A 72089-nucleotide genomic window follows, 5' to 3' on the forward strand; every position below is an offset into this window, starting at 1 on the left:
CTCAGAGCCTCCCTCCCTGGAGCCTCCTTGCTTCCTGCTGCCTGCGGACGGCCAGGGATAGTCTGAACAGTCTCCCGTGCTCCCTTCCCACCACGGCTCTGGGCTCAGGGTGCGAGTTCTGCTACATTTGATAAGCCAGGTCTTTTTGAGCTTCCTGGTCACCAGCACTGCATGACCAGATACCCACAGGCATCAACTCAGCAGACATGTCATGGCTGATCACGTGCCAGAGACACCTGGACGAAAAGACACAAGCCCGTGCCCTTGAGCAACGCACAGAAGGGGGCACCAACCCAACAGATCCTTACAAACCGCTGTATGAAGTTGTATGTATTCATTTGCCATCCATCCACCCAATCATCCACCCATGCATCCATTTACTCACCCTATCACCCACCTATCCATCCACCCACCCATTCATTCATCCATTCAATCATCCATCCATCCACTCACCCATCTACCTATCTACCTACCCATCCATCTATCCACCTATCCATCCATCCACCCACCCAGCCATCTATCTATTCATCCATCCACCCAGCCATCCAACAGTATTTATTGAGAAATGTATTAGTTCCCCTAACTGGGTGACTTAAAACGACAGATGCATTTTATCACAGTTCTGGAAGCCAGAAGTCCAAAGTCAAGGTGCTGGCAGGGTCACATCCTCTCGGAAGGCTCTAGGAGAGGATCCTTCTTTGCCTCTTAGCTTCCGGTAGCCGCTAGCGATCTTCAGTGTTACTTGAATAGTGGCAGCATCTCTCCATATCTATGCCTCCATACTCACCCTGCTTCCTCCCTGTCTGTGACCAAATGCTCCTTTCCTTCTAAGGACACAAGTCATGTTTGGATTTAGGGTCCACCCTCCTCCATTTTGACCTCACCTTCTTCACTTATTACATCTGCAACCACCCTATTTCCAAATGGGGTCCACTTCTGAGGCTCTGGGAGGGACATGCATTTGGGGCAACACGATTCAACCCAGTACCAGAAGGTTCTAGGAGCAACCACTGTTCACGTCCCTAATTTCATGGAGTTTGCATTTCTGGCAGGGAAATACATGTAAAGATAAATAAACAAAAGCATCTAATAGAATATGTCCGGTTGAGATGAGTGCTCTAAGGAGAAATCAGCAGGGGAGGGCCTCCAGCGTGATGGAGTTGCCACGGTCTCCAGGGAGGCCTCTTGGAGGAGGCGACAACTGCACGCGGGAGACTGCTCCACGCGGAGGGAGAACCTGCGCAAACAGCCTGAATCAGAGCCCTGCCCGGATTCCTCAGGGACCAGCAAGGGGGCCGAGAGACGGGCACGGAGGGGGCTGGAGGACGATAAGCGGGCAGCACGCGGGCCCCGCCAAGGCCCGGAGCACATGCACCTTCCTGGCCGTGCCAGGGACTGGGAATTTCAGCGTGGGTTTCAGAGACCTTTATCTCCATGATCTTATTTCATTTTCACAATGATCCTGCAAGCGTGGGTATGATGATCCAGTCCAGAAATGCAGGCATCGTATCACTGCATTGGAAGTGAGCTTCCATCCATCACTCGGACGGGGCAGAGCCCTGGCCACGAGTGCTGCCCCTGCGACTTCTGGCCCTCTCTCTGCTGCCAGCACACGGGGGCGCTGCCCTTCCCCATCTACTTGAAGTTAGGCACATGACCTGCTTCCACCAAAAGAACAAGAGAGAAGTGACGCACACCAATCCCAGGTGACAGCTTTCAGAGTCAGTGTGGGGACTTCCCTGGTGGCGCCGTGGTTAAGAATCCGCCTGCCAATGAAGGGGACACAGGTTCGAGCCCTGGTCCGGGAAGATCCCACATGCCGCGGAGCCACTAAGCCTGTGTGCCACAACTACTGAGCCTGCGCTCTAGAGCCCGCGAACCACAACTACTGAGCCTGCGTGCCACAACTACTGAGCCCTAGAGCCCATGCTCTGCAACAAAGAGAAGCCACCACAATGAGAAGCCTGTGTAACGCAGTGAAGAGTAGCCCCCGCTAGCCACAACTAGAGAAAGCCCACGCGCAGCAACAAAGACACAACGCAGCCAAAAATAAATAAATTTTTTAAAAAAAAGAGCCAGTGTGTGCTTTGCCATGGTGTCTGTTCCATCAGCTGTGTCCAGGGACACAGAGACAGCAGAGCTGAGGGGTAGAGGGCCCCGCATCCCAGGATGGATGTGGGCCCAGCCAGGAACCACTCTGATCTTGGACTTGCTTATTAGTACAGGATGGATGCAGGCATAGCCATCATCCTGTTCTGATGGAGAGAGAAAAACACTACTAGTCACCTGCCCGTGATCCCTTTTTCTCTCCTCCTCCCAAGACGAATGCCTGGACCACTCAGAACACGAGGGATGTTCCATCTCCTCACACCTGGGAGTGGCCCCGTGGTGCAGTTCTGGAAGAAAAGAATCCGTCGCACTGTGGGAAACTTTCAGGAAGGAGCTTTAAAAGACACGTCCCATCCTGTCAGCCCAGGAAGCACCCAGGATGCTGGAGGGAGAGAGCTGTTCACAAGGATGCTGAGGAAGGAGGCAAAGGACCCTGAGTCGTGATGACCTCTGGGACAACACCTGCGGCCCTGGCACCAGGAAGTCCTGCCTCTGACCATCAGTGCAGGACTATGGCACTCACGCCGGAGCCAGACCATCTCTTCCAAATCCTGCCTCCACCACCTACCAGCTCTATGAACTTGGCCCCCAAACTTACCCTCCGTAACTGTATCTGAAAAAAAAAAATGGAGTAGTAGCAATAATAATAGCAATACATACTCATAAGCTGTTGCAAGAATTAAATTAGGTGACATATGCAGAGCACTTAAGACAGTACTCCGCATGGAGTAATTGCCATGTGAATGTTAGCTGCTATGATTCTTATTGTTACGTGAGACAAACTTAATTTCCTATTTTGTCAAGCCACCATAAAGCAGATTTTCTGTTAAGCACAGCTGAAACTATTCTTACCTGAAATATCAGTGTTTGTATGGAGAGATGTCAACTAGTTGACAGAGGTTTGCATTTTTAAAATTTAGTTCTTGGGCTTCCCTGGTGGCGCAGTGGTTGAGAATCCGCCTGCCAATGCAGGAGACACGGGTTCGTGCCCTGGTCCGGGAAGATCCCACATGCCGCGGAGCAACTAAGCCCGTGAGCCATGGCCGCTAGGCCTGCGTGTCCGGAGCCTGTGCTCCGCAACGGGAGAGGCCACAACAGTGAGAGGCCCGCATACCTCAAAAAAAAAAAAAAAAAAAAAAAAAAATTAGTTCTAATGCAGCGCTTCCTCTCTATCTCTGTTTCCACCTCCAGAGACTGGGAATAAAATACACAATTAGTTCCATGGGCTTTCACCGGACTGCGACAACTTCCACAATATAAAATGCTTGGCCTCGGCTGGGGTTGCAGAATCAGCTGATTTTCTCTGGGTGCCTGGTCTCCTCCTCCACACATTCAGTTTGGGTCGCGGGGTTGGGGGGGTGGTTCCCGTCTCGTCTCCTGAGCCTCCTGCTTCCCCCAGAGCAGCAGTGGCCAGGATAAAGGAGACAACAGCCACGTGTGTGCTTCCTATCTCTGCTCTTGAATGGCAGCGTGACCTCCAGTCCAAGAAGGGGGTTGAGTTACATCCCCTAAAAAAGCTGTGTTGAAGTCCTCACTCCCCAGGACCTGTGAAGGAGACCTTATTTGGAAATAGGGTATTTGCAGATGTAATCAAGTTAAGATGCGGTCTTCCTGAATTAGCACGGGCCCCAAGTGCTACGTCTGGTGTTTTTATGGGGAGAGGGAAATGTGGAGACACACAGAAGGAAGGCAGTGTGAAGACAGAGGCAGAGATTGGAGCGATGCAGCTACAAGCCAAGGAACGTTAAGGACCGAGGTAGCCACCAGAAGCTATAGGAGCGAGGCAAGAGCTTCCAGCAGGAAGTCATCTCACTGACACTTTGATTTTGGATTTCTGGCCTCCAGACCTGCCAGAGAATAAATTTCTGTTGTTTAGAGCCATCCAGTTTCATGGTACTTTTTTACTGCAGCCCCAGGAAACCAGTGTTGGCCCCAGTATTGGCCTCTGTGAAGTAGCAGTACTACCACTGCTCAGCATCGTTCTAGAGATCGCCTCAAGCACCACCCCCTGGGGACAGCATCCTGTGTTCATCCAGCAGAGTTTTCATAGCCCAGGTCCCGCTTCAGCATCACCTGGAGTCTTGTTAGAAATGTTCCACCTGGACCCACTGAACCAGAATCACAGAGACAAGATCCCCATGGAGTTCCTCTGTGCACTAAAGTATGAGAAGCCCTACTCTAGAAAGAAGAGCCAGAGGGAGGACTCCGCTGCTGTCCCTTGATGAAGGAGGTACAAACGAGGGTGGCGGGAGTGAGTGAAAAGGGAGTGAAGCAAGGCAAGATGCCCAGGAAAGGGTGACATGATGCAGAAACACACCAGGTGTCTGGGCAGGAGCCACACCTTCAAGTGGCTCCTCAAAGTCTACCCGGTGACGGGGGTGGGAGAAGATTAGGAGCAGTTACTCAGTGTGTGCAGGTTTCCTTTTAGGCTGATGAAGATAGTGGTGGTCATACAACGTTGTGGGTGTATGGAAAGCTGTTGAATTGCTCACTTAAAATTTTTCTCATTATATAAACGTCTCCTTAACTTAAAAATTTCCCCATCATCAGGACTCTCCCCGAATCCTAAAAATTGTGGCATGGAGCTTCGGTACCACCAGGGAGCTATCAAAACACCTGCATCCCACAAACCAGGGCGTGGAGTCTGGGTATCACCAGGGATAGAGAAGGGAGGTGATGCAGGGAGTCTGAAAAGGCACATGATAAAGCCTCCTGTTGGATGATTGCTTTTCCACCATTCTTCTCTCCAAACATTGCACCAGCTTTGTAGTGGGTCTGGCCAGGCTCCAGTACCCAGGATCATTCACATCAGCCCAGATCAAAAGCAAACCACCCTGAGAAAGGACGATGGGAGAAAAGAATGGTCTAGGCAATTAAGAGAAATGTACAAAGGTATTACTCACTGTTCATATGCAGGTAACCTTTGTGTTATAGGATTGCAGCTCAGGGTTTAGCCACACCATCCGAAACCAAAGGGAAGGAAGAGGAACCTGCAGGAGTATCGGCGTGGAAGTAGAGGCAGGATTCTTATGGATGAGAAGAGATTTGGTGTGATAAACCAGGGGAAGAACATGGACTTCAGAGTCAGAAGCCCTTGGTTCGAGTCTTATCTGCCACTTCCTGCATAGGTAACCTTGGGCAGGTCACTTAGCTGTTCTGAGTTTCAATTTTCTCATCTGTAAAATGGAAGTGGAATCCACTCAAACAAGGCTGTTGGAGGGGATGATAGAGGATGCAACTTCCAACCCAGCCTCCAAAAATTCCTATAAAGCTTTAAGGAAAATGAGTAGCTCACAGTAAAAAATTACAAAACACTAGTATAAAAGCCAGCAGAAATAACAAACAGTGGAATTAAACCTGGAAGGATTTCAAAACCGAAATGATCAAACATAAGAAATAATAGAAACATGTTTCATATGTTTAAAGAAATAAAAGAGAAGCTTGAAAAGTAATTGAGGGGGGAACCTATAAATAATGAACAAGGAGATTTGAAAAAAATCGATATAAAATTTATAGAAAAAAATATAATTAATAAAATTTAAAACTCTTTAGACGTCGAGTAGTTATATTAGTTTCAGAAAAAGGAGACTTTGGAGCAAAGAAAATATTGGGGATAAAAAGAGACACTACATAATGATTAAAAGGATCAACTCACCACTGATATAACAACAATCCTTAATGTGTATGCACCTAATAGCAGAGTTTCAGAACACATGAAGCAAAAACTTATGGAAGTGAAAAAGAGAAATAGATAAATCTACAGTTAGAGTTGGAGACTTCAACACTCCTCTCTCAATAATAGAACTAATAGAAAATCAGCAAGGATGGAAAAGAACTGAAATATACCACTACAATCTAAATCTAATAGACATTTAAAACATTCTGCCCAACAGAGTAGAAAACACATTGTGTTCAAGGTCACATTCACCAAGACAGACCATGTCCTGGATAATAAAACAAATCCTAACAAACTTAAAAGAATTTAAATCATACAAAGTTTTTCCTATAATGCAATTAAACTGAAAAGTAATAACAGAGAGATAAGAGAAAAACATCCAAGCATTTGGAAATTAAACAACATACTTTGAAATAATTAATGAATCAAAGAGGAAGTCTCAAGGAAAACTAAAATGATATTTTGAACTGAACAAAAAATAAAAACGACATATCAAAATTTGTGAGATGTACCTACAGCAATGCTTAGAAGGAAATTTATAGTATTAAATGTTTATATAAGAAAAGCCTCAAATCAATCATCTAAGCTTTTTTTCCAAGAAACTAGAAAAAGAAGAGCAAAATAAACCCAAAAGAAGCAGAAGGCAGGGCATAAAAAAGATAAGGACAGAAAAACAAAAGAGAAAAAGCAATAAACCCAAAAGTTGGGTCTTTAAAAAGATCAATAAAATTGATGATGCTTTAGCAAGACTAACAAAGAAAAAAGAAGAATTCCTAGACATTGAAAATCTAACAAAGGAATACTATGAACAACCTATGTACAATACTCCACATCTTAGATGAAATAAATTCCTTGAAAGATGCAAATGACCAAAATTTATCCAAGATGAAACAGATAACTTGACTAGTCTTATAACTATTAAATACATTTAATTCATAGTTTAATTTTTTTTCCCAAAATAAATCCCCGGACCCAGATGGCTTCACTGGTTAATTCTACCAAACTTCTAAAGAAGAAATAACACCAATTACACACAATATGTCCCAAAAAATAAAACAGGAGAGAATACATCTCAACACATTTTATAGGGTTAGCATTGCCCCAATACCAAAACTAAACAAAGACCACACAAAAAAGGAAAACTAAAGACCAATACCTTACATAAACATAAACGCAAAAGGGCTCAACAAAATATTAGCAAATAAAGTTCAGGAATATATAAAAAGAATAATACACCACCACCCAGTGTTTTATTTATCCTGGGAATTTATCCTGGGAATGCAAGGTCGGTTCAATACTCAAAAATCAATCAATGGAATCCACTATATCAACATTCTAAAAGCAAAAACTACGGGCTTCCCTGGTGGCGCAGTGGTTGAGAATCCGCCTGCCAATGCAGGGGACACGGGTTCGTGCCCCGGTCCAGGAAGATCCCACATGCCGCGGAGTGGCTGGGCCTGTGAGCCATGGCCGCTGAGCCTGCGTGTCCGGAGCCTGTGCTCTGCAACGGGAGAGGCCACAACAGTGAGAGGCCTGCGTACCACAAAAAAAAAAAAAAAAAAAAAAAAAAAAAGCAAAAACTACATGATCAATTCAAGTGATACAGAAAAAGCATTTGACAAATTCAACACCCGTTCATGATAAAGTTCTCAGCTAACTACACAGAGAAAGGAACTTCCTTAATCTGATGAAGGGTATCTACAAAAATTTTACAACTAGCATCATATTTTATAGTGAACAACTTTCCTCCAAAGATTGTGAACAAGGCAAGGACATCCACTGTCACCACCTCCATTCAACATCATAGTATAAATCTTAGCCAGTACAATAGGCAAGAAAAAGAAATAAGAGGCATACAGATTGGAAAGAAAGAAATAAAACTTCCCCTATTCTCAGACAACATGACTATCTACAGAGAAAATCCAAATAAATCTACAACAACAACAAAAACAAACAAACATCCCCAAAACTCCTAGAACTATTAACTGGGTTTAGCAAGGTCTTAAGGTACAAGGTGACTCCACAGAAATCAATCATATTTCTATATATTAGCAATGCACAACTGTAAACTAAAAATTTTTTAATGATATGGTTTACAATAACTCCTAAAAAAGTTAAATACTTAGGTATAACTCTAACAAAAATGTACTGTATCTATATGCTGAAAACTGTGAAATGGGGATGAAAGGAATGAAAAACAAATCTAGATAAATAGAGAGAAATGACATGTTAATGAATTGGAACTCAACATAGTAAAGATGTCAATTCTCCCAAACTGATCTATAGATTTAATGCAATTCCAAACAAAATCCTAGCATGATTTTTGTAGATATAGACAAATTGGTTCTAATATTTATAATGAAAGGCAACAGAACTAAAAAAGCAAAAAATAACTTTGAAAAAAAAAAGAATAAAGTTGGACAAATTGTACTACCCAATTTTACAATTACTACAAAACTATAATAATCAAGACAATATGATATTGGCTAAGGATTGGTGACACAGATCAAGGAAACAGAATAGAAATTCCAGAAGTACACACACATCAATTATGACCAAGTGATTTTTTAACTGAGGCGCAAAAACATCCAGTGGAGAAAGGCTAGTCTTTTCAACAAGTGGTGCTGGAACATCCATGTGCAAAAAAATAAACTTCAAACAAAAGTTCATACTTTATACAAAAATTAACTCAATGTGGATTGTAGACCTAAACATAATACATAAAACATTGACACTTTCATTAAAAAATATATGCGAACCTCTTTGTGACTTGGAGTTAGACAGAGTTCTTAGACATGACACCGAAAGCATAATCATTAAATTAAAAAATGAGAAATTGGACTTCAGTAAAAGTAAAAACATTTGCTCTGAGAATGACACTCTTAAAAAAATAAAATGACAAACTACAGACTGAGAAAAAATATTTACAAATCATATATCCAACAAAGGACTTGTATCCAGAATATATAAAGAACTTTCAAAACTCAATAGTAAGAAAGCAAACAGCTAAATTAAAATATGTGCCAAAGACCTGAAAGGTCTTCACTTCACCAAAGAAGGTATACAGATAGGAAGTAAGCTCATAAAAGTTATTCAACATCATTCACCAGTCAGGAAATTCAAACTAAAACCATGGTGATGAATACTGTGGTTTCTCTTCAGATCATATAAGTCTTTCACCTTTTAAAACTGCAGTAAGATACCACTATGCACCTATCAGAACGAAAAAAATTTTAAAATACTTACAATGCACATGTTGTCAGTGGGAATGCAAAATGATACGGATTTTGGCCGTTTCTTTAAAAGTCAACATACACTTACCATATGACCCAGAAATCCCATTCTTGGATATTTACTCTAGAGAACAGAAAACTTACGTGCACACAAAACTTACATGCAAATGCTTATGGCAGCTCTTCTCATAACTGTCCAAACTGGAAACAACAAAAATGTCCGTCAATAGGTGAATGGATGGACAAGCTCTGGACATCCAGACAATGGATACTGGCCAAAAATAAAAGGGAAGAACTTGCAATAATTTCAATGATTCTCAAAGATATTGTGGTGAGTTAAAGAAGCTAGTCTAAAAAGGTTACTTGCTATATGGCTTCATTGATAGGACATTCTATAAATGACAAAATTAAAGTGATGGAAAACACATCAGAGGTAGGTACAGAGCATGAGTATAAAGGAACAGCAGGAGGGAGTTTGGGGGGTAATGGGACTGTTCTGAATCTTGACTGTGGTGGTGGTTACATGAATCTACACATGTGTTAAAATTCATAGAACTAGAAATCCTCTTCTATAAAAGTAAATTTTACTGTATGATAATTTTTAAAATAGTAGAAATGGATGGATGTATTAAACAGCTTATTAGACATAGCTGAAGAAAAACTTAATGAAGAAATTCTCCAGATTGCAGCCCAGAGAAAGGAAATATAAATATGAAAGAAATATAATATGAAATAAATGAATAATAAATGAAAAAATAAATGAATAAATAAATGAAAGAAATATGAAAGAAATATAAATATGAAAGGCACAGAAGAGTGAGAATGTCTAACATCCAGCTTAACTGAGGATCAAGGAAGATAATAGAAGAAACGGAGAAGATAAAATATCCAAAGAGATAATGGATTTTTAAAAACACAACAAGAATGATAAATAAACTCACAACTGACACATCATAGTAAAATGTCAGCAGAGCAAATTTTAAAAGCATCCAAAGAAAAAGATCATATACAAGAGACCAGTAATTTTATTAACTGCTGTCTTCTTGGTGACAAAAATGAAAGCCAGAAGTGAGTGGAATAATGTAGTAAATTGCATAATCCCTAAAAAGGTCAACTTCTGAATCCCCAGGACCTATGAACATGCGGCCTTTCATGGTAAAAGGAACTCTTTGAATATGATCAAGTTAAAGATCTTGAGATGGGGATATTATCCATCTCAGTGGGTCCAATGTATTCAAAAGATTTGAGGGAGGCAGAGGGGATATGACTACAGGATAGAAGAAGGCAGAGATTGGAGTGATTGTGGCCACAAGTCAGTGAATACCAGCAGCCCCTAGAAGCTGGAAGAGTCAGGGATTCTCTCCTAGAGCCTCCAGAAGGGACACATCCCTGCCAACACCCTGATTTTAGCCCATGAGCCTGATTTCAGACATCTGACCTCTAGAACTATGAGAAAATAAATGTGTGCTGTTTTAAACCACTAAGATAATTTGTTACAACAGCAGTGAGAAACGAATACAAATATCTTCACTGTATTAAGACAATACAACTGTCAAACCTAGAACTTTATACCTGGAAAAACTATCTTTCAAGGACATAAACCAAGTAAAGACATTTTCAGATAATCAAAATTTGAGAGAGTTTAAAATCGACATTCCCTTAACCGAAGGAAATTCTACAGGATGAACCTCAAACAGAAGAAAAATTATTCTAGAAGTAAGATTTGGGATATAATATGAAATAATAAATATGTTGGTAAATTTAATCAAATGTTGACTACATGAAACAAAACAAACAACATCTAAATTTGGGAGGGGGGACAGAATAAAACTAAAAAACGGCATGTTAAAGAGATATGGGAACATATGTATATGTATAACTGATTCACTTTGTTGTAAAGGAAAAACTAACACACTATTGTAAAACAGTTATACAGTTATACTCAAATAAAGATGTTTAAAAAAAAATAAAACCGCATGTTAATAGCACATGGACTGGAAGGTGTGATTAAAATGAAAGTGAGTTGCGATCCATGCATTATTTGGGAGGAAGATAAAGATACTAATTATACTGTTTAATAGAGATCCTCCCAAATGTAAGGACACGGAAAGAATGAAAATCAAAGAATGGAAAAACATATACCAGGCTATACATACCCCCAAAAAGATGATGTAGCAATATTAATATCAAACATAATAGACTTTAAAGCAAAAAGCATCACAGAGATAACAAGGACCAGTATATAAGCGGGTGGGGGGGGGTGTCATACGGTTTAATTCACAATACAAAACAGGATTTTAAGAAGAAATCGATAAATCTACCAAAAAGTGAGAGATTTTAATATCTGTCTTTCAGTACTTGTAAATCAAGAAGACAAAAATCAGTTGAATATAGAAATATTGAAGAGTAGATTTTAAAATGTATCTAATGGATATTTATAAACTGTTATACTTGACAACAGAAAAATATACATGCTTTGTAAATACACATGGGACATTTACAAAAATTAATTATGCACTAGACCATAATGCTAGCCTCACCCAGTTTGGGGCCTACAGACTACATTCTCTGATCTCAATGCACTTAACTTAGAAATCAGTAGCAAAAAGACAACCAGAAAAGAACCCATGTGTTTGCAAATGAGAAAACATGCATCTAAAGGACACACAAGTCAAGGGAAAAAACCATAGTGGAATTTTTTAAATACCTAGAAATTGGTGACTTTAAAAAAATTTTTATTTATTGTTTTGGCTGTGTTGGGTCTTCATTGTTGCACACGGGCTTTTCTCTAGTTGCAGAGAGTGGTGGGCTACTCTTTGTTGAGGTGTGCAGCCTTCTCACTGCAGTGGCTTCTCTTCGTGTGGAGCATGGGCTCTAGGCATTCAGGCTTCAGTAGTTGTGGCACATGGGCTCAATAGTTGTGCCTCGCAGGCTCTAGAGCGCAGGCTCAGTAGCTGTGGTGCACGGGCTTAGTTGCTCCATGGCAGGTGGGATCTTCCTGGACCAGGGCTCGAACCTGTGTCCCCTGCATCGGCAGGCAGATTCTTAAGCACTGTACAACCAGGGAAGTTCCAATTAGTGATCATTTTTTTAAAAAAAGATTCCATATCACAAATTATCAGATACAGCATGACTGAACGTTTGTGTCTCTCTCAAATGTATATGTTGAAGCCCTAACCCCCAGTGTGATTAGAGATGGGCCTTTGGGAGGTAATTAGGTTTTTAGATGAGACAATGAGAGTGGAGCCCTATGATGGGATTTGCACCCCTATAAGAAGAAGAATAGGGCTTCCCTGGTGGTGCAGTGGTTAAGAATCTGCCTGCCAATGCAGGGGACAAGGGTTCGTGCCCGGATCTGGGAAGATCCCACATGCCATAGAGTGGCTAGGTCTGTGAGCCACAACTACTGAGCCTGTGCGTCTGGGGCCTGTGCTCTGCAACAGGAGAGGCCACGACAGTGAGAGGCCCGCGCACCGCGATGAAGAGTGGCCCCTGCCTGCTACAACTGGAGAAAGCCCTTGCACAGAAACGAAGACCCAACACAGTCAAAAATAAATATAAAATAAATAAATAAATTTTTTTTAAAAAAGATTTCCAAAATACCCTTTAAAAAAAAAAGAAGAAGAAGAGGAAGAGACCAGAGCTCTTTCTCTCTCCACCATATGAGGACACAACAGAAAGCAGCCATCTGCAAACCAGGAAGAAATCCTTCACTAGGATCCAAATTTGCTGGCCTCCAGAACTGTGATAAATAAATTTATGTTATTTAAGCCACTCATCTGTGGCTTTTTGTTATACAAGTTAACTAAGACACAGTAATGCAACACTTAAAAGGAAATTTAGAGTCCTAAACATTTAGTAATAAGTCACATTTAAGTTAGGTTTATCTCAGAGATACAAGATTGGTTTAGAAAATCTATTAATGTAATTTGCCACAATAACAGATAAAAGGAGAAAAACAAAATGAGGGTCTTAATAAATGCCAAAAATAAGCAGTCAATAATATTCAATATTCAATCATGGATTAAAAAAACTTAGTGAAACAGGAATAGCAGAGAACTTCTTTAATATGATAAAGAGCATCTATCAAAAACACCTACAAAAATCATCATACTTAATGGAGCAATGCTGAAAGAATTCCTTTTAAGATCAAGTATCATACACTTCTATGTAACATCAAACTCACGGTCCTAACCTATGCAACAAGACATGAAAAAGAAATATAAAAGAAGAAAGGTAGAAAGAAAACTGTTATTAGTTGTGGATGAAAATATTGTCTCAAAACCCAAAAAAGACGTGTGGAAATTATTAATAAGAGAGTTAAGTAAGGTATGTGGACACAAAACCAATACACAAAACTCAACTACATTTCTAATAAAGCTGCAACAATTTGTTATAAAACACAAATTTTACAGGTGCCGTTTATAATAGCAACGAAAACAAACAGAAATATATACATATGCTTAAATAACCTACGAGTAAATACAACAAAAATGTGTCTTTATGCAGCATGCTTGGGATAAAAGACTCAATATCATAAAGGTGTTTGTTCTCCCCCAAATTGTCTATAGATTCAGTGCAGTTCCAGTACAGAAAAAAATGACAGTTTAACTTTTCTTTAACGTATTTCAGTGAAATTTGGTCAATTTCACCATAAAGGGATTATTATACACTTGCCTTGGGACCTTGAACAAGGCCTGAGTTGCCTCACCTGAAAAACAAAAGGATGGGCACCAGTGATCCGTAAGTCCCTTCTTGCACTGAAATCCCAGTATCTCTGAGGCTCTCAGGAGGCGGGCAGGTAAGGTACATCTGACATTTCTCCATTGTTCCATCTCTGTACTGCCCACCTAAGGAAAACGAAACGATAAACCAGGGTGAGAATGGGTCTAAGACTCCTCCCTGAAACCTTGATTTCTAACAGGAGGAAAATATAAAGCAAATCATGACATCTCCAGAACATTATATAATCATTGTAAATGGCTTTTAAAAGATTACATAAACATGGAAAATATTCATAACATGTTAAGTGGGAAAAAATTGCACGTGTACTATAATTGCAATTCTCAATGCAAAGACAAGATTCAGGATGCAAGGTTGCCCAGACTGTAAGTTTCACCAGAAGACATGGTTTGGTCAGCCTACATTTTATTTATTTATTTATTTATTTATTTATTTTTTTATTTTATTTTTTTTTTGCGGTACACGGGCCTCACTGTTGTGGCCTCTCCCGTTGCGGAGCACAGGCTCCGGACGCGCAGGCTCAGTGGCCATGGCTCACGGGCCCAGCCGCTCCGCGGCACATGGGATCTTCCTGGACCGGGGGCACGAACCCGTGTCCCCTGCATCGGCAGGCGGACTCTCAACCACTGCACCACCAGGGAAGCCCCTACATTTTATTTTTAATTCTAACTGTTGGGTGACATTTAAAAGTCCAGAGATTTCACATAAATGTCCAGATTTGTAGTTTCTCTTACAAATGTAAAGACCAGCCAACACTGGCCCAAATCCCCACGTGGCAAACAGAGACAGGTCCTGCGCTGGGGTTGCCCTTCAGAAGCTGCCTCATACTGTCTTGTTCGGGTCAAGACCCTGCCTGCCCTGCTTTTCTCGTTCCAAATGAGTAAATGATGCCGGGACTCTGATGCTGTCTCCGTGTTTTGTTCATGGTATTCCCTCTGCCCCAGATGCTTTTCCATCTTTCTCGCCTGGCAAGCTCTCAACCGTTCTTCGAGACTGAGCACAGTGTGTCTCTTCCAGGACATCTTGAACCTCCAACTGGACCAACTCCTGCACAACCCGGTCCCTGAGGGAGCCCACCAAGATCTGTTCATCTGTGTGTCCCCTCCCTGGGCCAAGCCATCATCCCAGAATAGGGAAGGGCATTTTATTCCTGCTGGAAGCCCCAGCCTGTGCAGCTGAGCTGGAGCACACAGCTGGAAGGGAAAGAACAGGAGCTAAGAAGTGAAAACGAAATTGTGTCAGGTGGATGATGGTATCAGAGAGCTTGTGCTTTCTTCTTAAGAACCTCCTTTTAATCTCGGTCTAACATCTCCAGATGAAAATGCAGGGGACAGCATCTGAGCCCATCCTGCTCTCTGTCCTGCTTGGGCAGGGCCTCCAGGTGTGGCCACACTCTCCCCACAGCTGGAGCCGGTCAAGAGCACCGCAGCAGCCATTTGCCTTTTCGGAACTGTGGAGCAGACCGTCCATGTGATTGAAGAATGTCATAAAGGCAAGTGACCAGCAAGAACACCAGTAAACACTCCTGTTTCCTCTCCTAAATCCTCTGGCAGGAAGTCCTTATCTGCTTTCTGGCGTGAAGCCTGGGAGTGCAGGGTGTTTTCAGGCCTAGGATTCTGGGGACCTGGGCGCCTCTCAGCAAAATGTGTGTCTGAGAGCCCAAGGGTGCTCGCCTTACCGCCCAGCTCCCGGGAGTGTCACCAGACCCTGGTCTGTCAGCTACGGGGCCGCTTCTCCAGCCCGCAGGCCTCGGAGCTCTTCCTTCTCTCCCAGACATGTCCCTTCCTCCCTCACCTTTTCTCCTTATTGTCTGTTTCTCCCCAGAAGGTAAGAGCCCAGGGCCGGGACTGAGTGTGTCTTGTCTAGAGCTGTGTCCCCAGCCTCCATGGCCACAAATGTTTGTTGAATGACTGGCTGAACGCATGGGGACCTAGAATGCTGGGAGAGAGTAAGGCTGGTGTTCTGATGGAAGGTTCTAGACCAAAGCTGGGGTCCTGACCCTAGGAAGCCCCAAAGTCAGCCCCTCACGTTCCAAGCTGGGGCAACTCAGAGATCAGTCAAGGCCAGGCCCCCGAAGCTAACTGGAAAAGGTTGTCAGGGCCCAGCCACGGGGGACCTTATCTCAGATCCTGACCTTGGGCTAGTCCTATGGATCTGGGAGGATGGGGCCAGCTCCAGCCCCAGGTAGCCCCACCCCCAGACAGCTCCACCCCTGCAAAATCCAGCTTCAGACCTTTCATGCCCAAGGTGCGTCCAAACCTCAGCAGAAACTTGTCCAGGTAGGTTTCCAGGCCCCACCCCTCAAAGGCCGGCCCCACCCTTCCAAGGCCCGCCCCACCCACCACCAAGCCCCTCCTCCAGACTCTGGACCCTCCACAGCAGAGCCTCCAGGACTCAGGCTGTGCTTCGGGTGGGCAAGGCCCCCATGAACCTGAAGATGACAGTCCAGGGTCCTCCTTAGTCCTGCCGGGTTGGCTGGGGTCCCACCGCACACGTGCTCTATGGCGCCTTCAAGCCCCCAGGTTCTGTCGTGGAGGAGACAGGCGCAGAGTTGGGGTGACTGGGTCGCAGTGGATGACAAGTTTAGCGCTGTGGGGCCCGACACAGACCAGAGCTTGACTGTCCACCTGGAGTGAGGGTGGCGTGCTTTGCCCACAGAGCAGCCAGACAGCTGCCACAGCAGATGTTGCCACCATCACGTGTGCTCTTTTCTGTCCCTTTCAACAGTAGGGAGCGAGATCGGTGGGTCGTCGCCCAGTACTAGGCAAGGAGCAAGGAGGTCAAGGGCCGGCGCCTAGAACCCGGTCCCCTGACTCCCGGCCCAGTGCTTTCCCCAGCACCCCGTGACCTCCATGCTCTCCTGCCCTCTCTGAAGGAGCCAGAGGGGTGAGACAGCCCCCTCCTCCTGTCCAGGACCAGGCCCAAATTGTCCCCTGTGTCCCTCCCCTGGCCCTGATTCCTCCGCCCACCCCCCCAGTGCCCCCAGCTGTCTGCAGCCTGCTCCACATGGGAGAGAGGTTTGTGTGGCTTCCTACTTACTGCGACTGCTGCCTGACCACGGACACCCCTAACACCATAAGGACGAGCACACTGGACTTTCAGGGTGACCCTGACTGCATCGGGAGGCTTGATAACAGGGGTGACTCCAGAGGAAACCCCGGCATACCTGTTGCATGGGGGTGGCCTCAGGACTGCAGCTGCCAGGCAGCACCCAACGTCTGGTTACCCAGCCCACAGGGTGAGTGAGAAAGGCTCCGAGAAAGCAGCTCCTCTCTGCTCCATAAGGAGGCAAAGGGGACATGGTCCAGTTCCTCCATGTCAGTGTCACTCTGCTTCCTTCTGATGCCGGGAAGCCCATGCCACTTGCCCGCAAGTTTCTGTCTCAGGAGCAGCGTCTCATAGCTGGGCCTCAGAGCTACGGGGTCAAGGGTGAAGGCTGGACCCCAGCAGTGGCATCAGTGTGGCATTTCTCACCTGAGCACAGATGGTGCCACTGAGCTGGAGTGGAAGCTTGTGAGGGTGCACCCATGCCCACATTGTATCTACTGGTGCCCCAGCACCCAGCCCATCCCACACCCTGCCTTGGACACAGCAGGTCCTCAATAAATAAGCAACCAGGAACCTTGGAGCACACACCCATGAAGATGAGAGCACCTGGCCATAGCAGTGTGGATGGCCGAGTGCAAGCCCACCCCAGTCCCAGAAGAGCAGTCCCAAAGCATGGGTCAGGAATGCACCCCAAAGAGAGACCTCGCCCACTAAGCATTCTAGGAGCCCACACCATGCTGGGAAACCCTTGGGCATTGCCAAAGCTGCTCCTTGGGCAAATCTCTCCATATTGGCCTCCACCACGTTCTTCCCCACAGTTGATGTGAAGCACCAAACTTCATTTTATGGGAGAGAGTTCTTGTCACAGCCAGAACGATGGATTCTTTAAACAGTTCACCATTTTAAGGTAGACAATTCAATGGCTTTTAGGATATTCGACAGAGCTGTGCATCTATCATCACAGTGAATTTTAGAACAGGTTCATTATCCCCCTCCTCATAGCATCACTTCTCAATCCCCCCTCCCCCAAAACTCCTCCTGGCAACCAGTGAACTACTTTCTGTCTCTATGGATTTACCAATTCTGGACTTCTCATAGAAATGAAATCATACCATATGTGGTCCTTTTTGTCTGAGTTCTTTCACTTGGCAGAAGGTTTTCAAGGATCATCCACATTGTAGCGAGTGTCAGGGCTTCGTTCCTTTTGTGGTTGAATAATATTCCCTCGAATGGATACAGCACAATTTGTTCATCATTCATCCCTCAGTGGACACCGGGACTGCTTTCACTTTTTGACTATTGTGACTTATGCTGCTAAGGACATTTATATACAGGCTTTTGTGAGGACATATGTTTTCCTTTCTCTTGGGTCTGTATCCAGGAGTATAATAGCTGGCTCATATGGTAACTCTTATGGTTAACTCTTTGAGGAGCTGCCAGACTGTTTTCCGCAGTGGCTGCACCACTGCACATTCCTACCAGCAGCGTATGAGGGTTCCTGTTTCTCCACGTCCTCATCCTCGCCAACACTTGTTACTATCTGTCTTTAAGATTCTAGCCGTCTTGATGGGGGTGATCTCTTGCATTTGCTTCACATTTTCCTGACGGCTATTAAGATCAGAGAATTTTTTATTGCAGTATAGTTGCTTCACAGTATTATATGTTACAGGTGTACAGAATAGTGATGCACAATTTTTAAAGCTTATACTCCACTTATAGTTCTTATAAAATATTGGCTGTATTCCCTGTGTTGTACAATATATCCTTTAGGTTATTTTATACCTAATAACTTGTACCTCCTAATCCCCTACTCATTTTTTGTCCCTCCCCCTTCCCTCTCCCCACTGTCAACTACTAGTTTCTTCTCTATTTCTGTGAGTCTGTTTCCTTTTTGTTATATTCGCTAGTTTGTTGTAATTTTTAGATTCCATATATAAGTGATGTCATCCAGGATTTGTCTTTCTCTGTCTGACTTATCTTACTTAGCACATTGCCCTCCAAGTCCATCCATGTTGCTGCAAACGGCAAAATTTCATTCTTTTTACGGCTGAGTAATATTCCATTGTATATGTAGACACCACATCTTCTTCGTCCATCCATCCGTTGATAGACACTGAGGTTGCTTCCATGTCTTGACTGCTGTAAATAATGCTGCTATGAACACTGGGGTGCATGTATCTTTACAAATTAGTGCCTTTGTTTTTCTGGATATATACCCAAGTGTGGCACTGCTGGGTCATACGGTAGTTCTATTTTTAGCCTTTTGAGAAACCTCCATGCTGTTTTCCACGCTTGCTGTACCAATTTGCATTCCCACCAATGGTATATGAGGGTTCCCTCTTCTCCACATCCTCACCAACATTTCTTTGTGAAATGTTGGTATCATCTTTTTGATGACAGCCATTCGGACAGGTGTGAGAGTGTGGTTTTGATTCACATTTCCCTGATGATTAGAGATGTCGAACATCTTTCCACATGCCTGTTGGCCATCTGCATTTCCTCTTTGGAAAAATGTCTCTTCAGTTCTTCTGCCCATTTTTCAATCAGGTTGTTTGGTATTTTTCTTTTTTTTTTTTTTTTTTTTTTGATGTTGAAGTCTATGAGCTGTTTATATATGTTGGATATTAATCCCTTATCGGAGACCCTAGAATCTTAAAGCAGCATGCAGGGCCCGTTCCTGGCCCTCTCTGTGTCTGAGTGCGCAGATTATGGGTCTGAGAGCTTTTGCTGAGGCTGAGATGCCCACGTTGTTAAGGAATCTGATATCCCTTTGCTCTGACAAAGTCGCAAGAGCACCATGTGGGGCCCGGCTGCCCTCACTCGGGGCACTCAAGACCTTGAGAGGAGAATTTCACCTGTGCAGCCTCCTTCCCCCCTCATCCTCCAGCTAGAGGCCTCAGGAGGCAGAGGTGTACGCGGGTTTCCTTCGTTTGCCAGGCTCGGATGCAGCAGCACAATGGACAAACAGCCAGCTCAGCCAGCTCTAGGAAGAGACAGCCCCAAGTTGACCAAATGGCCATTTGTTGTCTAAATTCTGCACTCACCCATGGGTGCTCCGAAAGCTGGTCTCCATGACCGTCCATAGGCCCAGGAAGTCTTCCCCTCCCTCTGGTCTGCAGGCTCCCAGGGCTGTCCCACATTTGCTCGAGGAAGAAAATGAATGATTTTCCCATTGTCTGTTAAGGAATTTTCCTGAAAACTCAGTGGAGGGCTTAGTTATGCACTTTAATCTCAGCTTCCAGCTGGCATCACCAGCCACCCTGCCCATCGGCAACGGGGCCTCCGGGATTCCATGAATCCCCCCAGAACATTTGGGCGGGCGTGACTCACAAACGCCTCTTTCCTTGAAATATTTATGCTCGTTCTGATTCTGTTATTAAAATAGGTACAATGAGAGGCTTGGTATCTATTTTATTTTAATCAGTTGTTTGAAGTGCTGTAAGTGGGATGTTTTCAACGATGAATTACTCTTTACAGAGATGATGTAAATTTAATTATTCTGGCCATCCAACTCAAAATGCGATTTGAACCTTTGTTTGGGGTTTTTTTTTCCAAATAAGTTTAGCCGTATTCTACTCTCTTGTTTTATTTTAAGAACAGCAATACTTATCACGACAGTTTCCATCTTATAGCAAATAAAACTGCTCCAGGAGCGTGCCGACATAGGGCCCCGGCATGTAAACAACGACCCTTCGAAAACATGCATGCATTCAGTTGACCTGATCCGTAAGGAATCAGAATTGGGTGAAGCTCTGTGCCAAGTCTGGCAGAAACACAGCAAGCAAGAAACACGCGTGTCTTGACTGTAAGTGCCAGGACCTGATTCTGGGACTTCAGGATGGCCGAATGGTCCTTGTCCTCAAGAAATAAATGATCTAATAAGGAAGACTGCTAAGAAAAGAAATAACAGCCTTTGCTGTGAGAGCTGCTGTTGCCACTTGCCCATGTGCCCAGTGTAGCAGTGATGTTAACTGGGGGGGGCACGGGGCAGGCGAGGGGAGGGGAGGTCAGAATGAGACAGGCTGAGACCTGGGACCCTTTGCTGCAGTGCTTACATCTGGACAAACGTCTCCTTGAGCAACAAAATACAAAGAAACTATAAGGGACTAAAAATAACCTCATGCTGTGCAGTTGGGGTGAATTATGGACAAAAAGATACAAAAAGACCAAAAACCCAACTGCCGCTTCTAAAGAGCCGGGAGCAAAAGCAGGGCACTGCGCATGCCCGCTGCACACGGCACCACCAAAGGGGTTGGCAGACTGCCTCCGGCCTGACCCCTGGACCCACCCCACACTCACCCCGTATAAGGAACCAGCTTGCCCCCTACTCCAGCAAGTGGGCCAGCAAGGGAACCTGTTCTCGCTCCCCGCTGCAGCCGCAGGAGCCCCAGTAATGCCTTGCCTGAATTTCCTGTCCGGCCTCTGATCAATTTCTATTGACTGGGGAAGGCCAAGAACCCTGGTCAGTATCAAGGAGAGGCTCTTCCAAGAAGGGGTACCTCCAACTGTCTGTATCCCCGCTGGAGAGGATATTCTGGCAGGCTAAGGTGTCCTGGTTTGCTTTGTTGTTTTTGCCACTGCATTCCCAGAGAATTAAACAGTGCCAGGTGTCTTTTTGATAATACACAGGTGAATGAATGAATGAGAGTTTACCACCAAAGGACAAGGAAGGAGGAGGAGGCGGACCCACCCAACAGAGGGAGCCAAAAGGGCTGAGACAAAGACCAGGCAGAGGATGGGATGGAGAGGGGCCAGGTCACAGGTTGAGGGGGCCTCAGAAGGGTCTGGTGGGGAGGGCTCTGTGCTCAGAGCTGGGGTACCAGGCTGAGGACCCTCATCCTCCCCCATGAAACCAGCTGTTTCCAAGCCCGTGTTTAGCTTTGGAACAGTCTTCAGTAAAATCTTCCACAGAGCTACGAGCAACAAGAGAAAAAAAACAGATAAACTGGACTGTTGTTGTTTTTTTTCTGCCTGTGCCAAGTGGCTGGTGGGATCTTAGTTCCCCAACCAGGGACTGAACCCACGCCCTCAGCAGTGACAGTGGTGCAGACGGCCAGGCAATTCCCAATGCGAAAATTTTTGCTTCAAGAAACTGAAAAGACAACCCACGGAGGAGAAAATATTTGCAAATCATTTTTCTGATAAGGGACTCATCTGGAATATACAAAGAATTCAGAGGGCGTAGTCAAAATGGTGTACTAGGAGGATGCAGAATTCGTGTCTCCGCACAACTAGGGCACCTACCAGGCACCGGTGGTGGGCCACGGACACCTAAGGGGGCGGGAGGAACCCTCAGCAACCGGGTAGGACGTGGGGCGTGGGGGAAGTAAGTGGGGAGGAGAAGTGGAGGACTGGCTTCCCTGAGGGGCGGCTGGGGGAGAGGAAGGGATCCCACGCCCGAAGGGGGAAATTGGGGGACCACTGGGAGGACTGAGGATCAAAAGGGAGGACAGAGGATCAAAAGGGAGTGTGGCCAGATTTCCCCTGCCCACTTGGGCCCCCAGGAACTTGCTGAGATCCGGGGCCTGATCCTGTGCCCACCGAGCCCCCCTCTAGCCACGTGGGTCCTGAGGGAGTGGGAGGGAGGGAAGGGGAACAAAAGTAAAGGCCGGACCTCCGGGACCGGCACCCCTGAGGGCTGGCTGGGGGAGGGGAGGAGTTCCTACACCCAGCGGACCCCACCCACGGTTAGGGATCCAGCGGTGATGGGGCAAACCCTGGGGGAGACAGTGGGGGAGGGGCGTGGAGGAACGGAAGGGAAGGCCGCCAGCGCTTTCCCTGCCCACTTAGGCACCGGGAAGCCTGTTGGGGTCCCAGGCCTAATCCTCTGCCCTCGGAGCCTACCTCCTGCCATGCAGAGCCCAAGCCCTGCCCCTACCCCCCCACCCTGGGCCCCACCTCTACACTCGGAGACCCCCTCTGAGACCCCCTCCAAGACACTGGGCCTAAACCCCACCCACACACCCTCACTCAGGGCCTTACCTCCAAACTCCGGAACCCCACACTCCAGAGACCCTCCTTTCGAGGTGCTGCCTCTTCCCTTCTGTGCAGGTCCTAAGCAGAGGCTCCGCCCCACGCTTCAACGTCGCCCTGCCTAGGCCCCGCCCCATGCTCAAACGTCACCCCCCCCCACCCGCCTTGGTCCCACCCCACCCTAAACCCTGCCCCTGCCTAAGTTCCACCCGTTGCCTAAACTCCGCCCCCATAGCCAAGGCTGTTTTTTTTTTCCTCTTTTAGATTGGGGTTCTCTTTTACCTTGTTGATTCATTGTTGTTGATTATTTTATACTTTTATTTTTCCTAATAAATCTTTTATTTTTCTAATTTTACTTTATTCTTTTTTTTTTTTTTTTTTTTTTTTTTTTTTTTGCGGTATGCGGGCCTCTCACTGTTGTAGCCTCTCCCGTTGCGGAGCACAGGCTCCGGACGCACAGGCTCAGCGGCCATGGCTCACGGGCTTAGTTGCTCCGCGGCATGTGGGATCTTCCCGGACCAGGGCACGAACCCGTGTCTCCTGCATCGGCAGGCGGATTCTCAACCACTGCGCCACCAGGGAAGCCCACTTTATTCTTTATACTTCGTTATTGTTCTCTCCTTTTGGCTTGTTCCCCCCCCCCCTTTTTTTCTGTTGTGGTTTTATTTTACCTTGTTGCAGTTGTTTCAATTATAGTTTTATTTTTCCTAATATATTTTTATCTTTCTATTTTTATTTTGTTTTTATTCTTTGATATTGTACTGCTCCTTTTCTTCTTTCTTTCTTCTTCTTCTTTTTTTTTTTTTTACCATGCCACAAAGCTTGCGGGATCTTGGTTCCCAGGCCAGAGGTTGGGCCTGAGTTCCTGTGGTGGGAGCTCTGAGTCCAAACCACTGCACTAACAGAGAATCTTAGACCCCAGAGAATATTAATCGGAATGAGGCCTCCTGGCATTCCTCATCTCAGCACCAAGACCTGGCTCTATCCAACTGCCTGCAAACTCCAGTGCTGGATGTCTCAGGCCAAACAACCAGTAAGACAGGAATACAGCACCACCCATCAAAAAAAAAGAAAAAAGAAACGACAAAAAAATGTTACAGATGAAGGAGCAAGGTAAAAACCTACAAGACTAAATAAACGAAGATGAAGTAGGCAACCTACCTGAAAAAGAATTCAGAGTAATGATAGTAAAGATGATCCAAAATCTCAGAAACAGAATGGAGAAAATACAAGAAACGTTTAACAAGGATCTAGAAGAACAAAAGAACAAACAGTGATGAACAACACAATTACTGAAATTAAAAATACTCTAGAAGGAATCGATAACAGAATAACTGAGGCATAAGAACGGATAAGTGAGCTGGAAGATAAAATAGTGGAAATAACTGCCAGGGAGCAGAATAAAGAAAAAAGAATGAAAAGAATTGAGGACAGCCTCAGAGACCTCTGCGAAAACATTAAATGCACCAACATTCGAATTATAGGGGTCCCAGAAGAAGAAGAGACAAAGAAAGGATCTGAGAAAATATTTGAAGAAATTATAGTCGAAAACTTCCCTAACATGGGAAAGGAAATAGTCAATCAAGTCCAGGAAGCACAGAGAGTACCATATAGGATAAACCCAAAGAGAAACACGCCAAGACATATATTAATCAAACTATCAGAAATTAGGTACAGGGGCTTTCCTGGTGGCGTGGTGGTTAAGAATCCACCTGCCAATGCAGGAGACACAGGTTCAAGCCCTGGTCTGGGAAAATCCCACATGCTGTGGAGCAAGTAAGCCCATGCACCACAACTACTGAGCCTGCACTCTAGAGCCCGTGAGCCACAACTACTAAGCCTGTGTGCCACAACTACTGAAGCCTGCGTGCCTAGAGCCCATGCTCCCAACAAGAGAAGCCACCACAATGAGAAGGCTGTGCACTGCAATGAAGAGTAGCCCCCGCTTGCCGCAACTAGAAAAAGCCTGCACACAGCAACAAAGACCCAATGCAGCCAAAACTAAAAAATAAATAAAATAAAATAAATTTAATTTAAAAATTAAATACAAAGAAAAAGTATTAAAAGCAGCAAGGGAAAAACAACAAATAACATATAAGGGAATCCCCATAAGGTTAACAGCTGATTTTTCAACAGAAACTCTGCAAGCCAGAAGGGAGTGGCAGGACATATTTAAAGTGATGAAAGGGAAAAACCTACAACCAAGATTACTCTACCCAACAAGGATCACCTTCAGATTTGATGGAGAAATTAAAACCTTTACAGATAAGCAAAAGTTAAGAGAATTCAGCACCACCAAACCAGCTTTACAACAAATGCTAAAGGAACTTCTCTAGGCAGGAAACACAAGAGAAGGAAAAAACCTACAAAAATACCCGCAAACAATTAATAAAATGGTAATAGGAACACACATATTGATAATTACCTTAAATGTAAATGGATTAAATGCTCCAACCAAAAGACATAGACTGGGTGAATGGATACAAAAACAAGACCCGTATATATGCTGTCTACAAGAGACCCACTTCAGACCTAGGGATGCATACAGACTGTAAGTGAGGGGATGGAAAAAGATATTCCATGCAAATGGAAATCAAAAGAAAGCTGGAGTAGCAATTCTCATGTCAGACAAAATAGGGTCTATTAAAATAAAGACTATTACAAGAGACAAGGAAGGACACTACATAATGATCAAGGGATCAATCTAAGAAGAAGATATAACAATTGTAAATATTTATGCACCCATGATAGGAGCACCTCAATACATAAGGCAAATGCTAACAGCCATAAAAGGGGAAATCAACAGTAACATGATAATAGTAGGGAACATTAACACCCCACTTTCACCAAAGGACAGATCATCCAAAATGAAAACAAATAAGGAAACACAAGCTTTAAATGATACATTAAACAAGATGGACTTAAATGATATTTATAGGACATTCCATTCCAAAACAACAGAATACAATTTCTTCTCAAGTGCTCCTGAAACATTCTCTAGGACAGACCATATCTTGGGTGACAAATCTAGCCTTGGTAAACTTAAGATAATTGAAATCATGTCAAGTATCTTTTCCAACCACAACATTATAAGACTAGATATCAATTACAGGGAAAAATCTGTAAAAAAAATACAAATACATGGAGGCTAAACAATACACTACTAAATAACCAAGGGATCACTGAGGAAATAAAAAAAATACCTAGAAACAAAGGACAATGAAAACACGATGACCCAAAACCTATGGGATGCAGCAAAAGCAGTTCTAAGAGGGAAGTTTATAGTAATACAATCCTACCTCAAGAAACAATAAAAATCTCAAATAAACAACCTAACCTTAAACCTAAAGCAATTAGAGAAAGAAGAACAAAAAAACCCCAAAGTTAGCAGAAGGAAAGAAATCATAAAGATCAGATCAGAAATAAATGAAAAAGAAATGAAGGAAACAATAGCAAAGATCAATAAAGCTAAAAGCTGGTTCTTTGAAAAGATAAACAAAATTGATAAACCATTAGCCAGACTCATCAAGAAAAAAAGGGAGAAGACTCAAATCAACAGAATTAGAAATGAAAAAGGAGAAGTAACAACTGACACTGCAGAAATACAAAGGATCATGAGAGATTACTATAAGCAACTCTATGCCAATAAAATGGGCAACCTGGAAGAAATGGACAAATTCTTGGAAAAGCACAACCTTCTGAGACTGAACCAGGAAGAAATAGAAAATATAAATAGACCAATCACAAGCACTGAAATTAAAACTGTGATTAAAAATCTTCCAACAAACAAAAGCCCAGGACCAGATGGCTTCACAGGCGAATCCTATGAAACATTTAGAGAAGAGCTAACACCTATCCTTCTCAAACTCTTCCAAAATATAGCAGAGGGAGGAACACTCCCAAACTCATTCTACAAGGCCACCATCACCCTGATACCAAAATCAGACAAAGATGTCACAAAAAAAGAAAACTGCAGTCCAATGTCTCTGATGAACATAGATGCAAAAATCCTCAACAAAACACTAGCAAACAGAATCCAACAGCACATTAAAAGGATTATACAACATGATCAAGTGGGATTTATCCCAGGAATGCAAGGATTCTTCATTATATGCAAATCAATCAATGTGACACACCATATTTACAAATTGAAGGATTTGCAGAAAAAGCTTTTGACAAAATTCAACACACATTTATGATAAAAAAAAAAACTCTTCAGAAAGTAGGCATACAGGGAAACTAACTCAACGTAATAAAGGCCAGATATGACAAACCCACAGCCAACATCATTCTCAATGGTGAAAAACTGACGTTATTTCCTCTAAAATCAGGAGCAAGACAACGTTGGCCACTCTCACCACTATTATTCAACATAGTTTAGGAAGTTTTAGCCACAGCAATCAGAGAAGAAAAAGAAATAAAAAGAATCCAAATTGGAAAAGAAGAAGTAAAAATGTCACTGTTTGCAGATGACGTGACACTATACATAGAGTATCCTGAAGATGCTACCAGAAAACTACTAGGGCTAATCAACGAATCTGGTAGGGTAGCAGGATACAAAATTAATGCATAGAAATCTCTTGCATTCCTATACACTAAGGATGAAAAATCTGAAAGAGAAATTAAGGAAACACTCCTATTTACCATTGCAAAAAAAAGAATAAAATACCTAGGAATAAACCTACATAAGGAGACAAAAGACCTGTATGCAGAAAACGATGACACTGACGAAAAAAATTAAAGATGATACAAACAGATGGAGAGATATACCAAGTTCTTGGATTGGAAGAATCAACATTGTGAAAATGACTATACTACCCAAAGCAATCTACAGATTCAATGCAATCCCTATCAAACTACCAATGACATTTTTCACAGAACTAGAACAAAAAGTTTCACAATTTGTATGGAAACACAAAAGACCCCGAATAGCCACAGCAATCTTGAGAAAGAAATACGGAGCTGGAGGAATCAGGCTCCCTGACTTCAGACTATACTACAAAGCTACAGTAATCAAGATAGTATGGTACTGGCACAAAAACAGAAATATAGATCAATGGAACAGGATAGAAAGCCCAGAGATAAACCCACGCACCTATGGTCACCTTATGTTTGATAAAAAAGGCAAGAATATACAATGGAGAAAAGACAGCCTCTTCAATAAGTGGTGCTGGGAAAACTGGACAGCTACATGTAAAAGAATGAAATTAGAGCACTCCCTAACACCACACACAAAAATAAACTCAAAATGGATTAAAGGGGCTTCCCTGGTGGTGCAGTGGTTAAGAATCTGCCTGCCAATTCAGGGGACATGGGTTCAAGCCCTGGTCCGGGAAGATCCCACATGTCACAGAGCAACTAAGCCTGTGTGCCACAACTACTGAGCCTGCACTCTAGAACCCACGAGCCACAACTACTGAGCCCACTTGCCACAACTACTGAAGCCCGCAAGCCTAGAGCCCATGCTCCGCAACAAGAGAAACCACTGCAATGAGAAGCCTGTGCACCTCAACAAAGAGTAGCCCCTGCTCGCTGTAACTAGAGAAAGCCTGCGCGCAGCAATGAAGAACCAACACAGGCAAAATTAATTAATTAATTAATTTTAAAAAAATAGATTAAAGACCTAAATGTAAGGTCAGACACTATAAAACTCTTAGAGGAAAACATAGGCAGAACATTCTATGACATAAATCACAGCAAGATCTTTTTTGACCCACCTCCTAGAGAAATGGAAATAAAAACAAAAATAAACAAATGGGACCTAATGAAACGTAAAAGCTTTTGCACAGCAAAGGAAACCATAAACAAGACAACACTCAGAACTGGAGAAAATATTTGCAGATGAAGCAACTGACAAAGGATTAATCTCCAAAATATACAAGTAGCTCATGCACCTCAATACCAAAAAAACAAACAATCCAATCCAAAAATGGGCAGAAGACCTAAATAGACATTTCTCCAAAGATATACAGATTGCCAACAAACACATGATAGGATGCTCAACATCACTAATCATTAGAGAAATGCAAATCAAAACTACACTGAGGTATCACCTCACACCAGTCAGAATGGCCATCATCAAAAAATCTACAAACAATAAATGCTGGAGAGGGTGTGGAGAAAAGGGAACCCTCTTGCACTGTTGGTGGGAATGTAAATTGATATAGCCACTATGGAGAACAGTATGGAGGTTCCTTAAGAAACTAAAAATAGAACTACCATATGACCCAGCAATCCCACTACTGGGCATATACCCTGAGAAAACCATAATTCAAAGAGTCATGTGCCACAATGTTCATTGCAGCTCTATTTACGATAGCCAGGACATGGAAGCAACCTAAGTGTCCATCATCAGATGAATGTATAAAGAAAATGTGCCACATATATACAATGGAATATTACTCAGCCATAAAAAGAAACAAAATTGAGTTATTTGTAGTGAGGTGAATGGACCTAGAGTCTGTCATACAGAGTGAAGTAAGTCAGAAAGAGAAAAACAAATACCGTATGCTAACACGTATTTATGGAATCTAAAAAAAAATGGTTTTGATGAACCTAGGGTCAGGGCAGGAATAAAGACGCAGACGTAGAGAATGGACTTGAGGACAAAGGCAGTGGGAAGGGTAAGCTGGGATGAAGTGAGAGAGTGGCATTGACATATATACTCTACCAACTGTAAAATAGATAGCTAGTGGGAAGCAGCCGCATAGCACAGGGAGATAAGCTCGGTGCTTTGCGACCACCTAGAGGGGTGGGATAGGGAGGGTGGGAGGGAGACGCAAGAAGGAGGGGATATGGGGACATATGTATGCATATAGCTGATTCACTTTGTTATACAGCAGCAACTAACACAACACTATAAAGCAATTACACTCCAATAAAGATGTTTTTAAAAAACTACCTTAACAAACAGTGCTATATGAAGAAAATGATCAGACTTTACTGAGGTCTGTTTGACTCTGAATACAATGCTTTAACCACTAAAAAAAAAAAAAGAAAAGAAAAGAATTCACACAGCTCAATAATAAAAAGACAACCTAATTTTCAAATTGTCCAAGGATCTAGAGAGACATTTCTCTGAAGAAGATGCCCAAATGGCCAACAATGTTCGGTGGGGCTCACAAAACCCATTTCAATCCAACTAGAAAGTTCAGAGTCAAATTCACAAGTTCCCAGCGGCACCATCAGCCCAAGAGGGTGGCGGGGGAAGACATGTCTGCCTCCAATCCTAAGGCAGGGGAATGGTGCAAGAATTGGGTCCCATGGAGCACCCCCTCCCAAAGACCCAGCACACCCAAGCGGGTCACACTGCCTCCGCCTCAGTGCTGCCCTGCCCAGACAACTTCAGCATCCCGAAGGGTCGTGGGCTCTGAGAAGTGACCCTAAATGTGGCCAAGGGACCTACTGACACCCCAGAGCAAGCAGGATGGACCCCCAGAGTGACAGCCCCTAACAAAGTGATGTGGCTTCAGATCTGCTCTTTGGGGTCCGGGCACTAGGGAGTGGTGAGAGGTGGATCAGGGCATTTCGGGACACTTCCCCACCTCCAGAACCTTGTCCAGGGCTTCCAGTTCCTCCATCATTGATGTGTTCCTGGTAGATCTGCCCCCTGAGTTTCCCTGTGTGATGTGACAGCTGCCTGGAAAGGTAAAATGCAGGCAGCACGTAGGCGGTGAATACTGGAAGGGAGTTGAGTGCTGCTCCAGCATTTTCCAAAGGACCCTCTGTGCAAACTCCACTTTTTCAAAAGCTTGGGTGATCTAATATGTTTAGAAAACACAAATACCTCATCCCCCGCCCCGGCCCCCCGCGCCCTCTTTTTAAAGGCAGGTTTTTCTGTTGCAAAGCTACAAAGATGCCTGAATATGCAAAACTGCCCTGACTTTTTCTGAGAGAAGAGGTTGCACCGTTTCACAAGCTCACTTTTCCGAGAAACCTTTGTCTCGATGCCCCAAGGAGCTGGTGCCCCCGCAACATGCACTGGAAAATCTGAACCTCACGCCGTTCCCTTCCTCCTGCAGATGGTGAGACCAAGGCAGAGGTAGACAGCAGGGAAGGCTGTGCAGAGAGCCGAGACTAGGGACCTGGTACCCAGGAGCCCATCACTAAATTCCTTCCCTGGATCGGCTACATCACTCGCGGGGCCAAGTGCAAAATGGAATCAAGTGCCAGCCCTTCTGAGCACAGGTTCCTGTGTGACTCAAACATCACTCACCCATGAAGCCAAAGCTGCTCTCTCCGCAGCCCAGATGGGTAGAGTGGACGCATCCCTGAGCTTGAAGCCAGAGACCCCAGGCCTGCCCCTCACTAGCCCAGTGACCTTGGACATGTCACTCAGCTCCTCTGAGCCTCAGTCTCCACTCCCTGCAAGTGGGTTCATAATGCCACTTTTCTCACTGCTATGGAATCGTGATTGCCTGAGATTGCAAACAGAAATCGGCTCCTGCCTGATTGTAAGGAAGAAAGGGCTGATCCTGTGTTTGCCGGGGGCTCTAGGTCTGCTCAGTTCTTGGATTCTAGAACCGTGAGATCCTACCCACTGTCAGGCTGCAGGACGCTGTTTCCAGGAGGTGCAAAGCAAAGTCCCAGGGATACCAGCTTGTAGATTTAGGGGGAGCCCTCTGTCTGATTCCAGGCAGCAGGGCCACGCACGTGGACTCCAGGTTCACCTGTGCCGAGGCCCCCCTGCCTCCTCTCTGTGGTGTCTGAATTTCCCACCTTACTCAGCAGCTCTCAGGCACTAAGTGATACACGCGAGAGGCAGCCGCGCATGGTGCTGGAGCATCATAAGGGCTGATTGCATGCCAGCTCCCACCACCCGCAGCATTTATTATTAAGTGCTTATTTAGGGAATTATTAGGAAGCTGTCACATAATTCATATTTTTCACTGATTTGCATATTTATCACAGCTTCACTGCTGTCCCGTGTAACTTTGGGCAAGTCCCTTATCCCTGCTGTGCCTCAGTTTCCCCATCTGTAACGTGTACATAAGGCAAGCACCCAACTCATAGCACTGTGGCGCAGACTAAATTAACACTTGGGAGATGCTTAGGAGAGTGTTTGGCCTAAAGCGAATGGTTTATTGATGTTTGCTGTGCTTCTTATTAAGACTAAAGAGACAAAGCTTATGACTCTAACTGCGTTACGTTTTAGCTTGCCCATTCGCTTGGTTCCCAAGTGACCTGGCATTCCTTGGGAATTGTGAAGAATAAACTAGTGACGTACTGATGTGTTGGTTCTTTGGACCACCTGTCTCCTAAAGGGTCGTCCAGGTCGGGGGCATGGTTTGACCAGTCGATAGAGACACCCAAACATTGGTGTGACCGTTATCATTTTGTCTTGTGGGTTCAGGGTAAGCCCCTCACGTTGCCCTTTCACATCCTCCTCGTTGGCTGCATCTTAGGAAGGGTAACTTGTTCTCAAACCATTAAGAAGCCAAGGCCTTTGGGGCATCTTTCTGTCTTTGTCAGGTGACAACCCAAAGCCAAGCCCTTTCTTCCCTCCATTCTCTTTCCTGCTTTCCGTCCACTTTCCTGTCTGCCTCCCCTCCCCTGGCCTCTTCCACCACGATATCTGTCTGTCTGTCACATCAGCTCAGTTTGGGGATGCTTCAGATCCACAGATCACATGATTAGAAGGTTCTCTAAAGTGAGATATTTGGTGCCACCAAAAAGATCATGAACCTGAAGAAATAATGTCTCCTGTGCCCCACACACCACCCCACCTCCTGGAAGCAATGGCTCTGGGGTTTTTCTCCCTCCTGCACCCCTCTCAGATCAGCCTGGGTCACTGGGGGGAAAAAACCCAACTGGAGTGGGCGGTGGAGGAATAGGAAATGTGACTGTTTATATGAAAAATTGAACAAAAGAAGACTCGGTTCTCGCAGGCTGTAATGAAGTATTTAAGTGCCAGCAGAAGCTTTCCTGGTGGCACAGTGGATAAGAATCTGCCTGCCAATGCAGGGGACACGGGTTCGATCCCTGGTCGGGGAAGATCCCACATGCCGCAGAGGATCTAAGCCCGCGAGCCACATCTACTGAAGCCCACGCAACACAACTACTGAAGCCCGCGTGCCTAGAGCCCATGCTCTGCAACAAGAGAAGCCAGTGCAACGAGAAGCCCGTGCATCGCTACAAAAAGTAGCCCCTGCTCACCACAACAAGAGAAAGCCTGCATGCAGCAACGAAGACCCAGTGCAGCCAAAAATAAATAAATAAAATAAAATGAAAATAAAAATGAAAAAATATATATTAAAAAAATTAATAAATACCAGGGGAGTCACCATTAACATATCTAAAGCTTCATTTTTAAGTCTGTTGAGATGTCTGGTCAAAAATTATTAACCCAGGGCTTCCCTGGTGGCGCAGTGGTTGAGAATCCGCCTGCCGATGCAGGGGACACGGGTTTGTGCCCCGGTCCGGGAAGATCCCACATGCCGCGGAGCGGCTGGGCCCGTGAGCCATGGCCGCTGAGCCTGCGCATCCGGAGCCTGTGCTCCGCAACGGGAGGGGCCGCAGCAATGAGATGCCCGCGTACCACAAAACAAAAACAAAAACAACAACAACAACCAAAAAAAAAGTATTAACCTGAGCAGGAAGCAGTCAGGGGCTTTTCTGGAGGGCCAGGCGGACACACAAAGGAGAGATGAAGGACATTTTAGCAGCCCCTGAGTCTACCTTTGGTCACCCGGGTATCACTCACTAGAGAAAGAGCCCAGGGCTGGGGCTGAAGGGACCTTGGAGCTGCAGCTGGGATGGGCCACAGGCTCCTTTGGGTCCCCTTGAAAGAAAGTCCTGCTCCATAGGGCTCTCACCCCACGACTCTTCCTAGGGATGTGACTTCACAGCCCCCAAAACTGCGGAAAAGAGCCTTGTGCCCCTGAAGAATTTTTGCATTTCTGTATTTCCTGGCTGTTCTTTTTCTGTTCTGGGTGTGTGTGTTTGTGTGTGTGTGTGTGTGAAATTTACCTAACATAAAATGAACCATTTTAAAATGTACAATTCACCACCTTTTCCTAGTTTCAAAACATTTTCATCACCCTCACCCCAAAACGCCCCATCTCCACTCCCCCAGCCTGGCAACTGGTAATCTACTTTCTGTCTCCATGGATTTGCCCATTCTGGACATTTCATATAGATGGAATCATACGATTTGGGGTGTTTTCAGAGTCTGGTTCCTTTCACTGAGCAGAATGTTTTCCAGGTTCACCTGCATCGTAGCCTGTGTCGGGGCTTCATTTTCTTTAGGGCAGAGGAATAGCCCATCATATGGATGGACCACATTTTGTTTATCCGTTCACATGGTGACAGGCACTTGGGTTGTTTCCACCTTTGGGCAAATGGTGAATGATGTTGCTGTGAATGTGCTCAGAGTTTTTGTGTGAACACCTGTGTTCAGCCCTTTGGGGACACACTTAGGAACTGCTGGGCCACGTGATAACTCTGTTTAGCTCTGTTTTATTTTGATTTTTTTCTCCCCTTTGGCTCCAGTTTCCCAAATGGAACCCAAATGTACCAGATGTTTCTTCTCTGATTAGGTCATCTTGAAGGTGTGTTCACTGGAGTCTAGCCATGTCATCTGGACCTCTTTGGGAGCCCCACCTAAAGCCCAAGGATGCTGGAGACACCATTTCGAAAAAGGAACCACCCTGGCATTTCATGGGTGTGTGGTGGAGCTGTAGGCTGGCGGGGGACCCTTTGTCAGGGCTATTCTATCTTTGGTTCCCTTGCCTTTCACCTTCACATGCCCATGGGGTCAAGTCAGGACCAGGGAGGGTCTCCCTCCTCGCAGGACCTACTGCCTTCACAGATCATGACCCAAGACAGTAGCCATCCCGGTCCATTCGGGGCCCCTAGGAGCCACAAGGGGTCTGATTCACTGGGAGCGTCCCCGGTGAAAGCAAGACCACCAGTGTGTCCCTTAGGAGCGCTGTCTAGCTCTGACTTCATCATCTGGGAAGTGTAGCGGGCTCTGGACATCAAAAGGCCTGGGGTCCATGGGCCTGATCACATTATTTCTCCAAAGAATGGGGCCTCCACTGACAAATGAGCTCGATTACAAGGGGAAGAAAGCAGGGGCAGGCGAGGATGTTGAGAGGCCCCACACCACGTGGCACTCAATAGCTCCCAGAGGGCCGGAGAGAGAGAAGGCAATGGAATGTCCTACCTAGTGTCCACCTCCAGACACACCAGCGATAGCATGAGGATTTGGAATAAAAAAGAAGTTTAAAAGCAACGGAGAAGGGGCTGGGTATACAGAGGACTCCAGGCTGGAAGTTTGTGCATATGACCTGCCCTGCACTGGCAGGAAGGGCCTGGGAGAGGGGGAGGAGGGCGGGGGGCTCAAAAAATAATTCGAAAGAATAAGTCAGGGAATACAGAAAATGTCACTTTCGTTGAAAGCAAGTGGTTATTGAGCTTTTAGTCCGTGGGAGAACACTGGGCTGAGAACACAGCTTACATTGCGTCGTTCAATTTCCTCAACAGCTCCCGAGGCACATAGATTATTATCCCTATTTTACAGGTGAAGAAACTGAGGTTCCAAGAGGGCAGCCCATTGCCCGAGGCCACACAGAGCACACAGGCTTATCCAGCAGGCCCTACCGCCAGCCCTGGGTCAACCGTGTCATCGGGACTCCACAACATTCAGCGTTTGGTGACCGCTCTAGACAAACCCAATTCCATCATTCGAAGGGCCGGTGGATCCCAGATCACTGTAAAGATAGTAGCAAGCAGAATGTGAGAAGGAAAATAAACTCAGCATTTCATAAAGTAGATGCTTAATGATCAGGAGATGAAGTAGCTAAAACGGGTTTCCTGAGCCCCAACCCGGTAGTTTGTGGTGAGGATATACGTGCTGGGGCGGGCACGGGAAAGCACACCCTGGCCTCATGTCTTCGGGAAAGTCTCTTATTATCCTGTCTAAGCCTCTGCTTTCTTCTCTGGACAAATACCTCTAGTGAGTTGGACGGTGGCCTCCAAATCAATACGTCCACACCCTAATCCCTGGTCACTGTGACCTCATTTGGAAAAAGGATCTTTGCAGATTAATTAAGTTGAAGATCTTGTATGAGATCATCCTGGCTTAACTGGGTGGACCCTAAGTCTAACAATAAATTTCCTTATCAGGAGAAGAGACACACAGAGGGAAGGCTGTGTGAAGATGGAGGCAGAGACTGAAGCGGATGCGTCTACAAGCCAAGGACAGCCGGCATCCCCCGGAAGCTGGGGGAGGGGCCCGGACCGGCTTCTCCCCTGGAGCCTCCAATTGTCCTAGGAGGCAACTTGGTGGTTGATCCAAAGCCTTCAAAACGTGCACGCCGACGCTTTGACCTAGAACTTCCTCGTCCAGGACTTTATCCCTGTGAAATCAGCCAACAAATGGTGCAGAGATGCAGGTACAAGGTCTCCATCAAAGGTCTGTTTAAAACAACAACAAAAAAAGAAAACTTTTCAATTCTGGTTAAATTTGTTGGGATGTATCCATCCAGTGAAAAACTATGAATCCATTTAAGTTGGTCAGATAGATATTTTTTGACATGGAAGGATGTTGACAGTGTATTAAGTGAATGTACGATTCCAACTATACGACATTCTGGAAAGGCAAAACTCTGAAGACAGTGAAAAGATCCGTGGCCGCCAGGGGTTGGGGGACGGGGGGGCTGACCAGGTGGAGCACAGGAGACTTTTAGGGCATTGCATCTACTCTGTGTGAGGCGGTAATGGTGGAGTCATGACATTCTGTACATTGCTGGCATGGTGGACACATGACCGTATGCCTTTGTCAAAACCCACAGAACGTACAACACAAAACGTGAACCCTAATATAAACTATGGACTTCAGTTAATAATCATGCATCAACTTTACTTCATTCATTGTAAAAAATGTACCACACTCATGGGGGATCTAGGGGGCAGAAAGGGGGTATATGGGAACTCTGTATTATCAGTTCAACTTTTTGGTAACTTTAAACATGTCCTAAAAAATAAAGGGTGTTAATTTTTTTTTAAAATGCAGGCTTCAAAACAGTACATATAGAATTATCCCATTTTCAAACAGAAATGTGGGCCTCCACACCAGGTCACTTTGGGCCACCCTCGTGCTGGGGCTCCAGGCAGCTGTCCCTCTGCTGGGGTCACCTGGATCGCCCAGCCCAGTGCTGCCGCCGAGCGGGAATCCCCGGCTTGGCAGGGAGCAGACCGGCAGCAGCTGCAGTATCGTGAGTGAATCCAAACCTTACTTTTCTCATCCAAGAAATGGGAATGGGGTCTCTCCCTAGAGAGGTGTGAGGATTAAACATAAAATGTTGGCCATAACGAATGTCGTGTAAAAAGCACCCGATCAATGCATTCTTCTCTGACCACCCAGCCGTGATGCCAGAGGGGCAGGGAGGAGGGGTGAGTGGGGACCCCTTCCTGCCTCTTGGTATTTCAGGACCTCTGTTCTATGCCCCACTCCCAGCAAGGCACGCACTTCCCACCAATGTCCACTGGCCTCCCCCTCTGGAACCCTGCTGGGTGGACCTGTCCCTCCGTCTTCTCCCATCAGGCAGTCCTTTCTCTTGGGCCTCCCTGTCCGCTAGCGCTTCCTTCAAGGACTCCTCCTCCAGGGAGCTTCCCCTGACCACACCAACCTCCTGGACCTCCTTTCGTGAACTGGGACAGTACCCGTAGTCTACAGCACAACGTTTGGTGCTGGATGTTGTGCATTGTGCGTCTGTCTTGTCTTCTGGAGTCACCACAAGGGGCTTGAGGGTAGCGACCCCCAACCCCTTCTGGGGTCCCTGCAGGGCTGGGCGACCCCTTGTTCAGTAGGACTTTCTGATGCAAAGACAGAGGACAAGAGCTAAGCATATAGACAAACCATGATGCTCATGTTAGGTTCTAGAAGCACCGGGAAAGCGGAAGCCTTCTGATACCAGCATCTGTGTGGCTCCTAGTGCAATAGGGTAAAGCTTTCCAGCTTCAACTGAGAACCCACCAGAGCGTTTCAAGGTCCGAGTGGGAGCCGACACGCAGAGCAGCCGAGCACCAGCCTGACGTTGGTGAGCTCTGGGACGTCGCACCACCTGGCCGAGCTGAGCCTTAGCTTCCTGGTCTGCAAGACGTGCATGATTCCACCTGACGGGTGTGGTTGAAAGGTGTTTCCAAACAGTTACGTTGGACTCCTAATCCCTGGGGCCTGTGACATGCCCTAATTTGAAATGGAATCTTGGACATGCTATCAAATTAAGATGAGATCATACTGGATTAGGGTGGTCATTAAATCCAGTGACTGGTGTCCCTATAAGAAGAAGGAAATTGGGGCACAGACACATACAGAGGGAAGATGGGCGTGTGAGGTCACAGGCAGAGATCAGAGAGATGCAGCTACAAGCCAAGGATACTGGCAACACCAGAAGCCACAAGAGGCGAGGAAGGACCCTCCCCTGGCACCTCAGGTGGAGCACGGCCCTGTGACCCCTTGAGTTTGGACTTCTGGCGTCCAGAACTGCGAGGGAATCCATTTCTGATGGCTGAAGCCACCCGGTTTGTGGCCAGAGGACTGCAGCCATCTAACCAGCATGGGGTGCAGAAACCCGCATCTGTAACAAGCTTTCTGTACAATTTTGATGCCCATTTGCTGCCTGCTACGTGCTAGCCAGAGCCCAGCTTGGGGTGGCCTCACTGGTGACCTGTCATCCCTCTTGGCCTGTGGGGTCGGGGTGACAGGAACCACGTGTCCTCCTCGTTCCTCCTTCCCTTCTGGGTTAGCGCTCCTGGCCTGGCCGGCCACCGTCTCCGGCATCTGGCAGACAGTTCCCCCTGCGTGTTCTGAAGTGGCATCTGTCTGTCCCTGCCAGCTGTCCGACCTGAGACACTTCCGACCACTTACATGGGCAGGGGGCTTGCAAGATATTTTCCACGTAGGAGTGTTCTTTGGATAACGGATTTACTCTTTCAGTGGACACGTGGCCAGTGAAGGGCCATTCCCGCAGTCAGCTCCCACAGCTACAGACAAGCTTATTTTGCAAAGCAAGGCCAAAGGTTTCTGCAGCCCCAGAGTTCCATCCCTGTAATCAGCGCTTTCAGATTCCACTGGACCTGAGAACCTTCAAGGAGCTACGAAAATGCAGATTCCGGAGCCACCCCAGGGGTTCTAATTCACTGTGTCTGGCTGGGCATGGGTAGGGGTGGAGAATCTACATTTCTAACAAACTGTTCATATTACGATTTTGATACTGGTGGTCAAAGGAACACTGTGTGACCATCCTTTTTATTTATTTAAATAAAAACATGTTTTCACCAGGATCTGTCCTCACTGGTCATGCGTACAACCTCACGCTTGTGTCTGGAGTGGGAGCCATGGGCCTGAGCCAAAGAAGCAACAAGTAATGAGGACCTTTTCTTTCACACTTTTTTTTTCTTTTTCTTTTTTTTTTTTTTTGTGCGATACGCGGGCCTCTCACTGCTGTGGCCTCTCCCGTTGCGGAGCACAGGCTCCAGACACGCAGGCTCAGCGGCCATGGCTCACAGGCCCAGCCGCTCCACGACATGTGGGATCCTCCCGGACCGGGACACGAACCCGTGTCCCCTGCATCGGCAGGCGGACTCTCAACCACTGCGCCACCAGGGAAGCCCTTATTTTGCATATTTAATTCCCCAAAGCTTGTAAAGCTTTTGCAAACCAGGTATTCGATGCCAGGGATTTTACCTGCCTCTCACTGAAGACAATTAAAATACAGGGATGTTGGTGTTCTTGTCCAAAGATTCACATCTAGAAAATCCTACATCCATTGGGGAGGGTGTAAACAACTTTATTGGGGTGTATTATATTGATATATACTATATATAACCCAATTCACTGATTTCAAGTGTACAATTCAGTGGTTTGTAGTAAATTTACCCAGTTGAGCACCCGTCACCATAAATCAGCTTTAGAACATTTCCATTGTCCCAACAAGATTCACCACGCCCACTTCCTGCTAATTCCCTTCAGGCTCCTCCCCCAATACCTGCCCCAGCCAACCTACTATCTGTTTCTAGAGATTTATATTTTCTGTACATTTCACATGAATAGAATCCCAGGATATATGGTCTCTTGCGACTGGCTTCTTTCCCTTAGTATCATGTTCACCCGTGTGGCCGCACGTTTCCATAGCTAATGAAGGTTGTTGGCTATTGGTGAAACCACTCTTTTTTAAGTGCCACAGTCTGGCTGCCCGTGGGAACAGGTTCCCTGTCCGGATGGACCATCCAGGTAGGAGGCTGGTGGTGGGCTGGCTGGAGCATTGCGGGGTTCCATCAGCTGAGTCCTCCTGGCAGCACGAGGTACATGTGGCCTGTGTCAGGCAGGCTCTCTGGACGTGGAGCCTGAGGCAGGGATTCTGGTGCAGGTGGTTTTGTTGAGGGAGAAGCCTGGGATGGAGGGAGGGGAGCCAGGGAAGGCGGGGAAGGGGTCGGGGGAACTTGGTTTCAGTCAGTCTAGCCCTGGCCTGGTGCCCAAGGACCCTTGGCAGCAACCACACGGCCGAGCTGTCTCTTTCTGAAGCTGGGGCCTGCCCTTTGGACCCCCCCCTCATCAGTCGGTCATCAGCATGGGCTGCTCCTTGATGGGGGGGTCACATGACTTCCTGGGCGAGATGGCTCCCAGCAGCATCAGGGGAAGGGGCAGCCCTGAGGCTCTGGCAGCAAGACTCGCAGCACCTGGGGGTGGGTGTCCCCTGCCCCTTAAAGGGGACCTGGGAGGGGCACCCAGTGTCTGCCATAGCCCAACACACATCCCCACATCCTCCAAGTCTGGGCCCCTTGACCAGCTTGTCCCACCTGTTTTCCAACTGCCTCCCTGCTGGCCAGGCCCAGCTCCCTCCCCACCCCCACCCCCGTCCCCCGAGATGCCAGGCCGTCCCCCGAGATGCCAGGCCGGGCCCCAACTGCCTCAGGGCCCTCACGCTTGCTGCTCTCTCTTCCCCCAGTGTGTGGCCTAGAGGCCCGTCCTCCTGAAACTACACAGCATGCGTGTGTGTGTGTGTGTGTGTGTGTGTGTGTGTGTGTGTGTGTACGTGCATGTGGCATCAGCCCGGGGGCCACAGAAAAAGTGGCAGTGTCCATACCAGCAAACTTCTAGGGGCTCTGATGACATGAACCGTCTCCAAAAGGGCTGGGAATAGGTCAGCCACACCCAAGGTGCCTGGCTCTCTGCTCCACTGCAGTCAGGTCACGTGGGCAAGACCGAGAAGTAAGGACAACCCCAAGAGAGTGTGGGAAATCCAATGGGGGAGCCACTGGAATGCCTCCGCCTGAGGGCCGCCCAGACCATGCCTGAGGTGGACCAGGACGAGCTTCCTGGAGAAAGCAGCAGCTGAGGGGATTCTCTGAAAGCAGGACTCGGTCCAGTCACGAAGGGAGCAAGAGAGAGCACCCGCCATAAGTAAAGGCAAGGAAGCGAAGAGGTCTTGCTCATTCAAGGGCCCGAAATTTGCTGGAGCTGGAGTGCAGGGGTAGGGGCAGGGCCAGGGCGGGAGGTTGAAAACCCAGGTCACGCAGCGCCTCGGAGTTTGTGTTTGAGCTCAAGGCCAGTGAAACACCAGGGCATGACGTGAGCACATCCATTTTCAATCTGCCTTTCAGCCTGATTGTTCTAACGGAATTGGACATTCGACACCCCTGCGGCTTTCAGGGGGTGACCCAGGATGCGGGAGACCCCAACCATCGGAACCCAGCTTTGACTGTTTTCTTATTCTTCTGATTTCCAGCCCCAAGGTGGGGCCCACCTCTGAGGCTTTTGTGGGCTCCACCCTCTTGTGTAGGAAGATCACTTAATTCTAAAGAACACAGACAAGAGGGCCTGGGCGTGTAAACAGTTCTCAACGGCCTCCAACCAAGAGGGGCCTTGGCCACGACTGCCACGTTTCTCTCGCTTTGGGCCCAGAGCTGTTCCAGGGAGGCTCTGCCGTCACACAGCGGTTTGTGTTGCGTGTTTCCCTCTGCGGATACTTTATCCTCCCCAGGCCATAAGCCAGCTCTTTGTCACTAGGGCCAGACAGCAGAGCTCTGGGTCGCACCGGTGCTGACATCTGCACTGTGGGGAAGGGAAAAAATGATCGGTACATTTCCGGTCAGCTTTGGAATTCAGCGACACCTGTCCGGGTCAGGGGGTCTCGGTAGCTGAGTTCACGGGATGGGCCCCCAGCAGCCCTGGGCAGGGGGTGAGGGTTGAGAAGATCTCTGAGCACCACGGGGAGATCGTAGGTGCTGGAAATGAGGCCCGTGGACTTTGCTGATCTTGGCGAGAGGCAAAATAGCTTGGAAATTTGAAGGCAAGGGCTAGGGAAACCGGTGGGAAAGCATTAGCTGATTGAGACTGAAATTCCATTGACGTGAGTCTGGGGGCTTCCTGCTGAGCAGAGTGGATGCCCTCAGCTGGTCTGGGCCCAGCTCTGATCCCAGGGGCCTGATTTCCTCTCCGTCAGCCCAGGAGTCCTCGGAGTTTGCGTGGCCACGTGAGGCTGCGATGGGCAAGTGCATTCAGAAGCTGAGAAGCACTTGGCCTAAGGGCGAAATCATCAGGACCTGCCTTTGAGCTCAGGGCCCAGCCCTCCTAGCACCACCCACAGGCACCCCTGGCCCCCGCTGCCACTTCCCTGTACCCTGCTGAAGCTCGCCTTCCCTCCCTCCTACGCCCTGGGCCCCTGGATTGGCCCATCCCTCAGTCTGTGTGTGAGTCAGTCTTGCCACCTGCATCCACCCTGATCCCCAGGCCAACAGCTCTGCGTCTCACCACTGAGGCCTCAGAGGCCCAGGAAGGTCAGACCCAGGGTCCCCGATGGAGGGGCAAGGACTTGGCCTCCCGCGCCAGCGGGGGCCCTTCCTCTCCACCGGCTCCTTTGCAGTGCTCCTCTGGGGCATTTCCTCGAGGGGTTGCTATGCTACGTTCATTGCTCTGTGTGTGTCTTTACCTGATCTCAGCCGGATCAAAAGCCATGTGAGGTCAGGGACAGAACTTACATCTGCCTATACCCCCCGCCCAGGAGCTGGAGGTGGGGACCCTGGAAGTGCCTGGTGGGGACTGGGGTTCAGTCCTTTCTTTTCTGAAGTCCTAAGAGCTTTCTCTTCTTTCAGTCTCTCTGTCTCTCCCTCTCATGTCTCTCTGTCTCTCTTCCCACACCCACTGAGCTCCGAGGCCCTCCTCCAGCCTGTCCCTTCTCCAGGGCACTTCCCTCACGGCCCGAAGCTCTCTGAGGTCCGTAGATGGACTCCGGCGTCCCCCCAAGAGTTCTCAGGCCAGAGGCGGTGCGGAGAAGGAAGGAACGTATGAGAACGCCCAGGGCATTAGCGGGCGGGAGATGCTGAGTCGTGTGGCCACAGGGTCACTCGTCCTGGGTGTCAGGTATTCGGGGAGGTGGAAAAGATCACTGCTTCGCCTCAACGGGCGGCCCCAGGCCAGCTGTGGGGGCTGCGAGGCCAGAGGCCCCCGGGAGGATGGGCTGGCCAGTGACCCGGGCGAGGCAGACCCATCCTGGCCTCGGTTTCCTGGTCAGGAAAGGAGGGGGTGGGCACCAAGCCTCCAGAGGCCCCCCAGCTGCACACTCTCCAGCCCATCCTGGGCTGGCTTCGGGCAGCCTGGACACTCCGAGCTCGGCCCTTCCTTTGCTCTGCTGGCCCCCATGTGCTCCGGAGCGGGGAGGATGCGGGGGGAAGTCTCCGATGCCAGGCTGAGTGGGTCTCTGACAGTGGTTGGTGGGCAGCCCTGTGACAGGTCAGGGTGCCCTAAGCTGTCCCCCACCGGGACCTGCTGCCCACCCCAGCTGGCTCACCCTTGGTCTCAAGAGGAATTCATCTGGGGAGAGACTGAGCTGGGAGCAGCCTGCATCCAAGCTCTGCTTGCAAAGCAGACCCCAGCCCATCCTCCCACTTCAGGACAGTCTCAGAAGGTGGCGGCCGCGGAGCTGCAGGAGTAAACGCACCCCTGGGTCACCTTCGCCAATACTGCCCTGCAAAGAGGTCCCTTCGGGGCGTCCCGATGCCAGCCTTGGCTCAGAACAGCTCGGGAACTTCTCTTTTAAAATTGTTTAGGGATGCTAGAAAGTCATTCCGTGACTTTATTATCACGCGTTGTTACTGATGACAAGTTCTCAAGCCACCCAGGCTGATGACCCACCTCAGCATGAGAGCTGACGGCCCTCTTCGGATCTGTCCTCAGAGCAGCAGCCATCTCCAGAGGGTCCCAAATACTCTGGACACTCCGAGATAAGGCTGAGTCATTTCCCCAGAATCCTCCTTCCGGAAACAGAGACTCAACTTTATGCCGTGGTCCTTACCAGATCTCTCACATTGCGGGCCTCTCGCTCAGTGATTTCTTTTATAATAGACTTTAGTTTTGAGCAGTTTTAGGTTTAGAGGAAAATTGAGCGGGAGGTACAGAAAGTTCCCATGCATTCCCTCATCCTCCCCTCCCCCAGTTTCCCCTTTATTAACATCTCCCACTAGTGGGACACATTGATTAAAGCTGATGAGTCAATATTGATCCATTATTCTTAAGCCAAGTCCATAGCTCGCCTTAGGGTTCACTCTCAGTGTTATACATTCTATGTGTTTGGACAAACGTATAATGACACATCTCCATCATTATAGTCTCATACGGAGTAGTTTCACTGCCCTAAAAATACTTGCTGCTCTGCCTATTCACCCCTCACTTTTCACTGGCCTCTGGCAACTGCTGGCATTTTGATCGTCTCCATAGTTTTTCCAGAATGTCGTAGACCTGGGATCGTCCAGTATGGAGCCTTTTCAGGTGGGTTCTTTCCCTTAGCGATACACATTTGTTTCCCCCATGTCTCTTCGTGGCTTGAGAGCTCATTTCTTTTTAGCGCTGAATAAGAGTCCATTGTCTGGATGAACCATGGTTTATTTTATCCATCCAAGTTTTGGCCATTACGCATAGAGTTGCTATAATCATTTCTGTGCAGGATTTTGTGTGCACATAAGTACTCCTCTGGGTAAATACCAAGATCACAACTACTGGATCATATGGTGACAGTATGTTTAGTTTTGCAAGAAACTGCCAAACTGTCTACCAAGTGGCTGTACCGTTTCGTATCCCCACCAGCAATGAATGACAGTTCCTGTTATTTATTCCACATACTCCCCAACACTTGGGGATTTCAGTGTCTTGGATTTTGGCCATTCTCATTGGTGTATAGTGATATCTCATTGACGTTTTATTTTGCATGTTCCTGATGACATGTGATATGGAGCATCTTTTCATATGTTTACTTGTCATTTGTATATTTTCTTTGGTGAGAGTCAATTATTACTTTGATTTTTTTTTTTTTTTTTTTTTTTTTTTTAGCAAAGAAGCACTGTCTGAAGAAGATACTTGGACAAAGATATCAGTCATCTGCCAGGTTCTATTATTTCCTAATTCTTTAGTAAGAATTATTCAGAAGAGCTGGGTGGGATTCCAGTGATACTCTTTAAGGGCAACTAATTCAGCTGGGAGATGTGCTCTTCCTACCCTCCACCTTTCTTTTTTCTGCTGCCTAGAACTTGAATGTGATGGCTGAGCTCCAGCAGCTATATTGTACCATGAGGTATCTTTGAGGATGGAAACCGTACACTAGGACAGTAGAGCAGATGAATTGAAGAAGAATCAGAGTTCCTGGTGAAGCCCCATAGTAGCCATGGAATGCTTACCTCCAGACTTCCTTTATGAGAAAGAGAAACAGATACCTATGTTGTATAAGACATACTTACTTAGGATGTTTTATTTTGTGCAATCGTACTCCTGTCTGAAAGAGATATAGTAGCAGAGACACCCTCAATCTCTGGTGACTTCCATACCTATAAAAGATTCCACCACAGGAGGGCAAGGGCACATAGCATGGATTTAGAAGTCTTCCGGGGACTGCGGCCTCATAGTATAGACCTACAAAAGGAATGAGAAAACACCCGTCCTACCTGTATGTGACTGGCCCCTTGATGGGTCAACAGGTGCCTCACAAGCCCAGACAGGGATGGGGGACACACTCTGGAAAACCTAAAGGGAGCTGTAAGAAAATTATGTCATAAGATGTGAGACAAAAAACAAGCAATACTTCTACCTCAAGACGTTTGCTAAAATAAGTATTTTTAAATATATGTCTTGTGCTCTTGTGTGCATGCAACTAGATCAATGAATTAAATGAGTCGAGTTTTGCAGTTCCATCTCTATCCCTAAAAGGCAGTCTAGTCAAGCTAATCAAAAGTAATTCTTTCTTGGGCTTCCCTGGTGGCGCAGTGGTTGAGAGTCCGCCTGCCGATGCAGGGGACACGGGTTCGTGCCCCGGTCCGAGAGGATCCCACATGCCGCGGAGCAGCTGGGCCCGTGAGCCACAACTACTGAGCCTGCGCGTCCGGAGCCTGTGCTCCGCGATGGGAGAGGCCACGACAGTGAGAGGCCCGTGTACCTCAAAAAAAAAAAAAAAAAAGTAATTCTTTCTTAATCTTCTCTTCAGGGAAATAGGGGTCCACCACCATCTCTTTGGGATCATTAGGCGTGTTCAATAACGACTGTCTTGTGGGGTAGGAAAGGAAACTGCAGACTCGTTTTGTTGGATAGATTGATATACTTGTTTGAAAAAGGAATCATGTTATTTTATAGTTAGTAATATTTGATATATTCTAATTATGCAGACTCTAATGATATTCTAATGGTGTTTCTAATACTGTTTTCTAATCGTGTAGATCTCATGTTAAATCTGCCCAGGGTGTGAGATGCCCTATGGAAGTGTCATCGATTGTCCTTCCTGTCCCTGCATATTAACTTGGGTCACTCGTGGGTCTTCAATAGAATGGCCACCACCAGAAGCGGCCGGGAACCAGGCTTAGACAACTCAGACCCGGAGCTCGGGCATCTTAAGCCACATCCTTCCCCCGGCATTATATTAACAACACGTGCTCTCAGCACTGACCCCGAACACCCCAGTATGACATCTGGACCTCTTGGGGGTGGGGTGTTGGGCCACTCTTAACCAAGAGAAGACCTGGCCCCACGGAGCTTCCCCTGGGTTTCTTTTCTTTTTTTTTTTTTTTTTTTTTTTTTTCAGTACGCAGGCCTCTCACTGCTGTGGCCTCTCCCGTCGTGGAGCACAGGCTCCGGACGCGCAGGCTCAGCGGCCATGGCTCACGGGCCCAGCCGCTCCGCGGCACGTGGGATCTTCCCAGACCGGGGCACGAACCCGTGTCCCCCTGCATCGGCAGGTGGACTCTCAACCACTGCGCCACCAGGGAAGCCCTTCCCCTGGGTTTCTACTCCCTGACAGTGAAGGATGGGCTGCCCATTGTTCCTCTAAATCACTCTCCAAAGGAAGGCAGTGGCTTCAGTAACAACCTACATGCCATCCACACAATAGCAACCAAACTAACTGGATGTGAAAAAGTAAGCAAATAAGCTCTTTGCTGTTGAGATGGAGTTGTGGGCTTTGTGTCCCCAAAAAGGTGTGGCGAAGTCCTCACCGCTGGTACCCGTGGATATGACCTTACTTGGAAATAGGGTCTTTGCAGATGGAATTAGTTAAGATAAGGCCAGGGTGGAGTAAGGGGGGCCCCAATTCAAGGACTGGTGTCTTTATAAGAGGAGAAAACAGTGACACACAGGGAGAAGGCCGTGTGAAGAGAGAGGCAGAGGTTGGAGGGGTGCGGTCACAAGCCAAGAACACCAAGGGTTGCCAGCAGCCCCCAGAAGCTGCAAAAGACGAAGAAACCTCCTCCTCTGGGACCTTCAGAGAGAGCCGAGCCCTACTAACACCTTGATTTCAGACTTCTCATCTCCAGAAGTAGTGAGAGGATACTACATTTCTGTTGGTTTAAGCCACCACGTTTGTGGTCGTTTGTTACAGCAGTCCTAGGAAACTAACAGCGATAGCTAAGGCATTTTGAACAACTTGGGTCTAAGTTTTGAGACACAGTCAAATGTCCCTTTGCAACGATTCATTGCTCCGCTTAATTACACATAACTCACCTCTTTTGTTTCTCTTTCCATTAAAAACAGACTTTAGTTTAGGCACACTTAAATCAAGTTGGTTTAACCATTTGGGGCTGCTGTGTTTCAGACAAGCGCCTGGATGAAATAATGTCAAACTTTATTACAAAATGTTCCCCGTGTTCATTACTTTGTAAAGGGTTTTCATTTTCTTTGGTTTAAGTAGAGAATTTAGGGTAAGTCTTAAAGATGACAATCTGTAAAATTTGTTGGGCTTTGCAAAGAAGATCATAGAATTAACTGTAGGTGCATTTAGATGCCCGAAAGAGACAGGTCTCCTTTTAAAAAGATAATGGACAGTAACTGCCTTCATCCACGAGGGACCAAGTCAGCTGGCTGTAATCCCACTGCTTCCTGGTTGTTGCAAAGAAAAAGTGAAGTAGACAGATGCACAGCCGTGTTACCTGGTGAGGAGCTGGAGGGAAAACCAGATCCCCCCCAAAACAATTCCGTCCCCACCAGGAAAACAGACCAAAGCACTACTTCTCTGGGAGGCAGCTGACCACACAATAAAGAGTCCCACTAAGCTAGAAAGATGCGAGGACAGCCCTGAGCTAGCTTAAGCTGAGCCTGGTGATGAGTAAGGATGGATGGAAAAGAGGTTACATGTGTCTGGGGTATTTATTGCCCCAGACACATGTTTTCCAGAAATTGATGGCTCCACTGTTTAATGGTTATTTTTAGGCAATTTTTTAAAAACAAAGTTTCTTCTTACAATACCAACGTGCATTCACTCTAGAACAACTAGAAAATATGAGAAGAATAATAACACCATTATCACCAACTTGCGTATAATTGCAGGCCTATTTCTGAACACGCATGTTTTTAAAAGGGGTCGTATCATATATACTGCTTTATTAGTTTAATGTCTGTATCGGGAACTGTGATGGGTTGTGATTAATTCTGATTAAGCTACACATACGGTTAAGCTATACGTTTTAGTTTTTTTAACTTAATTTTAGTTGAGCACCTACTACATCCCAGCCACTGTGCTGGGCGGGGAGAAGCCTCATGGCTGCCCTGCCTTTGTGAGGCTCACAGTCAGCAGGGGAGGCAGCCGTAATTGTTACACAAATATATGCTCTAAACCACCCTCGACATGAAAGCTACCACAGACTAGATTAGGAGAACAGATGGCGAAACTTGGAGCTGAGATGATAGGAAAAATAACTACACATCTCTCTACCAAGGGCCAGACGCAGTTTTAAGTGTCTTTATACTGTCAGTTAGGAAAGGTGGTCTCACTCCAAGATGCCCTAACTTATTCACCGAACATTTTCCTGTACAGTTTTCCTGGTTTGGGTTTTTGTTCCTTTTGTTTTTTTCACTCAGTGATTTTCAGTCATCTGGAATTTATTTTGGTGTAGGGTATGAGTATGGATCTAAGTTTATATTTTTTCCATCCATGCTCTATTGATTTAAATACAAACTATATTCTACATCCTTTAGGCCTGTTACTGAATTTCCTGTTCCATTCCATTAATTTGTAAGTCTCTTCCTATACTGTATCATGTACCATTCCTACATCTGTACTGTGCTTTCATGGATATTTTCTTCACTTTTCTTGAACATTTACTCTTCTAGATGACTTTTAAATTCTCTTTGTCAGCTCCTTCCAAATATCCTAGGGGCATATTATTTGAATTGTGTTAAATACGTAGATTATTTGCAGAGAGAATTGACATCTTTAAAATGACAGGCATTCTATCCATTAATAGAAAAGTGGTCTCTGTTACTCAAATCTTCTTTTATGTCCCTCAGTAAAGTTCTATAGTTTTCTTCGTTTATAGTGTTCTTCCTGCACATTCCTTGTTTAATTTATTACTAGAGCTTTCATAAATTGAGTTGCTATTGTGAATAAATTCTTTACTTGGCTTTATATTTCCTACCTGGCTACTGCCCGTATGTAAGACAGCTATTGATTTTTGTATAATTAGTTTCTAACCAGCCACCTTCCAAATTCTCCTGCATTCATTTATCATGAATATTTTAGGATTTGTAGGTAGACAATTGGATTATACAAAGTAGGTGTATTTTATCTTATGTTTTATCTTATTCTTACCCAAACTACACTTCTGCAGGGACCTTTGGAAAAATATTGAAGAATAGCAGCGATACTGCTCTGTCCCGGATTTAAGTGGAAATGTGTCTAGTGCTTGGTCGTTGAGTATAAAGGTGGGTGCTGGAAATTATCCGGATGATTATAGCGATTTTTCTTGCTTTTGACTCATTAATGTGGAGAACTATGTTAGCAGATTTTCAAATACTGAGTGAGCTCTTCCTCCTTCTTTGAATAAACCTACCTGGCTAGGCTATATGCTTTTAAAAATTGGACTAAATTTGCCATTATTTTTATTTGGAATCTTACTTTATGAATTTCTGAATCTTTGTTGAGAATTTAGGTATGTTCGTAGTTTTGTTTTGTGTAAATAGGAAGACTTTTCATCCTTTTTATATTAGTAAGAATAGTCTAAACTGGTTAGGGATGACCATTGAGGGTTTGAAGGAACACAACCTTTTTGGAAGACAATTCCTTGATAACTTTTCAATTTCTCCTAAGGGTGTTTGTCTTTTCAGGTTGTCAACCACTTCTAAATTCAATCATTGTGCCATTTGCGTTTTTCTAGGCAGTAGCAGACACATCATAATCTCCCAGGAAACAGGAGTGATTTACTGGCAGCAAGGCTCACATAGCCCTCTCCGTAACTGTGTGGAGGATCCCCATCTCTGTGTCTACAACCCATTCTCATTCTTACTTTTTATACCTTACTGATGAGAGCATTTAAAATCTGTCTCTAAAAGCAATCTTGACTACATCCCATAAATGTCAGTATGGCTGTAATTTCAATTTTAACTTCTGTTTTGACTTAATTTAGAAGAGTCTTTGAAAAAATCATGTGGCTTGGTTATAAATTTCCAATTTTATTGCTTTGTAATCACAGCATATGATTTACGTAAACCTGACATAAAAGCCAGAAAATGTTTATTCTCTATTTGTATTTTATGTATACATATGTATACTCAGACATATATATCTAAAAATGTTTATTATTTGTAATTATATTTTGTAATTAATTATAATTTGTAATTATATTTTGCCTCTATGTTTTGCCTGTTTCATAGATTTCCTTACTATAGGTCCATAAACATTTATCCAAGTCCACTGGAGTAGGCTAGGATACAGAATTCAGAATTTTTTAGTTTTAAAAAGATAATACATGGTATTTTATCCAAAACCCTGAGAGATTGGCTCTAATAATATTCCTTCGGTGAAATACACAAATATTCACAGTGAGTGAGATAAAACTGTACATAACCTCAAGTGAGTTCAGGTCCAGTTTGGCTGCCCATATGGCCTCAGGTTTATGAAGAAGTTTTGCCTTTTAGACTTTAGGGGGGATTCAAAATATGCAAAAAAGATAGTGGACCTTTGTGGATTTCTGTCCTTTTCTCCTATATTTCTAACAATTTTTGCATTATATATTTTGGAGAATATTTATCTATCACCAAAAGGGTCAAGTCAGTATGTCTTTATTGTGAGTTATACTATTTATCAAAATAAAATTACCTTCTTTGATCTGCTTAGGCTTTTGCTGTTGAATTTTACTTGAGCCAATTTTATTGTTGTGACCACAGCTTTCTTTATTTATTTGCACTTATTTAGTATATATTCACCCGTACATTTTCTTTCTACCTTTTGAAAACTATTTTTAAGTTCATCACCCAGAAATAGCATATATTTGAATTATTTTATCCAATTTTAGACTCTTCTTAATAAGAGAATCTATTACATTTACACTTATTATTATAGTCAAGATATTCAGTCCTATTTCTCTCACCATATTCTATGATTGAGTGCCCAAGTTTTTTGTTATTTATTTTGTTTCTGTCTTGGTATACACAATACATACTAAGTTGAACACTGTGTAATTGCCTATAATCAGATATGGGAATATTATAGGGTTTTATAGTGTTCAATCTGATATACAGCCATTTTCTTCTCTCTTACTGCTTTGTCAATGTTGATTTGTTTCTTGGCTTTTTTTTTTTCTTCTGGATTCTGTAGCACATCATTTTCAGGATACTTCATCCTCTGGATACTGTCCCATTTCTCCTGGTTTGTCCCATATACGTGAGTTTGTTCTTTTTGGCTTGTTTGTTTGCTTGTTTTTTAAAACTCTGAACAAGGCAAGATTTGTTCAGGTGCTATGTTTGTAAATGTATGGGCAAATTAGTCATGCTGGTTGGATTCCCTTTCCAAGATCCCATCAGGAGAGCAAATGAACTGCTCAATTGCCAATCTGATTCCCAGTTTCTTTGGCAGTTCTTTGCCCAGGACATCATTTTCTGCTCTGTGGGGTTGGATTTTTGTCAGGTCTTCTCCAGTTTTGACATGAAGCTTCCTCTCTCTGCTTCCTGTGGCATCACACATTTTCATGTTTTCAGTGTCTTTGGAGGCATCTACTAGAATTTAGAAGATAATTATCTCTGGTTTCCATCTATCTGCACCAGCTAGCTAGCTCATCTCCCACCAATTCATGCCATCATGTACCATGTAAAATTTGGTTCTTCTGAGTCATACATTGAGTGTCTTGAAATTTCAACATAAACATATAAATATAAAATGATGATGTTGAACGAGGCAGGAATGAATCATTAACCAAAGCTTAAGACAGATAACTTTATCTAGACACATATAACATTTGCTCTCTCAGCCTCATAATGATGAAACAAACTTCCCTTGCAGCCATCAGGGTGATGGACCTAGCAAATACTCTGATAATCATGACATCAGTTTTTAGCCTTAAACATAATGTTGCAGCCCCTAGAACTTGGAACTAGCTGGTTTGGCTACCCAGCTCTCTGACAGATGACATTGGTTACCGCCACACACTAGGGCTGGTGCCAGCCCACACATCTGCACCATTGTGACAATGCTGCCACTAAGCCTTATTTGTTCATCAGACATGTACACTGTTGCACCAGTAAGTCTCCCAGCCCAGACTTTTCCAAATGGGGTGCCAGGTAGTGGGTTACATGGAGGGCATTGAGGACCCCCCTTTTCCTTCCTGGGGGCTGTCATCACGGGTTTTCTAACACATGAGTCTAATCAAGCCTCTCCCCACTTAAGAAACTGCAATGTTTCCCACCGCTGGGCACCGAGGCCAGACTCTATAGGGTAGCCCTGGGGGATCCTTCGAGGCATGGCCCCCCAGCCTCTGCAGGCTCCCCACTGAGGCCAGCTTCATTATACCCACAAGCCTCCTCCCCATCCCTGGATATCATTTGTCCTTTCAATGGCTCTGCTGCATCCCACAGGCTGGCCCATCCACCTGGAAGTCACGCCCTCCTTCCACCCCTCCTTCTCCTCTTTCTGGCAAAATCCAGCTCATTCCTCAGGACCCATGGTCTTCCCTGACACACCCCCAACAGGCTCAGTCAGTGTCTCTGGGCCACATCAGGATCCATTCTCTGTCCTGGCAGGTGCCCTTAGCTGTCACCTCATGTTCTCACAGCATCACAGCCCTGAGATTTTGGAGGACGTGCCCATGGGCTGTCCTGGGAGGTGTGCGGCAGAGAACACGGGTGTGGGCTCAGTCCTCCTGGACACACAGCCCTGGGAAGGTCACTCGCCCTCTTCACCCCACATTCCTTATCCAAAGTGGAGTGACCATCCGCAACACCCGCCTTGTTCTTGGGACCAGAAGAGAGTGCTTGTCACGAGCCTCCCCACAGAGCCTGTAACAGAAAATGAATGTCTGCTTTCTGTTGTCACAGTGATTGAACCGCTATCCTCATCACCTTTGTCCTCTGCAGTCACAGATGTGCCCCACCCATGGCCAATGTCCGGAGAACAAAGGAGCACCTGTCCTCGGGAGCAGAGCCATGCTGTCCCTGTATCGTGGCACCTGACACTTTCCTTTGACTCATCATTACACTCCTTCCCGCCGGGACCAAAGTCTGAGGTAAAAGATGTAGCTTCCAAAGAGATGGGTCTGCAACGGCGGTGGTCCGATGGTTTGCCCTGTCTTAAAAGCTGTCTGCAAACCACACCAAACTGTTTATGGCCGATCCCACATCAGATGGTTCGCCATCCACCCCCCCCCCACACACCGGGGGTTATCATCCAGGAGTCGGCACCCGTTATGATTCCTGGCCACACCCTGGGGAGAAAGCCAACAGGCAACATCATGAACTTTCTTTTGTATCTTAATCATATGTTTATGTTTTCCTCCAGAAAATCTACAGGGCATCAGTAAACAGAGCTCAATAGAAAATCTGCTGAATTTTGACTTTCAAAACTTGTCAATGGCTCCTTGCCCTTCTTGGGATAATGAACAAGGGACAGACCCATGCTTCCTCTGACCGTATTCAGGAAATGAATTTTGATGACCAGGATTACGTGTATCTGTAGTATGTTTCTGATCAAAGGGAGTTCTTTAGCAGCTGGTGTTTTTTTAGATTTTCTTTTTCCAGTCCTGTAAGAGCTTATTGGAACTAGACACAGAAGAGTTGAGTCAAGTTCCTCAAGTTAGTTCTGGATGTTCAATCAACAAGTTCAAGTTCTCTGCATGACCCAAGGCTGAATCACCTGCACTCTGGTCTCTGCCCAGGAGAGTTAACTTGGATGTTGTAGAGTCACTATACGGTTTTTATAACAAAGTCCATTCACCAGGAAGACTGATGGCTGACCTAGGATAACATAAGCCCTGGGAGAGTTAAGGATCTCTCATATATTAAGAGCTCTTAAAAATCAATGAGAAACAGCAGGTAAGCCTATTGGGAAATGTAGAAAAGACATGAGCAAGCAATTCACAGAAAAAGCCATCCAATTACCAGCACAAATATGAAAAGTGTCCAACCTCACTATTAGTTAAAGCAGTGGAAATTGAAATAAGATAAGGGCTTTTGCTTTTGTTTTTGTTTCTATCAAATTGGCAAAGATGAGCAACGTTGACAGCACCAGTATCACTCGTTGGTGGGAGCATAAATTGGTCCAGGTGGGGACTACATGGACCTACTGATGAAACCTTAAACTAGATATTCTTTGATGGCAATTACACATCTAGGAATTAATCTAACCTAAAAACATATATAAGTGTACAAAGGTAGATATATAAAAGGATATTCACCATGGCATTCTTCTTTAAAGCGAATTTTATAAACGAGAAAGGATCAAGCCCATATGCTTTCATAGGGAAACACTCCTGAACCTTTTTTTCCAATGCTATTTAAAACTCTCTCAAGAAGAGAACAAGAGGGAAAACGTTCCAATTATTTTCACAAAGCGAGCATAACATTGATTCCAAAACTTGATGAAAGCTTTAGATAAATATCTCTTATAAATACCATGGGGAAAATCCAAAATAAAATAGGAACAAACAGAATTTAGAAGTACATTTTAAAAATACTACATTAAGACCAAGCCTAGGACAATACTAGGAAATGTGTTAATATACTTACTTGATCATGTTAATCGACCTGTGAGAAAATTAAATAATTGTTTCCATAGTTGGAAAAGCATTTGACAAAATTCGCTAGTTGGAAAAGCATTTGACAACACTCAATAAAATAAGAATAGATGGAAATGTCCCTAATATGACAAAATATATCCGTTTCAGCCAGCCTTAGGCTTAACAGGGAAACTCAAAATGTATCACCACTGAAGTAGGCAACAAGCATTACCTCCATTGCTATGTATTTGTTCCAGAATTACTGGCAAATACAATTAGAAAAGAAACTAGAAGTGTAAAAATTGAAAAGGAGACAAAGTCTTACTATTTACAGATAATATGCTTTTATTCCTGGAAAACCTCAAATGATTCATTAAAAAACTATTACAAGCAATAAAAAAAAAAGAGCAAAGGAACAGACCATTAAAAAATCAATAGCTTTCATACACACACACACACACACACACACACACACACACACACACAACCAAAGCTATATTGGAAGAAAAAATCTGATTCTCAGTTATTTTTTGTAAAAAGATAAAATATTAGAAATGAGCATGATAAAAATTTTAAACATCTATATGAAAAAGAAATATTTTTATCCATTGAAGAACACAAAAGAAGACAATTGGGAAGACAAGACACGTTCTAGAGGCCAATGCTCCCTAAGCTAATTTATAAAGTTAACTTGATGCCAATGAAAATACAAACAGCTTCTGTTCCTTTGACTAGATAAGGTAATGCTAAAATTCATGTGGAAAAATAAATAAAATAGCCAGGAAAACCCTGAAAATGTAGAGGAACAAAGAAAGGGATTCTCCTGGGGGATATTAAAACATATCATAAAGCATCAGTTATTAAAACAGTGTGGGACCAGAAATGAAATAGATTGGACTAAGCCATGGTTACAGAAGGTCCAGATAGACTCAGGGTACACGTGGGACTTCAGTACAGGAAAGAGGGCATCTCAAATCTGCCAGGAGAATATGGCCAACCAATGGGCCACTCACTGCATGTGCCAGAATAAACTACAAGTGGATCAAAACTTCAAATAAGAAAAGAAAAAAATCATCCAACATATATAAACAGTTCATACACCTCAACACCAAAAAAATGAACAACCCAATTAAAAACTGGGTAGAAGAACTGAATAGACATTGTTCCAAAGAAGACATACAGATGGCCAACAGGCACATGAAAAGATGCTCAACATCACTAATCATCAGGGAAATGCAAATCAAAACCACCATGAGATATCACCTCACACCTGTCAGAATGGCCATCATCAGAAAGAACACAAATAACAGATGTTGGTGAGGATGTGGAGAAAAGGGAACCCTTGAGCACCATTGGTGAGAATGTTAACTGGTGCAGCCACTGTGGAAAACAATATGGAGGTTTCTTAAAAAACTAAAAATAGAACTACCATATGACCCAGCAATTCCACTCCTGGGTATATATCCGAAAAAACAAAAACACTAATTCAAAAAGATACATGCACCCCAATGTTCATTGCAGCATTATTTACAATAGCCAAGATATGGAAGCAACCTAAGAGTCCATTGTTAGACGAATGGATAAAGAAGATGTGGTACATATATAGAGTGGAATATTGCTCAGCCATAAAAAGAACAAAATCATGCCATTTGCAGCAATGTGGATGGACTTGGAGGGTGTTATGCTAAGTGAAATAAGTCAGACAGAGAAAGACAAATACTGTATGCTTTCACTTATATGTGGAATCTCAAAACTACAACAAATTAGTGAATAAAACAGAAAAGAAGCAGACTCACAGATATAAAGAACAAACTAGTGGTTACCAGAGGGGAGAGGGTTGCGGGGAGGGCAAAGACAGAGGTAGGGAAAAAAGGGTTATTATGGGATTATATGAAATCCTGTGTGTGAAAAAATATCAGGAAAGTGCTAGAAAAAAACATGGAAGGTTTCCTTTTTAACTATACAATGGGGAAGGCCTTTTCATTATTTTGATTTATATCAAAAAATCTGAAAAGGATTAAAAAAATTCAACTGCATTAAATGTACTACATGAATATAGACTTCTCACAAAATGATGCGTGGGAAGACGCTGCCAGCCTTGTTTTGTCATATGTTCAGACAGAATTTCTTGCTCTGATACATGAGGACAGAGTTCACTCACAGTATCTCCCCCCGCCACCTCCTCACACAGTAAAATTAGAATTTCTTTTCCTCTGTGAGATACATTTTTTAATGTGCATGTATGTTTGTATGTGTGGGGTTTTTTAAAATTGAAGTATAATTGATTTACAATGTTGTGTTAATTACTGCTGTACAGCAAAAGTGATTCAGTTATACATATACATACATTCTTTTTTATATTCTTTTCCATTTTGGTTTATCACAGGATATTGAATATAGTTCTCTGTGCTATACAGTAGGACCATTGTTTATCCACTCTCTATATAATAGCTTACATCTGCTAACCCTGAACTCCCAGTCCAACCCTCCCCCAACCCTTCCCCCTTGGCAACCACGCATGTGTTCTCTGTGTCTGTGAGTCTGTTTCTGTTTCATAGATAAGTTCATCTGTGTCATAGTTTAGATTCCACATATAAGTGATGTGATAACATGGTATTTGTCTTTCTCTTTCTGACTTAGTATGATCATCTCTAGTTGCATCCATGTTGCTGCAAATGGCATTATGTCATCCTTTTTTATGGCTGAGTAGTATTCCATTGTATATATGTACCACATCTTCTTTATCCATTCATCTCTTGATGGACATTTAGGTTGCTTCCATGTCTTGGTTATTGTGAACAGTGTTGCTGCTATGAACATAGGGGTGAATGTATCTTTTTTAATTATAGTTTTGTCCACATATAGGCCCAGGAGTGGGATTGTGAGAGTCTCTGGAAATTTTAGGACTAGAAGCAACATTAAAGTTCATCTGAGACAACCCCATCAGATTGCACTGATGGGCAGTATTATGGGCTGAATTGTGTACGCCACCCACCGACCAAATTTCATATTTTGAGGTGCTGACCCCCAGTGCCTCAGAATGTAGCTGTATTTGGAGATGGGGTCTTTAAAGAGGTGATTAAGGTAAAATGAGGTCACCAGGATGGGCCCTAATCCACACGAGAAGAAAGGTGCTTCTTGCAGGCACCATCTTGTTACCCCAGACATTAGGAAACAAAAAAGGACCCATTTTCCAGGTGCTTTAACTAGCTGCATTTTTCCCCCCGAAAAATTCTCCAAAATCAGTCATGTTCCTTACAGTGCGGCTTCTTCTCTGCACCATTTTAGATGCTCAAGTATTTTGAGAGAAATTTAATCCTTATGTATCAGGTTCATTTATACTGTAATCATCAAAATGCTTTGTGTCTGTCTAAGGGGATTGCGGTGTTCCTTTTATAGACCCATCTCAGCCATTTTTGCTTTGAATCACGTTTTGGCAGCTATAAATGAATTCAGACAATCTCCCGCCCCCTGCTTCCCGTTCTGTTTCATTGTCAGAACACTCAAAATCGAGAAAAGTGCTAAATTTGGCCAAATGATTTTTCCTCTCGTTGCATACTGGGATTGATTGCGCTGTGTACCAAGAGGGCTCCAGGGGGGCCTGCCTGTTTCCGGGGCCTAGGGGAGCTTAACTAGCCCGCTGTCGCTTCCTTGTGGTGCCTTGACCATGAGGTCCCCTCGTCTGGATTACAAACAAGGCAGGGACCTCAGCGTCTCCCCAGGGCAGCAGGACCCTCCACTCAGAGGGCTCACCGCTCCACTCCTAGTTTGAGAAACTCTACCTGGTGTCTGGCCCAGTGCTTCTCAAACGTGGCTGCACCTCTGAACCACCTGGAAGCTTTAAACAAACCCAGATGGATTCAGCCAGCAGGCCAGTAGGTGGCCTGGAATCTTCTCTCAAAGCTGCCCCAGGTGCACCTACCTTGCAGCCAGGTGAGAGCTGCAGGCACAGCCCAGTGCCATGCACACGCGGAGTGCCGGATGGAGACTTGGGCAGGAGTACTTCGATGCATGAGGCTCGGGCAGCCGTGGGAAAGTGCCCAAGGGCACCGGCCTCCAGGCCGCCCCTCCCCCGCGCTCTCCCCAAAGTCCTCCCACCCCAGGGAGGTCATGGCCAATAGGAGGGAAATGGGGAGCCTCCTCTTGCTCCTGGAGTTACCTCCCTGGCCCTACACTCCTGCCCCAGCCTACAAGGAGGCCACTGGGCACCCCTTTAAGTTTCTTCTTCCCAGCTGGACTTTTAACCCTTTGTCTCCCTAGCTGGATATAAACTCCCAAAGGCAGGGACCATGTTTCCAAGCTGTTGGCCCTCCTGGGGCCCATCCAGGGGCCGCACCAGGGGACAGCACCGTCCCCAGGGCAGGAATGAGGACAGAGGGCTCTGCCAGTTCCAGAGACCTTGGAGAGTCATGAAAAGAAGGGTGACATCACTGCAGGGGACCGTCAATGGGTAAGTGGGAGAATGTGGGCAAAACTTAGCCTGGGGCAGGCAAACCCACCACAGTCACCTGCGATCATGAGACCATCGCCATGCAACCTGTCCTGGCCAATGACCCAACTACCGAGGAGATGAGTGACCGATCCACTATGAGCAGAAGCTAGAGGCTTTTCCCTTCACTGCACCGGGTCGGCACCTCCACCCTCGGGATGCGATGACCAGCCGAGGAGTGGCTGGCACCTGCCAAGTCCTACCTGAGATTCTGGGACCCTGGGGTCACCCTCACGTCTCCCGCCAGCCCCGGGCCCAGCCGGGTTCACGTCACGGCGCAGTCTGGCCACTGCACGGGACCCCTCGGGACCTCTGACTCAGGTCTTAACTGGTTTCATCACCGATTCTCCCTTTCAACAACAGCAGGTGGACCCTAATATGGCCCAGACCCAGCGACCACCGGCTCCTGGGGAGGCAGATGGGGGGCGGGGGCCCAGAGGCAGCCCTGCCCAGTGGCTCCCCGACTTGGGACCACCTGGGTGAGGGATGCTGTGAGGCAGCCAGGCCCTCTCCAGTGCTCTGTTTATTTTATTTTTTTTTTTTTTTGATACGCGGGTTTCTCACTGTTGTGGCCTCTCCCGTTGCGGAGCACAGGCTCCGGACACGCAGGCTCAGCGGCCATGGCTCACGGGCCTAGCCGCTCCGCGGCATGTGGGATCTTCCCAGACCGGGGCACGAACCCGTGTCCCCTGCATCGGCAGGCTGACTCTCAACCACTGCGCCACCAGGGAAGCCCCAGTGCTCTGTTTTTAACCGCTGTGCCCAGAGGCAAGGGCCTGGCCCTGGTTCAGCCCAGGGGTCCAGCTTCCATGTCCCCTCGTCTGGAGCCACGGCAGGAAGAGGCTGAGTGGCAGTGAGGACCTGTCAGGTTGTGCCTGAAATTGGGCCCCCCAGGTGATGATGTGACGAGGGAGGGGACGAGACCTGTGCGGCTGCCCAGTCACCCTGACTTCTGCTACAGCCTCCGGTTCAGGCTGGGGCAGCCCAGCCCAGCCCCAGCCCCAGCCTCCGGCCTGTGACTCTGAGCCACCTCCAGGACTGGGTTTGGCTTCCGTGGAAATCAAGGCACACAGAGAGCCCGCAGGGGAAGGAGACCGCCCCGCCTCCGAGCCCTGAAGCCCTGGAGATGGGGGAGGGGAGGGGAGGCCCAGGAGCATTTTGCCTTCTCTGGCCTCTCAGGCTGACCACTCCGTCCTCTGTCCCCGGGGGCAGCGTCCTTCCGAAGGGCAGCTCTAGCCCGCAGCCTCCATGGGCAGGACGAGGACTGATTCACAGAACACATCAGTCTGCTCAGCTGCAGCAACAAAGTCCCACAGGTAGGGCGGCCTTAACAACGGCATTTATTTCTCCCAGTCCTGGAGGCCGGAATCCCAGACCCAGGTGTGGGCAGGGCTGGGTCCTCCTGAGGCCTCTCTCCTGGGCGTGTAGACGGCCGTCTCCTCCCTGTGTCCTCACGGGGTCATCCCTCTGTGTGTGTCTGTTGCCTGATCTCTTCTTCTTACAAGGAAACCAGTCCTATAGGATCAGGACCCACCCTAGTGACCTCATCTAACTTGATCATCTGCAGAGACTGTGTTTCCAAATAAGGTCACACCCACAGGTCCTGGGGCCTAGGACTCCAACCTCTTTTGGGGGACACAATTCAGTCCACAACACAGGATAAGGCGTACGGGCTCTATGCGTCCCTCCCTCCAGGCCAGGAGATGCATCAGCCCCCCTACCAACCAGGGAAACCAGGCAGGAAGCAAACCCTCCAGAGTGTCCTCTCCCGGGATCTGGGCTCTCCCGGGCTCCTGCACTTGGGGGTGAGCGAACCACGTGGAATTCTTCCTCTCATCCTGTGGTCGCTCCCGGCAGACAGAACAGGATGCCAGGCGTGTGGATCTGACAACACCGTGCCAGCCTTTTAAATGGTTATTATTGTTGTTCTTGTTATCAAGATGTGGCCACGGCTCTATTTAGAAAAGAAACAGCCACGAGCCACCGCAACTTCCGAGGCCTGACGTACATATGGGTGCCCCCCAGGTGAGAGGGCCTGGCGCCTGCCCCCTGATGCCATGTGCACCTGCCCACTGAGTCCTGGTCTGATGGAGAACTTCCCCGGGAACGCACCCAGGGAGGCGGGACCCCCTTCTACAGGTCACTCAAATTCCACAGTCCTGACACTCAGCTTGGATGACCCCCACCCCCCGCAAGGAGCTGCAGAAAGGGGAACTGTGACCCCAGCAGCTCAGCCCTCTTCATTCCCTCATTAGGCTGGGGAACCAGTGCGCTCCAGTCAGCGGCCCCAACATCAAGCCTGGGAAGCTCTGGCCAGTGGTTAATCATCCCCTGGCCCAAGGGCCCCTGGCCGGCCAGTGAGGTGTTCACAGGTGGGGTTTGTCCCTGTGGTTCAGCCCCTCCACATGCAGGGGTATTGGAAACCGTGAGAGAGGGGCTTAGGGAAGACACCTGCACCCACCTGGTCAAAGCCTGCAGGTGACCGTCTGCACCCCCGGACTCTCCCAAGACTCACCTAATCCAGAAAGATAAAAGGGGAGCACATTGACCCTCTGCCCCCAGAGGCATCCGGGACTCCAGACGCAGGAGCCAGAGGCCTTCTGGACTGGCTGGTCGTGAAGTGGCCCCAGGGCATCCCTACCCCAGGTTTGGTTAGGCTGCTGTGTTCTCCCTCAGGAGGAAAAGGACCAAGGAGTTTGTCTCCTGCAACCAGAGAAGAGGAAGCCCCTGGCAGGGTGGAGAAGGCAGGGTGGCAGCCAGCCTCCAGATGGCCCAGTGGCCTCCTGGTCACTTGGTATTTGTGCCTTTGTGCAGGTCCCTCTCATGCTGACAGGGACGTGGTGGAGATGCTGGGTCATAAAAGGCCATCCTCCCTCGGACGCTTGCCCTGGGGCATCCAGCCACCACGTTGCCAGGATGCTCAAGCAGCCTGTGGAGAGGTCCTCGTGGTGAGGAGCTGAGGCTCTTGGAAGTGGATCCTCCAGCCCCAGTCAAGTCTTCAGATGAGGAATCTCCAGCCAACACCTCGACTACCACCTCACGAGAGACCTTAAGCCAGGGCCGCTCATCTTGAGCCGCTCTCCAATCCCTAACCCTCAGAAACTTAGTGAGATAATGAATGCTTACTCTTGCCTTCAGGCACTAAGTTCGGGGGGTCATTTGTTATGTGGCACTAGGTAACTGATACATGCAGCAAGGTTTACGACCTTGGGATCAAGGGGTGAAGGCTGGAGGCTTGATCCTGCCAGGCTTGGTGGCTCTGGCAAATTCAGGTGTACAGCCCGGGGTCCTAGCCAGGAGGTGGGCACCAACGGCCAAGGTCCCCAACAGAAGCCAGAGGTTAGGAAGCGGGGTCCCAAGCAGGGCAAAATGGCCAGTGGGACAGAGAGAGCAGTGGCTGGACCATCTATGCCCCTCCTTCACTGCCTGCTGGCGTGGACGATTCTGGTGAGGCTGGCCAGGCCAGGACCCAGGTCTCGGACCCCTGGCTTAGTGCTACTTCCCATACAAATTTTACAGCCAGCTGTTACCAAGTCGCTGGCTCCCTCCAGCTGGGCATCTGAGAACAAATACCATTTTCCAGAGTTGAAAGCTGAGAACAGAACCGTTAAATGAGTGCCTAGAAATCAGGGGCAGAGAACCCACAGGTGTTCCTGGCGGTCTTGGCTCAGTGGAAGTGTGGCAGGGTGTGAGGAAGAGAACTTCCTTTTACCCCAATCAGACACATCATTCCCTGGCTATACAGGACCTCGGCACGCCTGCTTGGCCTCAGTTTCCCTCAAATGTAGGTCCCATGAGAGAGCAACCTGGTCAGTCCCAGGTACCACATCCTCAGCCCCTGGCTCCAGGCATCTTCACAAAGCAAAAAGGAGCTGCTGACCAAACACTAAGAAACGGATTAGAGAAGCTGGAGACGCAAAGAGGGTTGGGTTCTGGCTCATTCTGCAGGCTTCTGAGCAGCCTTGCAGAGGTGGTCTCGGGCGGCTGAGATGCCCAGGCTATAAGTGGCAGTGGATGGATATCTGCCTCGGAGTTCCCAGCCCTCCACATACCTCTGCCTCGTGAAACTGGATCCCACGGGATGGCTAAGCCTTTAGATGCCTGTAATTCCTTGGCTAATGCTTGGCTTAATTAAGACATTGACTTTAATGGCATTCTCACCGATTACTTTACGAAATGGCAGGTCTGTAAGAGGATATTTCCTGGTGAGCGAGGATATCAGGATGAAATCTCCAAGTCATCGTTTCAACACAGGAAGTTATCGGCTACCTGGGGCAGCGCCGGCCCTACCGCACAATTGGCCCGCTGTTCCGAACGTTATTTAAGAGGCCAAGGCATCCACGTCCCCCAGCAGTCAGTGAGGGGGAAAAAAGGATCAATTGAGTAGGTTAGCTCTGCCTATGGGCCTTCTCGATGTTTGGTTTGCTTTGATGCAAAGGAAAAGTAAGCTCTATACATTTGAACTTGTGGCTTTATCTTTTCCAGACTTCTGTCGTGCCTTCCAGTCGACTTAAAAAAAAAAAAAAAATAGTCAGCTCGGATTCAATTAGCATTTCTCCCTTTCCTTCTTTGTCTGTCTTTATGCCCCTCAGTTTTTAAAAGTAAACAGCATATTTTCATAAAAGTTAGAGACCAGAATGTTTGCGGTGCAGCGGTCCCTCGGGGACAAGGCCACCAAGCACTTGCTCACCCAGGGCGATCAGGACGCTGCGTTCCACTAACATCTACAGGCTCACCAGCCATCAACCTGGTAGTCAGGGTTGTGGGGTTAGGGGAAAGGAAAGCCTATTCTGTAAGGAATAGAATACATAGTTTCTCAGATGACTCTTTCTTTCTAACAGGAGGGGGTCTACCCCTTTGTAAGATATCATCTTTTTTTTTTTTTTTTTTTGGCCATGCCATGCGACATGTGGGATCTTAGTTCCCGGATCAGGGGTCGAACCCGCGCCCCCTGCAGTGGAAGCACGGAGTCTTAACTACTGGACGGCTTGGGAAGTCCCTCATCCTTTCTTTTAACGCGCGGCTCTGTTTCCAAAAGGAAACACTGTTAATTAGCTATACTCCAATATAAAATAAAAAGTTAACAAAACAAAACAAACAGAAAAACAAAAGGAACTGTGTGATATGAGCAAAAAGTGAATCCGTCCCTAAGCTGACCTATGGGTGTGGTGTGGGCAAGGGGGCTTTTCTGCGGTCCTTCTCCATCACTGAAACAGAGTCAAATCAGGGGCACTAACTGGAGCTGGGCTAGCAGCCCCGACTGGCTCTCCATCCCTGAAGCCCTGGGTGGATTGGATTCCGTGGGATGATGCGTTGGTGGCTCGCTTCCTTTGTTACCCAGCCAACCATTTGGGGTCCACGGCAGGAGGAAGCAATGGTCAGTGGGCTCGGGACCCTGCACGTGCATTTCACACGAAGCATTAAGTGAGGTCGACCTTGGAGAGGATGGTTCCCAAGGCGGATCTCACCACACGAACCTCTCCCACCTGCGCTTGGTGCCACATTCGGACCTGGCAAGATTCCTGCGTGCTTGGGAAATTCGAACGCATTACCATCCTCCAACAGGCAGCGATGATGGTGAGGAAACCCGGAGGGCTTCCCTCAAACCAACAGTGGATGGAGCTGACCATGCAGGTGAGGACAGGGCCACCACCGACAAACTGGGGGAGGAAACAAACCCCACCGATATTTATCACCCCTCCTCGCTCTGAATATCCCAGAGCTCTACGCCCCACGAGGCCCTCCCCCGTTCCCCTGTTCCCTCCCCCAGGCTGAGGCCATCTGTCTTCTCCCTGCCTTGGCCGCTGGGCAGCAGGCTCCTCTGCAGAGATGCATGGATCCGCTTATTTATCCAATCCACTCTGATTTATTCATATGGTTGAAATCACCTCTTTTTAATAAGAGCCCAGAGAGTGGCGAGAGAAGCAGCTCTCGGGATGCAGAAGCTGGTCCACGGCTGGTCCACACGTGTTTTCTCTTAACCCCTCTTTCAGGGCCCCTGCCACGTGCCAGACCCCTAGGCAGGGGCGCAGGGCAGAGAGGCCATGAGCAACAGTGTGGCTTCATCCCTGTTTTTTCCCCCTTTTCAGCAGCTCTGCCCCCACTCCCCTCTGCCACTTTAGGCCCCTGTGGTCAACCCACCAATGCAGCCACTTTGTCCCCTGAAGCTCACTGTGCCTCTGGGAACTGTGGGCACCCGCTAGGGTCACCCCCCACCGTGGGCTCGGCCACCAGGAGCACCCCTGGCCTCTGATATTGGCTGCTCAGGACTCCCAGGCATCTCCCAGTCCAGAGAAACCCCTCAACTTCATGGGAGCCCTGGCTTAGAGCATCACACCAAGGCCACGCTGCCTGGGAGACCACAGCCAGTGCCAGACTAACCCATGGGTGCAGAAGACTCCCCTGGGGGCCTGGAGGTGGGACATAGTCTGTACAACTGACATTCCAGAGCTCCCTGAGGGACCAGGCTGAGGCCAGTCTCCAGCTGAGACACCACCTTGCTGAGCTTTGCCGCCTGCCCCATCCTGCCTCCTTTACTTCCTTCCTCTTGAGAGACCTCCCTCAGTGAATCATGTAGACCCCAACCCTTGCCTCAGGCTCTGCGTCCAGGGATCCTGACCCAAGACCATGCCCTTTTGTATCTCTGGCTTTGCCGCCTCTGTCTCCTCAGTGGAAAGCCTGCCTTCCCCTTGTTATGGGCTGAATTGTTTCCCCCAAATAGCCATATGTTGAAGTTCTAACCACCAGCACCTCAAGATGTGACTGCATCTGGAGCTGGACCTTTTCAGAGGTGGTTAAGGTAAAATGAGGTCACGAGGGTGGGGCCCTAATCCCATAGGACTGGTGTCCTTATAAGAAGAGGAGATCAGGACACAGACACACACAGAGGGACGACCACATGAGGACACAGGGAGAAGACGGCCGTCTACACACCTAGGAGAGAGGCCTCAGGAGGACCCAACTTTGCTGAAGCCTTGATCTCAGACTTCCTACTTCCAGGGCTGGAGACAATAAATACTTGAGCCCCTCAGGCTGTAGTACTTTAGCCTGAGCAAAGTCACGGAGCCCTCCTCTCATTCATTTATCCATCAAAATCCAGCTGGAATATCATCCTGGGTTCTCTGAGACAGAATGAATCATTTATCTGGAACATTCTTGTGCCTCTCTTTATATATATATATATATATATATATATATATATATATATATATATATACACACACATATATATGACATCCTCACTTGCATTACATTAGTCACGTACATTCCTGTCCCTCCCAGTGGAGATTTTGTTTTTTAATTTATTCATCCACACAGGCCCTAGTAAATTCTCCATCGACGTTTGTCGAATTGAAACGTGCTGGGATTGAATTCCTCGACTCCCCAGGCCAGCCACCTTCCTCCTCTCCAGCCGACCCAGGGCAGGGGCACCCCAGATGGTATCGCAGACTGGTACGGAGAGCAGGATGGGATCAAACACCAGCTCCATTCAGATGGCCCTGGGGACACAGACTGGGAACTTAAATTTCTTTCCACGCGGCCAAAGTCTTCCCGGGAAGTCGCTGACGGAACGCACCTCACTGAAAAGATTACAGATGAAACCAAGCGCCCAAATCCATCTTGGTTCCCCCGGGGGCCCCTAATCTACGGGGCCGGCTTCCCCCACATCCCCTGCAGAAGCGAGGCTGCTACGGGGCTCACCCAGAGGTCAGTTGTCCGATACGGCCGCGCGCCAAAGCTATCTGTTTAACAGACAACCTATCTGTGTGTCAGAATCAGCAACCATCATCCTCAATGCTGGGTTTTTTTTTCTTCCTCGTTGAAATGGATCTTTTGAGAGCCAGTCAAGGGGAAAGAATGTGGAAGGATGGAGTGCAGTGGGGTACCTCAGTGAAAGAGGCCCTTGATTATATGGGGAACATTAAAAACAGGGAATTTACCCTTTTACTGCACACTTCCTTCAGTTACCTATAAATTTCACTGTCAGAGAAACTACCCATCTGTTTTCCTGAAGAAGCGGGGAGAAAACATCCAGAGCAAGGCATATTTACAACAAATGTTCTCCATTGTCAGGAGCAGAGTTTTTGAAGTATGTGTACAAGCCTCTCTCCCTGCCCCCACCCCCCCTAAGAATACTAAGAACTGCTTTGCATAAGCTGCCCGTTGGGCAGAAGGGAAACGGAATGCAAATATCATAGGATGGATTATGATCACCCGGCCCCTGCCTTATGGACAATAGATTTCTCGCCAGACCCGACATCAGCCACAGCCAGGTTGCATTTTTAAAAGGTCTTTTGTGCACTTTTTTTTCCTTCTTGGTACTTACGAGTCCCTGAAAAGACATCAAAAGTGTTTAGTGCACATATTCAGAATAAATGAAACCCTTTTTTTTTTTTTTGCCCTGTGTGGTTGCCTTTGTAATGACAGTCTTCTTATGTGTTTGGATACTTATGTAACTCAAGATGAAAAGACATTTTATAGCCTCCTGGCAGAATGGTGGGAAATTAGCGCCATACCTAGGCTCCTATATGCCCGGGACAGAGTCCGTTTCAGACCATGGGAAAGGGGCACCTTTGTACCCCTCCTTGGGCCCGATCTTCTGCCTTCCAATATTTGCATACAACGGCTTTTCATAAAAGCATGTAAAACAAATACCTTGGTTAATTGGTTGTGATGAATGAACACGAGGGCAAGATGGCCACAGAGACCCATGGAGGGCTTTGCCCAAGAATTCGTTAAGTAACCGGTTTCGGAGTAGATTTGTTTAAATGTTCACATCCCTCTCTGATTTGGTGACATTAAAATGAACCGGGCAAGCCGGGGTGGAAGACAGGAAAGTTGGGATCAAAGGCTCCAAGCAAGTCGGCTCATCTTAATGGGCCTCAGATGACCCAGCGAAGAAATGGGTCTAATTATACCAAGCGCATCAGATTGTTGTGAAGTTTAATGAATGCTTGAAAATGTTTTGAGATCCTCAGATGAAAAATAGACCACAAACACAGAGTGTTATTATAGAATCCAAAAGGATGCCTTCCTTTCTGCCATAAAATGCTGTGGGCATCATCTGAACTTTGTCCTTCCGGCCATGCCGACTCCTGCCATGTCCCTCGCTCCACCACACCTGCTCTTGAGCCCCTTTAAAGCCCTTTGATTTCTATGGGTCACTTCACATGCCCCAAGACAATAGTCACTAGTTCTGAACTCACTCCTGAGCAATAATTTCCAGGAAGGAAAAGATATTTCTTTGCTCTCTCCCACGGATTCTCGTTCATCTCTGTCATCAACAGCATCATCTGGGGATGATTGCGGTACCCACAACAACTGGCTTAAATTCTGCCAAATTACAATGGTCTTTCTTAATGAACAGCCAAGGAGAGGTCTTGGGTTTGTTATCTTTTATTTATTCTTTTGTGCCATAACAAAGTAGAAAGACTTGACTGACCTTAACTAAGTTTGGTCTCTAATAACGGGACTCCAGATGCACGTATGTTTGTGTTTCACCTTTTGATGTGCCATCTTTGAAACACACTTTCCTGGCCCAGGTTGTGTTCACCGGGCAAGAAAAATGGATGGAGGACCCTGTGTGGTATGGAGCTCCCAGGCCCACCCGTACATGAAGCTGTCGTGTAATCCTACTAAGCCATTTTCTCAGGGGTATTACGTGAAGTTGAATATTTTTTACTTCTAAACACTGAATGGGCTGGAATGAAAATGACCCTCATGTCCCTGATGTGGTCTCCTGCTGTCCCCTCTACCCAGGATACCTTACCCCTGATGGTCACCTGGCTCCCTCCTTTGCCCCCCTCAGGGCTCCGCACAAATGCCCCCTGGTGCCTCTAGCTGCTCCCCCTCTGTCAACCACCCCCCGACACTCGGGATCTCTTACCTGGCATGATTATTCCGTCACATGTCATCATCTGTCTCCCACTCATGGGGTGGGTGTGGGCCTGTCTGTCTACTTCATTGCCGTATCCCTAGCGCCAAAATACCACCACGCACATAGTGAGAACTCAAGAAACATTGTTGGAAGGATGGCCGGAGCCCTCAGTGGCCTGACGGACTCTCCAAGTCTTTTAGCTTGGAGTCCCCAGAACGTGGCGACTGAAACAAAGGCTCCAGCGCGAGTCCTTCCTGGAGGAGTGTGATCTGGGGGGCTGGGTGAGCGAGGCCGGAAACAGCCAATACAAGAATGCTTATTGGAGCTGCTATTGCTATGGTCGCTGGTTGCTGGGACAGTTCCCACAGTTGTTCCCAGAGGAGCCATGTGAAATGACTTCCAAGACCTTCATCTGGAGAAGGAAGCATTAATCCCACATTTATCTGGCAGCTCCCAGCCTCCACTGGACAGAGAATCAGTCCTCAAAATATTGACTTCCGGGGCTTCCCTGGTGGCGCAGTGGTTGAGAGTCCGCCTGCGATGCAGGGGACACAGGTTCGTGCCCCGGTCCGGGAAGATCCCACGGAGCGGCTGGGCCCGTGAGCCATGGCCTCTGAGCCTGCGCGTCCGGAGCCTGTGCTCCGCAACGGGAGAGGCCACAACAGTGAGAGGCCCGCGTACCGCAAAAAAAAAAAAAAAAAAAAAAAAGAAAAAAATTGACTTCCTAGCACTTCCAGATCGTGGCAGACAAGTGCCAAGCACACGCCCACGGTGGTCCTTGGAGGGACCTGGAGGCAGGAAGCCAAAGGCATGTGCTGCGTGCATCTCTAGCAAGGTGCACAGGGGGCGTGATGATGAGAGATGTCCCTCCTACTCCCAGCCTTTGTTCTAGAATACATGCGATTTGTCTTTGGGGGACACAGCACCACATGTGGCCATTGGTCAGGTGCATTCACCACTGCATTCACCATTGCATTGCATGGTGCATTGACCATTCAGAGGGCGAATGGAAGAAAGACAGGGTCTCCAGTGCCTCTGGCTGTTGCCCCCTTAGCTGAGTCTTTTACAGGACACTCCAGCATTCTTCCAGGCTATCTGCTTCTGGCTGAGGAGAGTAGGTCGTAAGACCAGTAGACTTCACTGTCATGTGCCCAGTGTGGTATCTCCCCAGCTGTAAAATGAGTTATTCATCCAAGGTGTGCAGTCAGACCTTGGTGATGGATTCTGTACGCCCTTTGATAGATGCTGGAGGATCATCATCGTTAGCAGAGAAGGCAAACCCATATCTAGAGTGCTGTCAGTTTCAGAAAAGACAAATTGCTATGCTGTCCAGATTAGAAGGGGGCCAATGGAATCCACCACTAAGGGGTTAGCTGGTGCCCTCAAGGAATGAGGCCGTGTTGAAGGTTTATCGTTTGTCTCTGCTGCTGAAAGTCTGGGCGTCCAGCATGAGTATTGGTTTCTATGGGCCACTCAACATGTCCTAAGCCAATAGCCATTAGTTCTGAACACTCTCTTAGCAACATAATTTCCAGGAAGGAGAAGATATCTTTGCTGTCTCCTGTGGAGTCTTGGTCATTTCTCCATCATCAACAGCATTATTTGGGGATGATTGTGGTACCCACCACACCTGGCTTGGATTCTGACAAATCACAACGGTCTTTCTTAATGAGCAGCCAGAGAGAGGTCTTGGGTTCGTCATCTTTCATTTATTCTTTTGTGCCATAATAAAGTAGAGAGACTGGCAGTTATCCTCAGGACGAGTTGTCCCACCCACCTGGTCACTGAGTGCCTGAGCTACGGGAAAGGCCCTCCAATGGGCACTAGACACCCCCACACCTTCACAACTTTTGCCCACTCCCGTAGGTCCATCTCCAGACTAACTTGTCCTTGATCTTCTAATTTTGTTCCTTCCAGGCTCCTGTCCCATCAGCCAAGCTGTTTGCCCCTGTCCAGGGGTCTATGGATATTCTTGCTTCTGGGTAGTATTCTCTCCATGGACAGTGGACAGCCAGTGTGCTGCCGGAGGAATGCCCCACCCGCCCTCTTTCAGGGCTATCCCTCAGTGGGGATGTAATGCAAAAGGAGTCAGTCTTCAGCCAGCTCATGAGGGACACTCCAGCTACACAGGCCACCTGGCATCCCCTGGCCTGGCACTCCATCCCTGCTGCAGCCTACTAGCAGCCCATGAGCTGGTCTTCAAGTGGCAGGTAATTCCAATTGTAAAGAGCACATCTTTGCTCCAGAGCTCTACAGGTCCGTGCTGAGATGCTCCTTGGAGAGGCTTTCTGCGCACTCCCTCTGTGGATACCTTCATCACCATTTCTGATGAATCGCATGTCTCTAGGGACAGAGATGCTTACCCTGAAGCCTCCACCTGCTGCAGAGCCCTCTGCTGCTCTGGGTCTCACGTAAAACAGAAAGCCTTTCAAACCACTCAATAAACCGGTACCCCTCTTTTCTCAGGACATAAGTACCCTGGTAAAT

Source organism: Kogia breviceps, chromosome 7 (genome assembly GCF_026419965.1).
Source record: "Kogia breviceps isolate mKogBre1 chromosome 7, mKogBre1 haplotype 1, whole genome shotgun sequence".
Classification (NCBI taxonomy): Eukaryota; Metazoa; Chordata; class Mammalia; order Artiodactyla; family Physeteridae; genus Kogia; species Kogia breviceps.